A 72,089-nucleotide genomic window follows, 5' to 3' on the forward strand; every position below is an offset into this window, starting at 1 on the left:
TGTTTGGTCATTTGTAGTCAGAATAAAGTGCTGGAAGAGTGGTTGTGTCATTATTAAGGAAGAAATAGAGCAAAAACTCTCTCCACCCCCCCCTCTCTCCAAATCCTGTTCTCAGGTGTGCTTTTTGGCCATCTTTAAAGCTGAAATTGGGGGCTTTAATGAAGTGATCCGGGCGCGTTTCCACATTTTTTATGAATGACAGGTGTGGTAGATTGATTTTCATCACTTTTTGGAAAATTTGGTGACGGGTCATTTTTGGGTGATTTTGAGTGATTTTCGTAAGGTCCGGATATGGCAGTTTTCTTCAATTTTGGCCAGGTAGGGTTGAAAAATTTTTTTCTTCATTATAGTGTCTGGTAGGTGTGTTTGGTCATTTGTAGTCAGAATAAAGTGCTGGAAGAGTGGTTGTGTCATTATTAAGGAAGAAATAGAGCAAAAACTCTCTCCACCCCCCCTCTCTCCAAATCCTGTTCTCAGGTGTGCTTTTTGGCCATCTTTAAAGCTGAAATTGGGGGCTTTAATGAAGTGATCCGGGCGCGTTTCCACATTTTTTATGAATGACAGGTGTGGTAGATTGATTTTCATCACTTTTTGGAAAATTTGGTGACGGGTCATTTTTGGGTGATTTTGAGTGATTTTCGTAAGGTCCGGATATGGCAGTTTTCTTCAATTTTGGCCAGGTAGGGTTGAAAAATTTTTTTCTTCATTATAGTGTCTGGTAGGTGTGTTTGGTCATTTGTAGTCAGAATAAAGTGCTGGAAGAGTGGTTGTGTCATTATTAAGGAAGAAATAGAGCAAAAACTCTCTCCACCCCCCCTCTCTCCAAATCCTGTTCTCAGGTGTGCTTTTTGGCCATCTTTAAAGCTGAAATTGGGGGCTTTAATGAAGTGATCCGGGCGCGTTTCCACATTTTTTATGAATGACAGGTGTGGTAGATTGATTTTCATCACTTTTTGGAAAATTTGGTGACGGGTCATTTTTGGGTGATTTTGAGTGATTTTCGTAAGGTCCGGATATGGCAGTTTTCTTCAATTTTGGCCAGGTAGGGTTGAAAAATTTTTTTCTTCATTATAGTGTCTGGTAGGTGTGTTTGGTCATTTGTAGTCAGAATAAAGTGCTGGAAGAGTGGTTGTGTCATTATTAAGGAAGAAATAGAGCAAAAACTCTCTCCACCCCCCCCTCTCTCCAAATCCTGTTCTCAGGTGTGCTTTTTGGCCATCTTTAAAGCTGAAATTGGGGGCTTTAATGAAGTGATCCGGGCGCGTTTCCACATTTTTTATGAATGACAGGTGTGGTAGATTGATTTTCATCACTTTTTGGAAAATTTGGTGACGGGTCATTTTTGGGTGATTTTGAGTGATTTTCGTAAGGTCCGGATATGGCAGTTTTCTTCAATTTTGGCCAGGTAGGGTTGAAAAATTTTTTTCTTCATTATAGTGTCTGGTAGGTGTGTTTGGTCATTTGTAGTCAGAATAAAGTGCTGGAAGAGTGGTTGTGTCATTATTAAGGAAGAAATAGAGCAAAAACTCTCTCCACCCCCCCTCTCTCCAAATCCTGTTCTCAGGTGTGCTTTTTGGCCATCTTTAAAGCTGAAATTGGGGGCTTTAATGAAGTGATCCGGGCGCGTTTCCACATTTTTTATGAATGACAGGTGTGGTAGATTGATTTTCATCACTTTTTGGAAAATTTGGTGACGGGTCATTTTTGGGTGATTTTGAGTGATTTTCGTAAGGTCCGGATATGGCAGTTTTCTTCAATTTTGGCCAGGTAGGGTTGAAAAATTTTTTTCTTCATTATAGTGTCTGGTAGGTGTGTTTGGTCATTTGTAGTCAGAATAAAGTGCTGGAAGAGTGGTTGTGTCATTATTAAGGAAGAAATAGAGCAAAAACTCTCTCCACCCCCCCCTCTCTCCAAATCCTGTTCTCAGGTGTGCTTTTTGGCCATCTTTAAAGCTGAAATTGGGGGCTTTAATGAAGTGATCCGGGCGCGTTTCCACATTTTTTATGAATGACAGGTGTGGTAGATTGATTTTCATCACTTTTTGGAAAATTTGGTGACGGGTCATTTTTGGGTGATTTTGAGTGATTTTCGTAAGGTCCGGATATGGCAGTTTTCTTCAATTTTGGCCAGGTAGGGTTGAAAAATTTTTTTCTTCATTATAGTGTCTGGTAGGTGTGTTTGGTCATTTGTAGTCAGAATAAAGTGCTGGAAGAGTGGTTGTGTCATTATTAAGGAAGAAATAGAGCAAAAACTCTCTCCACCCCCCCTCTCTCCAAATCCTGTTCTCAGGTGTGCTTTTTGGCCATCTTTAAAGCTGAAATTGGGGGCTTTAATGAAGTGATCCGGGCGCGTTTCCACATTTTTTATGAATGACAGGTGTGGTAGATTGATTTTCATCACTTTTTGGAAAATTTGGTGACGGGTCATTTTTGGGTGATTTTGAGTGATTTTCGTAAGGTCCGGATATGGCAGTTTTCTTCAATTTTGGCCAGGTAGGGTTGAAAAATTTTTTTCTTCATTATAGTGTCTGGTAGGTGTGTTTGGTCATTTGTAGTCAGAATAAAGTGCTGGAAGAGTGGTTGTGTCATTATTAAGGAAGAAATAGAGCAAAAACTCTCTCCACCCCCCCTCTCTCCAAATCCTGTTCTCAGGTGTGCTTTTTGGCCATCTTTAAAGCTGAAATTGGGGGCTTTAATGAAGTGATCCGGGCGCGTTTCCACATTTTTTATGAATGACAGGTGTGGTAGATTGATTTTCATCACTTTTTGGAAAATTTGGTGACGGGTCATTTTTGGGTGATTTTGTGTGATTTTCGTAAGGTCCGGATATGGCAGTTTTCTTCAATTTTGGCCAGGTAGGGTTGAAAATTTTTTTTCTTCATTATAGTGTCTGGTAGGTGTGTTTGGTCATTTGTAGTCAGAATAAAGTGCTGGAAGAGTGGTTGTGTCATTATTAAGGAAGAAATAGAGCAAAAACTCTCTCCACCCCCCCTCTCTCCAAATCCTGTTCTCAGGTGTGCTTTTTGGCCATCTTTAAAGCTGAAATTGGGGGCTTTAATGAAGTGATCCGGGCGCGTTTCCACATTTTTTATGAATGACAGGTGTGGTAGATTGATTTTCATCACTTTTTGGAAAATTTGGTGACGGGTCATTTTTGGGTGATTTTGAGTGATTTTCGTAAGGTCCGGATATGGCAGTTTTCTTCAATTTTGGCCAGGTAGGGTTGAAAAATTTTTTTCTTCATTATAGTGTCTGGTAGGTGTGTTTGGTCATTTGTAGTCAGAATAAAGTGCTGGAAGAGTGGTTGTGTCATTATTAAGGAAGAAATAGAGCAAAAACTCTCTCCACCCCCCCCTCTCTCCAAATCCTGTTCTCAGGTGTGCTTTTTGGCCATCTTTAAAGCTGAAATTGGGGGCTTTAATGAAGTGATCCGGGCGCGTTTCCACATTTTTTATGAATGACAGGTGTGGTAGATTGATTTTCATCACTTTTTGGAAAATTTGGTGACGGGTCATTTTTGGGTGATTTTGAGTGATTTTCGTAAGGTCCGGATATGGCAGTTTTCTTCAATTTTGGCCAGGTAGGGTTGAAAAATTTTTTTCTTCATTATAGTGTCTGGTAGGTGTGTTTGGTCATTTGTAGTCAGAATAAAGTGCTGGAAGAGTGGTTGTGTCATTATTAAGGAAGAAATAGAGCAAAAACTCTCTCCACCCCCCCTCTCTCCAAATCCTGTTCTCAGGTGTGCTTTTTGGCCATCTTTAAAGCTGAAATTGGGGGCTTTAATGAAGTGATCCGGGCGCGTTTCCACATTTTTTATGAATGACAGGTGTGGTAGATTGATTTTCATCACTTTTTGGAAAATTTGGTGACGGGTCATTTTTGGGTGATTTTGAGTGATTTTCGTAAGGTCCGGATATGGCAGTTTTCTTCAATTTTGGCCAGGTAGGGTTGAAAAATTTTTTTCTTCATTATAGTGTCTGGTAGGTGTGTTTGGTCATTTGTAGTCAGAATAAAGTGCTGGAAGAGTGGTTGTGTCATTATTAAGGAAGAAATAGAGCAAAAACTCTCTCCACCCCCCCTCTCTCCAAATCCTGTTCTCAGGTGTGCTTTTTGGCCATCTTTAAAGCTGAAATTGGGGGCTTTAATGAAGTGATCCGGGCGCGTTTCCACATTTTTTATGAATGACAGGTGTGGTAGATTGATTTTCATCACTTTTTGGAAAATTTGGTGACGGGTCATTTTTGGGTGATTTTGAGTGATTTTCGTAAGGTCCGGATATGGCAGTTTTCTTCAATTTTGGCCAGGTAGGGTTGAAAAATTTTTTTCTTCATTATAGTGTCTGGTAGGTGTGTTTGGTCATTTGTAGTCAGAATAAAGTGCTGGAAGAGTGGTTGTGTCATTATTAAGGAAGAAATAGAGCAAAAACTCTCTCCACCCCCCCTCTCTCCAAATCCTGTTCTCAGGTGTGCTTTTTGGCCATCTTTAAAGCTGAAATTGGGGGCTTTAATGAAGTGATCCGGGCGCGTTTCCACATTTTTTATGAATGACAGGTGTGGTAGATTGATTTTCATCACTTTTTGGAAAATTTGGTGACGGGTCATTTTTGGGTGATTTTGAGTGATTTTCGTAAGGTCCGGATATGGCAGTTTTCTTCAATTTTGGCCAGGTAGGGTTGAAAAATTTTTTTCTTCATTATAGTGTCTGGTAGGTGTGTTTGGTCATTTGTAGTCAGAATAAAGTGCTGGAAGAGTGGTTGTGTCATTATTAAGGAAGAAATAGAGCAAAAACTCTCTCCACCCCCCCCTCTCTCCAAATCCTGTTCTCAGGTGTGCTTTTTGGCCATCTTTAAAGCTGAAATTGGGGGCTTTAATGAAGTGATCCGGGCGCGTTTCCACATTTTTTATGAATGACAGGTGTGGTAGATTGATTTTCATCACTTTTTGGAAAATTTGGTGACGGGTCATTTTTGGGTGATTTTGAGTGATTTTCGTAAGGTCCGGATATGGCAGTTTTCTTCAATTTTGGCCAGGTAGGGTTGAAAAATTTTTTTCTTCATTATAGTGTCTGGTAGGTGTGTTTGGTCATTTGTAGTCAGAATAAAGTGCTGGAAGAGTGGTTGTGTCATTATTAAGGAAGAAATAGAGCAAAAACTCTCTCCACCCCCCCTCTCTCCAAATCCTGTTCTCAGGTGTGCTTTTTGGCCATCTTTAAAGCTGAAATTGGGGGCTTTAATGAAGTGATCCGGGCGCGTTTCCACATTTTTTATGAATGACAGGTGTGGTAGATTGATTTTCATCACTTTTTGGAAAATTTGGTGACGGGTCATTTTTGGGTGATTTTGAGTGATTTTCGTAAGGTCCGGATATGGCAGTTTTCTTCAATTTTGGCCAGGTAGGGTTGAAAAATTTTTTTCTTCATTATAGTGTCTGGTAGGTGTGTTTGGTCATTTGTAGTCAGAATAAAGTGCTGGAAGAGTGGTTGTGTCATTATTAAGGAAGAAATAGAGCAAAAACTCTCTCCACCCCCCCTCTCTCCAAATCCTGTTCTCAGGTGTGCTTTTTGGCCATCTTTAAAGCTGAAATTGGGGGCTTTAATGAAGTGATCCGGGCGCGTTTCCACATTTTTTATGAATGACAGGTGTGGTAGATTGATTTTCATCACTTTTTGGAAAATTTGGTGACGGGTCATTTTTGGGTGATTTTGTGTGATTTTCGTAAGGTCCGGATATGGCAGTTTTCTTCAATTTTGGCCAGGTAGGGTTGAAAATTTTTTTTCTTCATTATAGTGTCTGGTAGGTGTGTTTGGTCATTTGTAGTCAGAATAAAGTGCTGGAAGAGTGGTTGTGTCATTATTAAGGAAGAAATAGAGCAAAAACTCTCTCCACCCCCCCTCTCTCCAAATCCTGTTCTCAGGTGTGCTTTTTGGCCATCTTTAAAGCTGAAATTGGGGGCTTTAATGAAGTGATCCGGGCGCGTTTCCACATTTTTTATGAATGACAGGTGTGGTAGATTGATTTTCATCACTTTTTGGAAAATTTGGTGACGGGTCATTTTTGGGTGATTTTGAGTGATTTTCGTAAGGTCCGGATATGGCAGTTTTCTTCAATTTTGGCCAGGTAGGGTTGAAAAATTTTTTTCTTCATTATAGTGTCTGGTAGGTGTGTTTGGTCATTTGTAGTCAGAATAAAGTGCTGGAAGAGTGGTTGTGTCATTATTAAGGAAGAAATAGAGCAAAAACTCTCTCCACCCCCCCTCTCTCCAAATCCTGTTCTCAGGTGTGCTTTTTGGCCATCTTTAAAGCTGAAATTGGGGGCTTTAATGAAGTGATCCGGGCGCGTTTCCACATTTTTTATGAATGACAGGTGTGGTAGATTGATTTTCATCACTTTTTGGAAAATTTGGTGACGGGTCATTTTTGGGTGATTTTGAGTGATTTTCGTAAGGTCCGGATATGGCAGTTTTCTTCAATTTTGGCCAGGTAGGGTTGAAAAATTTTTTTCTTCATTATAGTGTCTGGTAGGTGTGTTTGGTCATTTGTAGTCAGAATAAAGTGCTGGAAGAGTGGTTGTGTCATTATTAAGGAAGAAATAGAGCAAAAACTCTCTCCACCCCCCCTCTCTCCAAATCCTGTTCTCAGGTGTGCTTTTTGGCCATCTTTAAAGCTGAAATTGGGGGCTTTAATGAAGTGATCCGGGCGCGTTTCCACATTTTTTATGAATGACAGGTGTGGTAGATTGATTTTCATCACTTTTTGGAAAATTTGGTGACGGGTCATTTTTGGGTGATTTTGAGTGATTTTCGTAAGGTCCGGATATGGCAGTTTTCTTCAATTTTGGCCAGGTAGGGTTGAAAAATTTTTTTCTTCATTATAGTGTCTGGTAGGTGTGTTTGGTCATTTGTAGTCAGAATAAAGTGCTGGAAGAGTGGTTGTGTCATTATTAAGGAAGAAATAGAGCAAAAACTCTCTCCACCCCCCCTCTCTCCAAATCCTGTTCTCAGGTGTGCTTTTTGGCCATCTTTAAAGCTGAAATTGGGGGCTTTAATGAAGTGATCCGGGCGCGTTTCCACATTTTTTATGAATGACAGGTGTGGTAGATTGATTTTCATCACTTTTTGGAAAATTTGGTGACGGGTCATTTTTGGGTGATTTTGAGTGATTTTCGTAAGGTCCGGATATGGCAGTTTTCTTCAATTTTGGCCAGGTAGGGTTGAAAATTTTTTTTCTTCATTATAGTGTCTGGTAGGTGTGTTTGGTCATTTGTAGTCAGAATAAAGTGCTGGAAGAGTGGTTGTGTCATTATTAAGGAAGAAATAGAGCAAAAACTCTCTCCACCCCCCCTCTCTCCAAATCCTGTTCTCAGGTGTGCTTTTTGGCCATCTTTAAAGCTGAAATTGGGGGCTTTAATGAAGTGATCCGGGCGCGTTTCCACATTTTTTATGAATGACAGGTGTGGTAGATTGATTTTCATCACTTTTTGGAAAATTTGGTGACGGGTCATTTTTGGGTGATTTTGAGTGATTTTCGTAAGGTCCGGATATGGCAGTTTTCTTCAATTTTGGCCAGGTAGGGTTGAAAATTTTTTTTCTTCATTATAGTGTCTGGTAGGTGTGTTTGGTCATTTGTAGTCAGAATAAAGTGCTGGAAGAGTGGTTGTGTCATTATTAAGGAAGAAATAGAGCAAAAACTCTCTCCACCCCCCCTCTCTCCAAATCCTGTTCTCAGGTGTGCTTTTTGGCCATCTTTAAAGCTGAAATTGGGGGCTTTAATGAAGTGATCCGGGCGCGTTTCCACATTTTTTATGAATGACAGGTGTGGTAGATTGATTTTCATCACTTTTTGGAAAATTTGGTGACGGGTCATTTTTGGGTGATTTTGAGTGATTTTCGTAAGGTCCGGATATGGCAGTTTTCTTCAATTTTGGCCAGGTAGGGTTGAAAAATTTTTTTCTTCATTATAGTGTCTGGTAGGTGTGTTTGGTCATTTGTAGTCAGAATAAAGTGCTGGAAGAGTGGTTGTGTCATTATTAAGGAAGAAATAGAGCAAAAACTCTCTCCACCCCCCCTCTCTCCAAATCCTGTTCTCAGGTGTGCTTTTTGGCCATCTTTAAAGCTGAAATTGGGGGCTTTAATGAAGTGATCCGGGCGCGTTTCCACATTTTTTATGAATGACAGGTGTGGTAGATTGATTTTCATCACTTTTTGGAAAATTTGGTGACGGGTCATTTTTGGGTGATTTTGAGTGATTTTCGTAAGGTCCGGATATGGCAGTTTTCTTCAATTTTGGCCAGGTAGGGTTGAAAAATTTTTTTCTTCATTATAGTGTCTGGTAGGTGTGTTTGGTCATTTGTAGTCAGAATAAAGTGCTGGAAGAGTGGTTGTGTCATTATTAAGGAAGAAATAGAGCAAAAACTCTCTCCACCCCCCCTCTCTCCAAATCCTGTTCTCAGGTGTGCTTTTTGGCCATCTTTAAAGCTGAAATTGGGGGCTTTAATGAAGTGATCCGGGCGCGTTTCCACATTTTTTATGAATGACAGGTGTGGTAGATTGATTTTCATCACTTTTTGGAAAATTTGGTGACGGGTCATTTTTGGGTGATTTTGAGTGATTTTCGTAAGGTCCGGATATGGCAGTTTTCTTCAATTTTGGCCAGGTAGGGTTGAAAAATTTTTTTCTTCATTATAGTGTCTGGTAGGTGTGTTTGGTCATTTGTAGTCAGAATAAAGTGCTGGAAGAGTGGTTGTGTCATTATTAAGGAAGAAATAGAGCAAAAACTCTCTCCACCCCCCCCCCCTCTCTCCAAATCCTGTTCTCAGGTGTGCTTTTTGGCCATCTTTAAAGCTGAAATTGGGGGCTTTAATGAAGTGATCCGGGCGCGTTTCCACATTTTTTATGAATGACAGGTGTGGTAGATTGATTTTCATCACTTTTTGGAAAATTTGGTGACGGGTCATTTTTGGGTGATTTTGAGTGATTTTCGTAAGGTCCGGATATGGCAGTTTTCTTCAATTTTGGCCAGGTAGGGTTGAAAAATTTTTTTCTTCATTATAGTGTCTGGTAGGTGTGTTTGGTCATTTGTAGTCAGAATAAAGTGCTGGAAGAGTGGTTGTGTCATTATTAAAGTCATAATAACTCTTCGTTTTGGCCAAAAATTGGATTTTCCTGGAAAAAACGGCAATTTTCCCGTACTTACCAATGGTCAACGACCCCATTTCTGCATTCAAAGTTAATCCAGGGTTTTTTTCCTAAACGTACGGTTTTTTGTTAAAATCTCTTAAGAGATTTTAACTGACGGAGCTCTCTCTGACATTGCAAAGTCACTGGTGACCTACTTAAAACCGCGGGAAAAGCAGACAACAACAACACTATATAAGATTCATGAGATATATTCGTCTTTTTGTTAAAAATGCATTTATATCCACAATGTGTGCCATTCTGGGCTTTTCGTTATCCGACGCACTGTACAAAAACTCGCAACTTACGTCTGCGTCCGCATTAATGTGTTTGGCGCCATGTTATTTTGGTCTCGAATGAACGCGAGAATCCGCGTGACACCCTTACGTCATTAGCAACGAATGCCTTGATGACTGGGAAAAATGGCATCGAAAGCCCCATTGACAAGCACAGATTTTAGTTTTACTCCAATAACGGCCGTTTTAGTGGTAAAATACGATAGAATATATTTCCATGCGTTGTTTAAAATGTATTTCATGCGGAATTTTGAATCTCAAAGGAAGAGTTATTATTGCTTTAAGGAAGAAATAGAGCAAAAACTCTCTCCACCCCCCCTCTCTCCAAATCCTGTTCTCAGGTGTGCTTTTTGGCCATCTTTAAAGCTGAAATTGGGGGCTTTAATGAAGTGATCTGGGCGCGTTTCCACATTTTTTATGAATGACAGGTGTGGTAGATTGATTTTCATCACTTTTTGGAAAATTTGGTGACGGGTCATTTTTGGGTGATTTTCGTAAGGTCCGGATATGGCAGTTTTCTTCAATTTTGGCCAGGTAGGGTTGAAAAATTTTTTTCTTCATTATAGTGTCTGGTAGGTGTGTTTGGTCATTTGTAGTCAGAATAAAGTGCTGGAAGAGTGGTTGTGTCATTATTAAGGAAGAAATAGAGCAAAAACTCTCTCCACCCCCCCTCTCTCCAAATCCTGTTCTCAGGTGTGCTTTTTGGCCATCTTTAAAGCTGAAATTGGGGGCTTTAATGAAGTGATCCGGGCGCGTTTCCACATTTTTTATGAATGACAGGTGTGGTAGATTGATTTTCATCACTTTTTGGAAAATTTGGTGACGGGTCATTTTTGGGTGATTTTCGTAAGGTCCGGATATGGCAGTTTTCTTCAATTTTGGCCAGGTAGGGTTGAAAAATTTTTTTCTTCATTATAGTGTCTGGTAGGTGTGTTTGGTCATTTGTAGTCAGAATAAAGTGCTGGAAGAGTGGTTGTGTCATTATTAAGGAAGAAATAGAGCAAAAACTCTCTCCACCCCCCCTCTCTCCAAATCCTGTTCTCAGGTGTGCTTTTTGGCCATCTTTAAAGCTGAAATTGGGGGCTTTAATGAAGTGATCCGGGCGCGTTTCCACATTTTTTATGAATGACAGGTGTGGTAGATTGATTTTCATCACTTTTTGGAAAATTTGGTGACGGGTCATTTTTGGGTGATTTTCGTAAGGTCCGGATATGGCAGTTTTCTTCAATTTTGGCCAGGTAGGGTTGAAAAATTTTTTTCTTCATTATAGTGTCTGGTAGGTGTGTTTGGTCATTTGTAGTCAGAATAAAGTGCTGGAAGAGTGGTTGTGTCATTATTAAGGAAGAAATAGAGCAAAAACTCTCTCCACCCCTCCTCTCTCCAAATCCTGTTCTCAGGTGTGCTTTTTGGCCATCTTTAAAGCTGAAATTGGGGGCTTTAATGAAGTGATCCGGGCGCGTTTCCACATTTTTTATGAATGACAGGTGTGGTAGATTGATTTTCATCACTTTTTGGAAAATTTGGTGACGGGTCATTTTTGGGTGATTTTGAGTGATTTTCGTAAGGTCCGGATATGGCAGTTTTCTTCAATTTTGGCCAGGTAGGGTTGAAAAATTTTTTTCTTCATTATAGTGTCTGGTAGGTGTGTTTGGTCATTTGTAGTCAGAATAAAGTGCTGGAAGAGTGGTTGTGTCATTATTAAGGAAGAAATAGAGCAAAAACTCTCTCCACCCCCCCTCTCTCCAAATCCTGTTCTCAGGTGTGCTTTTTGGCCATCTTTAAAGCTGAAATTGGGGGCTTTAATGAAGTGATCCGGGCGCGTTTCCACATTTTTTATGAATGACAGGTGTGGTAGATTGATTTTCATCACTTTTTGGAAAATTTGGTGACGGGTCATTTTTGGGTGATTTTGAGTGATTTTCGTAAGGTCCGGATATGGCAGTTTTCTTCAATTTTGGCCAGGTAGGGTTGAAAAATTTTTTTCTTCATTATAGTGTCTGGTAGGTGTGTTTGGTCATTTGTAGTCAGAATAAAGTGCTGGAAGAGTGGTTGTGTCATTATTAAGGAAGAAATAGAGCAAAAACTCTCTCCACCCCCCCCTCTCTCCAAATCCTGTTCTCAGGTGTGCTTTTTGGCCATCTTTAAAGCTGAAATTGGGGGCTTTAATGAAGTGATCCGGGCGCGTTTCCACATTTTTTATGAATGACAGGTGTGGTAGATTGATTTTCATCACTTTTTGGAAAATTTGGTGACGGGTCATTTTTGGGTGATTTTGAGTGATTTTCGTAAGGTCCGGATATGGCAGTTTTCTTCAATTTTGGCCAGGTAGGGTTGAAAATTTTTATTCTTCATTATAGTGTCTGGTAGGTGTGTTTGGTCATTTGTAGTCAGAATAAAGTGCTGGAAGAGTGGTTGTGTCATTATTAAGGAAGAAATAGAGCAAAAACTCTCTCCACCCCCCCCCCTCTCTCCAAATCCTGTTCTCAGGTGTGCTTTTTGGCCATCTTTAAAGCTGAAATTGGGGGCTTTAATGAAGTGATCCGGGCGCGTTTCCACATTTTTTATGAATGACAGGTGTGGTAGATTGATTTTCATCACTTTTTGGAAAATTTGGTGACGGGTCATTTTTGGGTGATTTTGAGTGATTTTCGTAAGGTCCGGATATGGCAGTTTTCTTCAATTTTGGCCAGGTAGGGTTGAAAAATTTTTTTCTTCATTATAGTGTCTGGTAGGTGTGTTTGGTCATTTGTAGTCAGAATAAAGTGCTGGAAGAGTGGTTGTGTCATTATTAAGGAAGAAATAGAGCAAAAACTCTCTCCACCCCCCCTCTCTCCAAATCCTGTTCTCAGGTGTGCTTTTTGGCCATCTTTAAAGCTGAAATTGGGGGCTTTAATGAAGTGATCCGGGCGCGTTTCCACATTTTTTATGAATGACAGGTGTGGTAGATTGATTTTCATCACTTTTTGGAAAATTTGGTGACGGGTCATTTTTGGGTGATTTTGAGTGATTTTCGTAAGGTCCGGATATGGCAGTTTTCTTCAATTTTGGCCAGGTAGGGTTGAAAATTTTTTTTCTTCATTATAGTGTCTGGTAGGTGTGTTTGGTCATTTGTAGTCAGAATAAAGTGCTGGAAGAGTGGTTGTGTCATTATTAAGGAAGAAATAGAGCAAAAACTCTCTCCACCCCCCCCCCCCTCTCTCCAAATCCTGTTCTCAGGTGTGCTTTTTGGCCATCTTTAAAGCTGAAATTGGGGGCTTTAATGAAGTGATCCGGGCGCGTTTCCACATTTTTTATGAATGACAGGTGTGGTAGATTGATTTTCATCACTTTTTGGAAAATTTGGTGACGGGTCATTTTTGGGTGATTTTGAGTGATTTTCGTAAGGTCCGGATATGGCAGTTTTCTTCAATTTTGGCCAGGTAGGGTTGAAAAATTTTTTTCTTCATTATAGTGTCTGGTAGGTGTGTTTGGTCATTTGTAGTCAGAATAAAGTGCTGGAAGAGTGGTTGTGTCATTATTAAGGAAGAAATAGAGCAAAAACTCTCTCCACCCCCCCTCTCTCCAAATCCTGTTCTCAGGTGTGCTTTCTGGCCATCTTTAAAGCTGAAATTGGGGGCTTTAATGAAGTGATCCGGGCGCGTTTCCACATTTTTTATGAATGACAGGTGTGGTAGATTGATTTTCATCACTTTTTGGAAAATTTGGTGACGGGTCATTTTTGGGTGATTTTGAGTGATTTTCGTAAGGTCCGGATATGGCAGTTTTCTTCAATTTTGGCCAGGTAGGGTTGAAAAATTTTTTTCTTCATTATAGTGTCTGGTAGGTGTGTTTGGTCATTTGTAGTCAGAATAAAGTGCTGGAAGAGTGGTTGTGTCATTATTAAGGAAGAAATAGAGCAAAAACTCTCTCCACCCCCCCTCTCTCCAAATCCTGTTCTCAGGTGTGCTTTTTGGCCATCTTTAAAGCTGAAATTGGGGGCTTTAATGAAGTGATCCGGGCGCGTTTCCACATTTTTTATGAATGACAGGTGTGGTAGATTGATTTTCATCACTTTTTGGAAAATTTGGTGACGGGTCATTTTTGGGTGATTTTGAGTGATTTTCGTAAGGTCCGGATATGGCAGTTTTCTTCAATTTTGGCCAGGTAGGGTTGAAAAATTTTTTTCTTCATTATAGTGTCTGGTAGGTGTGTTTGGTCATTTGTAGTCAGAATAAAGTGCTGGAAGAGTGGTTGTGTCATTATTAAGGAAGAAATAGAGCAAAAACTCTCTCCACCCCCCCTCTCTCCAAATCCTGTTCTCAGGTGTGCTTTTTGGCCATCTTTAAAGCTGAAATTGGGGGCTTTAATGAAGTGATCCGGGCGCGTTTCCACATTTTTTATGAATGACAGGTGTGGTAGATTGATTTTCATCACTTTTTGGAAAATTTGGTGACGGGTCATTTTTGGGTGATTTTGAGTGATTTTCGTAAGGTCCGGATATGGCAGTTTTCTTCAATTTTGGCCAGGTAGGGTTGAAAAATTTTTTTCTTCATTATAGTGTCTGGTAGGTGTGTTTGGTCATTTGTAGTCAGAATAAAGTGCTGGAAGAGTGGTTGTGTCATTATTAAGGAAGAAATAGAGCAAAAACTCTCTCCACCCCCCCTCTCTCCAAATCCTGTTCTCAGGTGTGCTTTTTGGCCATCTTTAAAGCTGAAATTGGGGGCTTTAATGAAGTGATCCGGGCGCGTTTCCACATTTTTTATGAATGACAGGTGTGGTAGATTGATTTTCATCACTTTTTGGAAAATTTGGTGACGGGTCATTTTTGGGTGATTTTGAGTGATTTTCGTAAGGACCGGATATGGCAGTTTTCTTCAATTTTGGCCAGGTAGGGTTGAAAAATTTTTTTCTTCATTATAGTGTCTGGTAGGTGTGTTTGGTCATTTGTAGTCAGAATAAAGTGCTGGAAGAGTGGTTGTGTCATTATTAAGGAAGAAATAGAGCAAAAACTCTCTCCACCCCCCCTCTCTCCAAATCCTGTTCTCAGGTGTGCTTTTTGGCCATCTTTAAAGCTGAAATTGGGGGCTTTAATGAAGTGATCCGGGCGCGTTTCCACATTTTTTATGAATGACAGGTGTGGTAGATTGATTTTCATCACTTTTTGGAAAATTTGGTGACGGGTCATTTTTGGGTGATTTTGAGTGATTTTCGTAAGGTCCGAATATGGCAGTTTTCTTCAATTTTGGCCAGGTAGGGTTGAAAAATTTTTTTCTTCATTATAGTGTCTGGTAGGTGTGTTTGGTCATTTGTAGTCAGAATAAAGTGCTGGAAGAGTGGTTGTGTCATTATTAAGGAAGAAATAGAGCAAAAACTCTCTCCACCCCCCCTCTCTCCAAATCCTGTTCTCAGGTGTGCTTTTTGGCCATCTTTAAAGCTGAAATGGGGGGCTTTAATGATGTGATCCGGGCGCGTTTCCACATTTTTTATGAATGACAGGTGTGGTAGATTGATTTTCATCACTTTTTGGAAAATTTGGTGACGGGTCATTTTTGGGTGATTTTGAGTGATTTTCGTAAGGACCGGATATGGCAGTTTTCTTCAATTTTGGCCAGGTAGGGTTGAAAAATTTTTTTCTTCATTATAGTGTCTGGTAGGTGTGTTTGGTCATTTGTAGTCAGAATAAAGTGCTGGAAGAGTGGTTGTGTCATTATTAAGGAAGAAATAGAGCAAAAACTCTCTCCACCCCCCCTCTCTCCAAATCCTGTTCTCAGGTGTGCTTTTTGGCCATCTTTAAAGCTGAAATTGGGGGCTTTAATGAAGTGATCCGGGCGCGTTTCCACATTTTTTATGAATGACAGGTGTGGTAGATTGATTTTCATCACTTTTTGGAAAATTTGGTGACGGGTCATTTTTGGGTGATTTTGAGTGATTTTCGTAAGGTCCGGATATGGCAGTTTTCTTCAATTTTGGCCAGGTAGGGTTGAAAAATTTTTTTCTTCATTATAGTGTCTGGTAGGTGTGTTTGGTCATTTGTAGTCAGAATAAAGTGCTGGAAGAGTGGTTGTGTCATTATTAAGGAAGAAATAGAGCAAAAACTCTCTCCACCCCCCCTCTCTCTCCAAATCCTGTTCTCAGGTGTGCTTTTTGGCCATCTTTAAAGCTGAAATTGGGGGCTTTAATGAAGTGATCCGGGCGCGTTTCCACATTTTTTATGAATGACAGGTGTGGTAGATTGATTTTCATCACTTTTTGGAAAATTTGGTGACGGGTCATTTTTGGGTGATTTTGAGTGATTTTCGTAAGGTCCGGATATGGCAGTTTTCTTCAATTTTGGCCAGGTAGGGTTGAAAAATTTTTTTCTTCATTATAGTGTCTGGTAGGTGTGTTTGGTCATTTGTAGTCAGAATAAAGTGCTGGAAGAGTGGTAGTGTCATTATTAAGGAAGAAATAGAGCAAAAACTCTCTCCACCCCCCCTCTCTCCAAATCCTGTTCTCAGGTGTGCTTTTTGGCCATCTTTAAAGCTGAAATTGGGGGCTTTAATGAAGTGATCCGGGCGCATTTCCACATTTTTTATGAATGACAGGTGTGGTAGATTGATTTTCATCACTTTTTGGAAAATTTGGTGACAGGTCATTTTTGGGTGATTTTGAGTGATTTTAGTAAGGTCCGGATATGGCAGTTTTCTTCAATTTTGGCCAGGTAGGGTTGAAAAATTTTTTTCTTCATTATAGTGTCTGGTAGGTGTGTTTGGTCATTTGTAGTCAGAATAAAGTGCTGGAAGAGTGGTTGTGTCATTATTAAGGAAGAAATAGAGCAAAAACTCTCTCCACCCCCCCTCTCTCTCCAAATCCTGTTCTCAGGTGTGCTTTTTGGCCATCTTTAAAGCTGAAATTGGGGGCTTTAATGAAGTGATCCGGGCGCATTTCCACATTTTTTATGAATGACAGGTGTGGTAGATTGATTTTCATCACTTTTTGGAAAATTTGGTGACGGGTCATTTTTGGGTGATTTTGAGTGATTTTCGTAAGGTCCGGATATGGCAGTTTTCTTCAATTTTGGCCAGGTAGGGTTGAAAAATTTTTTTCTTCATTATAGTGTCTGGTAGGTGTGTTTGGTCATTTGTAGTCAGAATAAAGTGCTGGAAGAGTGGTTGTGTCATTATTAAGGAAGAAATAGAGCAAAAACTCTCTCCACCCCCCCTCTCTCCAAATCCTGTTCTCAGGTGTGCTTTTTGGCCATCTTTAAAGCTGAAATTGGGGGCTTTAATGAAGTGATCCGGGCGCGTTTCCACATTTTTTATGAATGACAGGTGTGGTAGATTGATTTTCATCACTTTTTGGAAAATTTGGTGACGGGTCATTTTTGGGTGATTTTGAGTGATTTTCGTAAGGTCCGGATATGGCAGTTTTCTTCAATTTTGGCCAGGTAGGGTTGAAAAATTTTTTTCTTCATTATAGTGTCTGGTAGGTGTGTTTGGTCATTTGTAGTCAGAATAAAGTGCTGGAAGAGTGGTTGTGTCATTATTAAGGAAGAAATAGAGCAAAAACTCTCTCCACCCCCCCTCTCTCCAAATCCTGTTCTCAGGTGTGCTTTTTGGCCATCTTTAAAGCTGAAATTGGGGGCTTTAATGAAGTGATCCGGGCGCGTTTCCACATTTTTTATGAATGACAGGTGTGGTAGATTGATTTTCATCACTTTTTGGAAAATTTGGTGACGGGTCATTTTTGGGTGATTTTGAGTGATTTTCGTAAGGTCCGGATATGGCAGTTTTCTTCAATTTTGGCCAGGTAGGGTTGAAAAATTTTTTTCTTCATTATAGTGTCTGGTAGGTGTGTTTGGTCATTTGTAGTCAGAATAAAGTGCTGGAAGAGTGGTTGTGTCATTATTAAGGAAGAAATAGAGCAAAAACTCTCTCCACCCCCCCTCTCTCCAAATCCTGTTCTCAGGTGTGCTTTTTGGCCATCTTTAAAGCTGAAATTGGGGGCTTTAATGAAGTGATCCGGGCGCGTTTCCACATTTTTTATGAATGACAGGTGTGGTAGATTGATTTTCATCACTTTTTGGAAAATTTGGTGACGGGTCATTTTTGGGTGATTTTGAGTGATTTTCGTAAGGTCCGGATATGGCGGTTTTCTTCAATTTTGGCCAGGTAGGGTTGAAAAATTTTTTTCTTCATTATAGTGTCTGGTAGGTGTGTTTGGTCATTTGTAGTCAGAATAAAGTGCTGGAAGAGTGGTTGTGTCATTATTAAGGAAGAAATAGAGCAAAAACTCTCTCCACCCCCCCTCTCTCCAAATCCTGTTCTCAGGTGTGCTTTTTGGCCATCTTTAAAGCTGAAATTGGGGGCTTTAATGAAGTGATCCGGGCGCGTTTCCACATTTTTTATGAATGACAGGTGTGGTAGATTGATTTTCATCACTTTTTGGAAAATTTGGTGACGGGTCATTTTTGGGTGATTTTGAGTGATTTTCGTAAGGTCCGGATATGGCAGTTTTCTTCAATTTTGGCCAGGTAGGGTTGAAAAATTTTTTTCTTCATTATAGTGTCTGGTAGGTGTGTTTGGTCATTTGTAGTCAGAATAAAGTGCTGGAAGAGTGGTTGTGTCATTATTAAGGAAGAAATAGAGCAAAAACTCTCTCCACCCCCCCTCTCTCCAAATCCTGTTCTCAGGTGTGCTTTTTGGCCATCTTTAAAGCTGAAATTGGGGGCTTTAATGAAGTGATCCGGGCGCGTTTCCACATTTTTTATGAATGACAGGTGTGGTAGATTGATTTTCATCACTTTTTGGAAAATTTGGTGACGGGTCATTTTTGGGTGATTTTGAGTGATTTTCGTAAGGTCCGGATATGGCAGTTTTCTTCAATTTTGGCCAGGTAGGGTTGAAAAATTTTTTTCTTCATTATAGTGTCTGGTAGGTGTGTTTGGTCATTTGTAGTCAGAATAAAGTGCTGGAAGAGTGGTTGTGTCATTATTAAGGAAGAAATAGAGCAAAAACTCTCTGGTTAGCCGGGCTTACTATAAGGGACGAATTTCACCTGTACAAAGTAATGGTAAAGGGACTACGGTTCTTAGCTACCATTTCTGTCCCACTAGATCCTAACATGTAATTATAGGGAGTTTTACTTGTTTTCACAAGTTCGCTTCTTACTGTTTAGGTTGATGTAGAGAACGTTGCATTATGTATACATCAAAAATAATTAAAGGAATAAAATTGAAATCTAGTGAGCTCGTAGCTGGGAGAGGCCTGTAATTATAAAAGTGAACTTCCAACTACATGTACTGTTACAATTCTAAGAATTGGCTGTGCTGGATCGTGACTGCGCACGTGCGGGACGGGAAGGGATGTGTGAATTGAATATGCGCCACCAACCCTAGCAGTTTTTTCAGACACTACACATTTCCCATTTCTTATTTCTTACAGTGAAAGTCGATGTGGATGATGGCGGTTATCGACTGAACAGCAATAAGTTCTCACACGCATATAAACTGGCGCAGTTTCACTGGCATTGGGGTAACGGAAGCACCGAGGGTTCGGAGCACACTATCGATGGTACTGAATACCCACTGGAGGTACGTGTTTAGTTGTCAAGCTAATTTGATATTGCCATAGGACCTTAATGAATTTTAATACAAGTAGATGTGAAATGGAAACCATTAAAAAGTTGTGGAGTGAGTCCGAGTGAGCCAATAAGTGCGTGTTTGCGTACAGAGTGCACCTCTGCGTGCCTATAGTTCGTCTATGCCCAAACCTGTTTGTGGACAGTATTTTTAACCTCTCGGATATTATGGATGGAAATAAAATGGTAAATACATATTTTTTTCTATTTCAGATGCATTTCGTCCATTACTCAACTGCTTACAATGCTATCGGCGATGCCATATCCCAATCAAAAGGTCTTGCGGCTCTGGGCGTCATGTTTACAGTAAGTAAAATACCTTGTCGCTCTTTCCGTCACATTAACACTATATAAAATATTATAAGGCATTACTAATGTATAATACATCTCATGAAAAGTTCACATTAAGAAAATAACGCTAAATCAATACCTTTTACAACATAACTTTCACTTGCATAAATTTGCATCAATAAATTGTATTTAGTCGGTATTCATTTCTTATTATGAAGACTCTGTTTTAGTTTTACTATTTTTTCACAATTTGTTATTAAATGTAAATATAGTTTTCTTCATCGTCGTATTTATGTTGAAGTAACAGCTACACGCGCCTCATTACATTTAGATTCAGTCCAGCGACAATCAGGCTTTGAAACCAATTTTTGATCTGCTTCCAAACATACAATCTTCAGGTTGGTATAATATTCTATAAAACGTAATTATCATTCATTTATCATGTTAAAAACAACCTTGAATCAGCGATTGAAGTGCATAATGTGCTTTTGTATGTAATAAGTAGCAGTTTGTTTCCACAACGCGCAGTAGTTTACACAGAGTAAAAATTTTAGTTACGTAGGCAAAGTAAATGAATAAATAAAATTAATTAATTAACCTCATTTTTCAAATTAATAGGTTCTTCGCATACTTTTAACTATACCGGCAGCCTGATGAGCTTCCTGCCAAGCGATAAGTCGTATTACCGGTACATGGGCAGTTTGACGACTCCAGCTTGCCAAGAGTCCGTTGTGTGGACATTACTTCAAACGCCAGTCGGTATTTCTGAGGCTCAGGTGTGTACAGGATTTATTCATTATGTTTGCAAGTTTCTAGTGGGTTGTGAAAATGCAAATTTTGATTCCTTCCTTGGTGTGTGTTTTGTGCGTGTGTGTATGAGAGAGAGAGAGAGAGAGAGAGAGAGAGAAAGAGAGAGTGAGAGACGGTGATAGTCATTTTTTTCCTGAGAAGTCAAAATATTTTGAAAAAAATTAAAATTCGCTTACATATTTCTTATTCCAGATGAACCTACTTAGGACTAACCCAATGTTCGAAAACAACGGAGGCTATATGGTGAATAATTACCGCCCTCCTCAGCCTCTGAACGGGAGGACAATCTCCAAACCGGGCACCGCAGGCTCCAGTGCAGGTCAAGTCGTCCATTCCGTCGCAGCTTTTGTCCTCACGATGGTTGCAGCAGCCTTATGGTTTCTTTAAGTAATTGTATATGTTATATCAAATACTCTAAAATCAGATATCAAACTTACAAAACGTATGCAATGGTTGAATGCACAATTTCTATTCCCGATTCCGAAAAATGTTACATACAGTTTTAATGTGAAAAGAATTGTTGTTGTCTTACTTGCCAAACTAACTGCTGAGAAAATGAATTTATACTGCACTTATGCGTCATATTAGCATGTTTCCAAATGAAAACTATACCAAAGAAAATAATTTAGAGGCCAAAAGAGAGGCAGCCAAGGGCACGTTTCGGTATGACTATTAAAAACTGCAGGTTTAATATGAACAGAGTCTATTAATAAACACACAAAGTCCTACAGTATGACACAGCTGACCATGTGCGGATTTGACTGACGGCACAAGTTTACATACATGGCACATAATCATAGATAAAGAGTTTTTAATGTTGCTTTTGGGCCATGGAGCCAATACAAGGCAAAACAAAAATATTCAACGTTAATTATACATCTAATTTCTTGATACGAAGGCTTTTAGGAAACCGTATGTTCTATTTTGCGCGTTATATCTCTTATGCAACGATTATGTTATGAAACAGAAGAACGATCTGAAATAAAAAAGATGTCAAGTTGAGCCTTTCTATTGATATATATATATATATATATAACATGTTTCGTGATTATCTAGCTTGGTCGGTTGAGAAGATATATATAAACATCCCCATCCCCCGCCCACACTAATTTCAAAATCTCACTATCTCCACATCTGGTTTCTATCAAGCGCGTTCAGAGCTTGGGATAAACATACCGGTATAGCTCCTCGGGCCAGGAAATCAGGAGAGGGGGAGTAGAGAGGAGCATGTCTTCTCAATATGGAAATCTATATATTTTTGGTAATTTCCTTTTTAACATTTACGAACACTATAAAATACCCTTTCTCGAATTAATATCAGGTTCACACATTTCTGTAAATGTCCTGAATCTAAATGCTAATTAATGTAAAATGTCAGAGACTTTAATTTATGACGATAGAGAGAGGTAAAGGGCCTTAATTGTGCTCCTGCACCACCTCTCTCTTTGTTGGGAGGAACATGGCTTCTCTACCCTAGGTTCTAGATTTCACGACAGTGGATGGTATAATTGAGCAAATGAGGAATTCCCAGCTGCAGTCATAGAAGGATGGCGACATAAACACAAAATTAGTATTTCAGTGACAGAGAAATTCAGAAGCTACATTATTTCATTTTGATTTAGAAATTGAAAGGTTAAAATATGTTAGCTTTGCTGTTGCCTTGGATAGCAATAAAATCGTAAATGCATTCGGAATCAAAATATCATTATAGTATGTTTAAAAATTAAAATATTTGATTGATTAATGCCTGTTGAAAAAAGCGTTGGAGGCAGTACGTATTCCAGTTGATGGATTTGAACACCTTTGTTATTCAAACTTTTTGAGTCCGAAAATAATGCCAGAATTGCATCTTTAATGCCAACATTGTTTTCTTTTTTATAATTTTTCAACAGTGTCCTCAACTTTATGACCTTCTTATTTATAGTTACACCATGTGATATTATATAAGTTAAGTAAGCTTACATCTTGTAGTTTAGAGAACCGACCGGATGGCCTTGTGGTTAGAGTGTCCGCCTCCGGAGCGGGAGGACGTGGGTTCAAATCCCGTCCGGGGACATACCAGTCCTTAATAAACGGTACCTGCTGTCTCCCCGCTTGGCACTCAGCATAAAGGGGTTGAAGCAGGGGCCTGGTCAGGCAGGTTGGAAATGTTATATTAGCTATGAGCGCCTTATATGGCAGCCGAGCTGTATGCTCCCCAGGGAGGTGAGACCGCCTACGGAGTGCACCAGTGCAAAAATAACCAGGCTTCCTTGACTTAAATATTCATATATGTAATTGTATAACTTCAACCTTCGGGTTGCGATTTCTCCAATAAAGATTATTATTATTATTATTATGAAGTGTGAGATAATACACTGTCACCCGAGCGATATATGCCATAACACCTCGAGCGTCAGCGAGAGGTGTTCATGGCATATATCGCGAGAGGGTGACAGTGTATTATTTGACATACATACCGAGAACAAATACAGTCATTTCATCCTAAAACACCCCTAAAACCGAATAAAGTGACCCTATATCACGCTCTAGAGATGTTATATGAAATAAACTCGTCCACGTGCGCTGGTCACCTCCCGCCAAATTCTTACGTAATGCCTGACCAATTTGGTCATTTTTTGCTAAATACTTGTCATGAACGTTCAACTGGCGTGAAAAGTATTTAATCAATCGTCGACACTGACCATGCGCGTCTCAGCTGAGCCACACCTAGCTGGACCTGCTGCAGAAAAAGGTCCCACGGCAAAACCTCTACTTTTAAGTGACATTTCTTATAAACAAGGAGCGTCGGACCGGTGATATTTCTGACAACGAGGCAGTTTCGGAATATAGTCAAAATCAAACAGATGTGTATTACAAGTTCACAGGAGTAATAATTCTAATTTTTATTGTTATTTCTGACGACGAGGCGGTTACGGAATATAGTCAAAATCAAACGGATGTTTATTTCAAGTTCACGGGAGTAATAATTCTAGTTTTTATTGTTCTTTCTGACGACGAGGCGGTTACGGAATATAGTCAAAATCAAACGGATGTTTATTCCAAGTTCACGGGAGTAATAATTCTAGTTTTTATTGTTATTTCTGACGACGAGGCGGTTACGGAATATAGTCAAAATCAAACGGATGTTTATTTCAAGGTCACAGGAGTAATAATTCTACGTTTTGGTGACATGTTTTACTACGAGGGGGTTTCGGAATATACATGTGCTGGTTTCATAGCATGGAGCATGCTTCATGTAATTACAAGTTCAAAGGGGGAAATATTTGATTTTTACCGATATATCTGGTAAAGAGGAAGAATGAACAGCTTAAAAACAAAAGGTAAATAACACAGCCCTCGTTAAAAAGTTATAGATTTACAAAAAAAAATGTGTACGCACGTGTGGCTTAAATGTAAACTAATTCCCGTTTTCAAACCATATCCATATGGTATGAATTAGTGTAATAAAATTATAATTAATAATTGTTAAGCGTGAAATGTTTATGCAAATTTTTTAAGAGGGAGAGATTTTAAATTTGTCTACTGGTAGATATATAACGCAAGCAACGTCACTATTCTCTTGATGCCAAGAAGGTCTCACGATCAATCTGTCTTTGACTTCCAGCATTTAAGAGACCTCGACTGATTTAATCAAGATGTAGTCGTGAAATTCTAGACTACATCGAGGTTAAATCCGAGTTTTCCGAGAGACGCTACGCAGAAATGTCGAGTGAAGCGAGATATTTTTGGGTAGCGGCTCGAGGATGCCCTCGATCTTCACTGAAGCTTGTCTAAATGGACAGGCTTCAGTGATCATCATATCGCCACAGCAAATAACATCCCTAGGTATGTATGAAATACAAGAGCCCTAATACATATTATATGAACCTTAAAATGTTGATATTCTAAGCTTTCGTCTCTATGCTTAAATATCGTAAAATATGAATAACATAAAATGTGAAATTATTAATATTTAAAAATCTATATTAAAAAATCTAATCGGTCATTTGTCAATATTATTAGCGACTGCACTAGATAGATCCCCAGGGCAACTTTTTACATCATCCTTGTGGCTCTGTGACATCTGGTTTACCCCCTGCCGAATGTCAACCACTTAGAGCATATCGTGCAATAAGTTGACCTTGACCTGACCTACTTTCCTAAAATTGGGTCACATGACATAGAATCATTGTGTGACCTCACCTATGAAAGGATTTGTCAAAATCTTGAAAATTCTAGGAAATATTGCATTTTGAAAATTGCAAAATTTTCACTTTAAAAGGCTCTGTGACCTTGAAAATAAGGTCAAGGTCAATGAAATTGGGTGGACCGGAATAACTTTTCATAGGCTATCAGTATGAATTTTTTCAGAATTTTAGAAAAAAAAATTTTGACGAAAAATAATAATAATAATAATAATAAGAAGAAGAAGAACAGCAAAAACAATAGTATTCCCCTATGGGGAATCCTAATAATAATAATAATAACAACAACAAGAAGAAGAATAAATCCAAGGGGAACACAATTGCAATAGTGGTCCACACACCATTGGTACTACTGCTACTTCTCTATCGCAATCTCTGGACAAGCTTCCTCATAAAACCCATGCTCTGGTTTTAATTAAAGAGAAGCCATCTTTTAAAAAAAGGAATAAATGCTAAAATAATGATCTTAGAGATCTCAACTTTGAATTGTGCCTTCCTTCCGTAGATCTACTTTATTTTACTTTATGTACCGGAAAAAGAACATTTTAACAAATCTGGGACTTGACAGAAAAAAAGAAAGCTCATTCATCACATTTAAAAATTCATGCAGGACCCAAAATTTATCTTCTATCCTAGATAAAAACAAGCTGGTTTCAATTTCAGTAGAGGCAACGGTTGTCAGCAAAAACACCAATTTTTCAAGCATTGCTCCGAGAAAAGTTAGTATGCAACTCACCAACGCACTGTGCGTATACAGTATATATATCCTATATATACGGCATTGAAAGGGGGACCAAGGTGAAAGGAGTGAGCATAAATATAATTTAAGCAGATCCGTATACACATGTATGTATTCGTATGGCGTATGTTATCACTCGTATAATGGCGTAGTATGCCTATTAGAAGGTCGATTACAGGAGACACTAGTTATTACAGCAGACAATTCGGGGGGGGGGGGGGAGGGAGAAGGAGGAGTGAGTATCTGAAGAACGAGGAATATTGGGGTCTGATTAACCTTTTCTTCTCTGCTTTATTGAGCGCAATTCTAACCAGTACAATAGCGGTTGATTAACCTTCAAGGGTCTGGGGTCATATCCCTCATCCCTATACTTTTTCAGATTGATCAATACATTTCAAGTATAATAAACACGCTTGTCATTTTAGGTCTTTTGGGATCTCTCCAGGGCATTTCTAGAAAAATATGATGTATGGTACTATGAGATTATGAAACATATGAATCTTGTCTTGCAGATTTGATGGTTTTTCTTTGCCTGCAGATGATGATTTCCGTTGGGGGAATATTTGGGACATTGAGCTCAATTCTTAAATTGAATACATTAAACTAAACTCACATGATGTCAAATTTATTTTTTCAGTGTAAGATGATTGATTACAAAATACCTTGCATCTATGTTCTCATTTGCAGATAGATCTCCGAAAAACATAAAAACCCATTTGAATAATAGAGTCTTAATCACTACATGTACTTCTAGGTTATACTCCAGGCATGCTACAAAACTGCAGCTAAATCTCAAGAGTTATTACCAAGTATCCACTGTAACTTTGAGCGCAGCTGACGAAAGACTTTTTTCACTGTGATAACGAATAGTGTTCTTCGAAAGAGTCATGAAATAGGCTTTATCAAAAATGTCGTTTTTTATAGCTACTGGGATTTATTTGTTTCATACATATTTAATTTTGCCATACACGCATTACACTAATCAATCACAATACGCGCTTTGCTTTGTTACAAAAATTTACCCCTTTCCTAAGAAGAGAATATTGAGGGCCACAAGGCGTCTCTTCGATCTGGTAAATTTCTCAGCACTTTCCCACTAATAAACTTAGGCATTACCGTAATATGGCACTGCAATGTAAAGATTTTTCTGCACGGTTATTGACCTATACAGCGGTGTGCGGAACTTTCGTTTATATGCAGGGCGCTCGGTAGGTATCGGTGAGGTATGCCTACATAAACCTAGACCCATATAGTTCACAGAGTTCACCAATACTTTTATGGATTCTGGTGTTTTATGGTTTTTATAGTTTTATGGATCCCATCAAGAGCAAAAGAGCAAGTTCAGACTATGATAAAATATTTATATTGTCTAGCTGTATAAATTTAATCAGAGAGTAACCATTAATTTGAGCTGGTCGCGGTCTGGTCATTCATATTGTTTGGTCAGTCAATTTTTTTAGAAAAAGGATTGTTAATTACTCAAATTAGTCGTGCGTGATCGTAACCATTAACGGGTGTTTTGCATGATTTGATCCACTTGTAACTTGCATAAGGCTACATTTGGGTTACAATGCAAGAAGCTCCCCTCGGAGTCATACCTGGCTGGCTGCAAATAGACCAGTTGACTATATGATGTGTGAACAACGTGCTATTTCTGACATTCGTTGACAGCCAGTAACACTGTGAAGTCCCAGACAGCTGATCTGGCAGAGATGACATCAACTTTTCTTTCACTGCTTTTATGTAGCTTGCAGGCTCTGGTCAATGTTTCTGGTAAGTAGCAACTATATCGGTACAGTTATCTTATTCATTGTATCTATATATCCGAACACAGCTGAACAGACAGTGAGTTTTACTATTTCTGTAATATTGAAGACAGGGATAGATATTAAAAACCTGTATTATTTACATGTATCACTATAAATATGTGTTACCCTGTCTCCACATGCATGGTTAGAGGGCGTTTAAGTGTGTTGGTATTACCGTGGTGTGTGTGTGTGCGTGATCGTTCGTTCACGTGTCGAACGTGTTTCACGTGTATTTGTGTCAAGGTTGAACGTAGTAAGGGCGCTGAATGAGCACACACGGTTTCCACGTTATTCAGTTCTACGCCTCGTGCCTCATGCAGGCTCGTTATTCAGATAATTCTCATTTCGTGACTTGAATAACGTACATGTACCTGTACATAGAACATGTATCACATGTAGTATATTTACTACGCTGTTTAGAATACAGCGTGTTAATGATAATGACGCGAGACAACTACATGCACACTTAACAACCACCCCAAGGAACAGTTGTTACTCGTCGGGCTTACTCAACAGTTATATATCCTTGTACATGATATCTCGCCTCAGTTTACTTCATATTGTGTAGAAGTGAAGCATCCTATTTGTTAAGCAAATATTCAGCGTTCGAGTTTATATGTTGCTCGCGTCAGCAGAGTGATGAAGAATTTATAGCTAACGTTCTATGAGAGGTCATAGTATTATCTCAGTCTCGAAAATATATTGTTGTTTCATAGCTTACAAGGAAGCGGCTTATAAGGATTTGAACAAAGAGTACTAAATCTTTGCGTGGATTGAAATTGCCTGAGCATTCAAATCAGTCCTTTTAAGATAACAAAAAACACCCTTTTTTATAGGTTGTAATACCTCTTTTCGGTCTTTTAACCGACCAGTAGTTCGCTGGACGTTACTGACTTCGCACTGCACCATATATGTATATATATATATATATACATGGTCTAGGGAAAAGTGAGAGAACCCGCAAAATGCTTTACATTAGCTCCCGTTGTCCAGGAAACGGCGAAAACGTGAAGCCATGCAGTCATCAGCCTTGTTTTCTTGTGTGCCTTGCTAACGTTGCTGTATCGAATATACATGCAAACCTAACCTAATGAAGTGATCAGCGTCATTAGTTCAAATTGCATCCAATCTGACTTGTATGGATTTAGTCCCAGTTTCAGCCACTAGGCTATATAAAAGCATCGACTGAAGCATGCTTCTAATATAAAGCAAAGCTGATGAACATCAGTGTAAAATCTTGTTTAAGCACAGCCCACGCTTCAGACGCACAGACATTCGCAAATATTGAGGTATATTAGACCCATACACTGCATATTGCCTGCGCGAAACGTGTAGTAAATTGTTAAGGAGAATAAATAATGGAGAGGATAGCGGTTACTTGCCCCGTGATATGTGTGTGTTAGTCATATGTAAGTTCAGTTAAGTTATAATTACCTGATATAGTCACTTAATGTACCGTCGGTGTATGGTGACCATTTTTACTGGCTGTAGAAAATGAAAAAGAGGATAAATAAATAAATAAATAAATAAATAAATAAATAAATATTATAATACGTTGAAATAAATATTATAATACGTTGAAACCAGTGTGTAACAGATCTGGCTGAAATTTTACTTTTTGTAAAAAAAATATTGTCAGCTTATTTGTTTTTTTTTCAGGATGGACGTACGACGGAAAAACAGGTGAGGCATATTTACTTTAATAAAAAATGTGGCGGTCACAAAATGTGATGAGATGCATGTTCCTTTCAGTCGGTAGTAAACAAGAAAAATTAGGACTCGTAAAAAGGGGATACAAAAAGAACCACGATTGTGGTGGGAAATTGTATACTCTGCACAAAATGCGATTTAGGTTCTTTGCTATTTTTCAAGTTGGGCCAACTAAAATGGTCCATTTCTTTTCAGAAAAAGATCCACTATGAAACTGCCACATGTAAAGACAGATTTAGAACAGTGCTTTTACCTTTGAAATAAGAGTCCCAGATTCTTATTGAACATTGGAGAAGCGGTGAAGTATGGGGTGAATCCCATGAATGAATACCCGAACAAGTTGAAAAATACCACTGACGCTATGAAACACAAGACCAATTTGATCTCAGGTCATACAATATTTCTTTTTTTCGGCATTTTTACCAAAGAAAACGAATTGTATATTGAGCATATCTATCGTATTTCGTTTTACTGCATAAGTGGCTGTTACAATATTACATGCGTAACTATCACTCTATCGTTCACTAGTTTGTTTGTTGGCGTATACAGCGAACCCTTGCACAATTTCGCGTTTTTGTCGTCCGGGTAGTTGTCAGCTAAGCACTTGATGACAGGTTTGATTTGAAAGATTTCTGCAAACCTGGTATTATCATATCTGTCATATGCACTTACAACTGACCAGATCACAATAATTTGCACTTGTCTCCGTAATAAACATGGTTAGCTCAGGGCATAAAGATTAAGTTATTTTGTCTTTATGCTTCCTTTCATTTCAACCTATATATGATTTATTAAAGATAAAAACCAGTCTGGGCTTTAAAGTAAAATATTCCTTTCAATAATTTTGAATTTTTTTTATTCTTATCAAATTAATTAAATGAATTAAATGAATTAAAGTTGGGGTGCTTTTGTAAACCGTAGCTGATCCATACATAGTGTATTTGAAACGGATCAAGGTTGATAGAAATCGTATAATTCGAAACATAAAAAACACTTAATTGAGTACTGATGTTGTACAGCAAATTACTTACACTTTTGCCATATACAGAAAACAATTAAAGCGGAATCAAATGAGTAAAAGGGACAAAGAGTTATTGAGTGTAAGTTAAGTTTCTCCAAGAGTCAACAAGTGTAGAACATGTTTTTAGTGTCAGAAAAAGATGGAAAAGGTCAAAGTCAGTAACAGTTAATGTGATTGGTTAATTTCATAACATATAATAATTTTGATCATCTATTTATCACATGATAGCTGAGTTTTGGATAAGGTCCAAGCATGAGTAATCCAAATAATATTTTAGATATCTTTAATTGAAAACAAGTTTCTTAAGGATTACCTAATAAGGAAATGTTGCATAGTGACTTGCAACATGAGAATGGAAAATATTTTGTAATCACGCAAAGACAATGGAAAAGAAAACAAGTAAATGCGTGATCAGTACGGAGAAATTGAGTATAAATATTTGTGAAGTTGTATGAAGAGAGAGTCGGTGAATAAACGTTCGAAAAACTGCTGTCGTCATTCCTCACTATAACACTGATCATCAGAAATAAATTGAGCGAGTTAAGTAACACGTGGTCCATATCGGTACTGAAGGTGGATCAAACACGGAGATTCCACAGAGAGGAGCACAGCGGCGATCACCAATACAAACTGGATATTTAATATTGCAAACTTGCATTATGCGTTGTTTTCGCTTTACTGCCAATTCTTTATAATCACAATAAGATAACCCTGCTAAATGCTGAAAATTTGATTATTCATTTCGAATACCCAAACTCTCGTCTATTTGAATTGTTTGCTGCAAACATTATGGGAATGGTTCTTGATTATCTGTCTATCAAACATTTTTTTGAATTAATCATGGCTCACGCTGCGCTCTGCTTTCTGTAACCTTCGGTTTTACACTGATCTTTTTTTATCTTGGATTGCATTTTTTTTTTCAATAATGATTTAGAATAAGTCCATTTGTTTTTATTTTGTTGCAGAAACAAAGCTGGCTTATCGGTTGATTTATTTGCGATAAAAATTACTTAAAGAATATAATTTGCTTACACTTTGTCAAGACGATGATGCAAATAATAAACTGGTGATGATGACGATTATTTAGAACACTTACGATGCTTTTTCATACCATTATTCTGTTCTTTTAGGCGTAGATCAATGGGCGAAACTTTTTGCACCATGCGGAGGACAAAAACAGTCCCCAATAGACATTCTGTCTGCCGATGCAGAGGAAGATTTAACTCTTAAGCCTTTCAAGCTGAACGGTTATAACAGCGTCCCAGCGAACGCCGAGTGGGTGATAGAGAATAACGCGCACACAGGTAATAAACTAAAAGAACGCTTGAAAGCAGGATCCAGCGTTGTGCTGGATCCAAGGGTAAACTAACGGTACGTGAAATTGTCGTTTAGCCAAAAGTTGCATAACGGGATGAAAATGTTTGGTATCTTGTTTGTGTAAACTTCACAACACGAACTTCCACATGTAGTCTTGCTGGAATTTTGTTTATTAGGTTTTCTTTTTTTTTGTTGGTAAGATATCGAGGCAGGAGGATCGAGTAAAGGGTCATGGATAGTCTGTTCGGTATTTGCGTCCCTCAAACAGCTGGACAGCAACAACAATAACATCTTGTATTTTCATAATTTGCATCGTTCGTAATTTGTTATTATTTATACAACAACAATCATATTTGTTCTTGTTACAATAGGTGGATTATGCCGATCATCACACTCTGTAAACAACAAAAGACGGAGTATTTTTATATATTATATAAGAAAAATTAGACACAGTTTGATTCAGACATTAATATATATATAATTTTTCTTCGACAGTCCAAGTTAATATTAAATCGGGGGAATACAGTGTCCAAGGTGGAGGTTTGCCCAGGAATTACAAACTGCTTCAGTTCCACTGGCACTGGGGTATGACCAGCAAGGAGGGCTCAGAACACACAGTTAATGGGAAAAGCTATCCCATGGAGGTAATCGAGAAAAAATATTTTATTTAGAGTAGATGTACTGAATATTATATTATAATATAGTATAATATTATATTATATTATACTATATTATGGCACATAAGGAGGGGAGGGGCAATAAAACAAACACACACACACACACACACACACACACACACACACACTTGAAGAAACGACACAAATAGCATATAAACCTAGATATTTTAAGGTAAGCATGTTCGTTTTGAGTCGGTTTTTATAGATAAATTTCGATAAAAAAAGACCAGCAAATCAAATTATTAAAGACGACGATCAAATACCCCTGTCGGGAAATACCCCAGTCTCCCTGCCTACAGTATCAGCGTCAGCAGAAAGTGATTAGCAATCTGCTTTGAAGAGATCGACTTCAGCTCGAAGTAATTCAATATGCCGGATAAGTCCTCTTCTAAATAAGAAATTAGTTTTACTCAATTTCATCACAAATACACGATGATGCCGTGATGATAAAACGCAACAGGTCATTATTGACGGACAGCCCTATCTTTGTCCGCAGACACAAATACTTGTGCTTAACTATCTACAGTGGACTTAACAGACAAAATGCATATATCCGTACATAAAGCCGTGAACATGATTTGTCACCCATCTTTCAGGTGTTGAGTTGTCAATTCATGTAGTGGTATTTTGTCAGTTTGCTACTTTCAAACCGACACACCCCACTCACCACAGTATGGGGCGGGAATCTTTGTCTAATAATACGTCTACATAGCTTGTTTTTCATTTTGGTAGTCATTTTTTTAAAACTCTTTATCTTCAATTCGATATTTTTTATTTGTAAAGCTTTAGATTTTAAATCATGAATAGGGCGCGCCTATGTTGTGCGAAAAAAAAAAGTAATCCATATCGATTAGATACATCATTTGTTGTTGATAGGGGCCTATATTGTGAGTTTTGTAAAAGCGACGGCTTACTTTTTTTATCAAACCTAACGCCAACATATATCTTTTTTCTTAACAGCTTCATTTAGTTCACTATGCGTCAAATTACACGTCGCCTGGAGATGCGCTCGATAAAACCAACGGGTTGGCAGTGTTGGGTTTCTTCATAGACGTACGTATTGAGAAGTGAAAAATCCAAAGTAAAGGGGCATCGGTGCTCAGTTTGCGAAAAAAAAAATCAAGGTTCAGTTTTAATCAAACAATTTCAAAAGAGCAATCGGTGTACTGATATGATTTTTTTTACGTAGGAAGCATTATTTCATATGTCTTTGTCACCTTGACGATATTTGAATGTGATAATAGGTAACGTGTCTTTTCCCTTGAATTTCTCGTTTTGCCACCAATATTATTAATAATAATAAGAAAACAGCAACAAAAACGACACGTGCAAAACAGATGCCACTCCACTGTTATTTGATCCACAGGTCCAAGCGGAAGATAATCCATTCTGGGAAGGCGTAGTAAATATGATGTCTAAAGTTGCCTATGGAGGTAAATATAACTGCTACGTTTGACAAGTTGATTGCTGACAAGATGGAGTGACGACGGAAATTGTGAAAGCATAATGTGCAGCGGCACTGATATCTCTATTATACCGACAAAACCCCCATCAATTTATTTAAAAGGTGTGGAGGTGGTGTGTGTGTGTGTGTGTGTGGGGGGGGGGGGGGGGGGGGAGAGAGAGAGAGAGAGAGAGAGAGAAGGGGTGATAGGGCACCTCTAAAGCTAACGCGGTGGTACGTGCCCGCTGTGTCCTTCCCTGGATTCCCCCATTGTGATCTAAAATGTATTGCGAATATAATGCAATTTTTAATTTAATTTATGCAGAACATTTACTTTTCGATATACAGTAACTCTCAGTACGGTGCGTTTTTCCCAGAAAATCTGACATGTTTTATACACTTCAGGTACCAGTGCTCCTATGCCTCCCGTAATCCTGGCAGAACTTTTACCCAACCCAGACAAACTGAACGAGTTCTACCGTTACGGAGGAAGTCTTACGACCCCTGGATGCTTTGAATCTGTCATATGGACCGTTTTCACTGAACCAATTCGTTTGTCCGAGAGACAGGTGAATGACCTATGTTATCCTATGCTTCGAAATATATAATGGGGTGTCACTATAACCGAATTTTGTGGATGAAAGGTGCTTGCAGCCAGTTTGTCACGCTAGATTACTAGAGCGGTTGATCTGTTCAAACTTAACAATCTAGAACTAGAGTGAATTATAGCTGTGTTCCAAGAGCAACTTACCAGCGGAAAAACTATCCTTTGTTATGTAATAGAACAAGTCGAAAGAATAATTATATGTAATTTTTGACATTTCAATCAAAAAGATATTACGCCCAGAGAGAGAGAGAGAGAGAGAGAGAGAGAGAGAGAGAGAGAGAGTGAGAGAGAGAGTGCAAAAGGTTTTTTCCGGATTGCCTAACGCACGCCTCTCAAAACTACACATTTCTCAAATAAGGTCTTGATGTCCATCAATACAAATTTTAATTGAAGAAATGGAATTTTAGAAATTTTTGCATTACACATTAATGTTATTATACGAGTTCTTTGATTGTTTAGATATGTACAGCTATGATATACTGTATGCCATGCTTAAAATTTAAATGGGTCGGGTTAGTTTATTTTTTAATTGCAACAGGAGTTTACTGCGATTATTGATGGTGATGTTAATTAGGACAACTGAATTATGAAGCATAAAAATAAGAGATCAGCTTGTAAATTGATAACACCAGTCTTCACTAGTGACCAAAACAGCTACCCCATTTGTTCTAACATGTGGAACATTTTCTATTTTCAGCTCCAAAAATTCCGCCTTTTCCTCAGGTTTAATAAAGCCGGAGAAGCCCCTGAACCCATGGTTAATAACTACCGCCCAGTTCAACCTCTTTATGACCGGCTGGTATACAAAAGCGTATCTGATGATCGTCGTGGTTGGAGTATGGAATTGTTCCTTTTGCTTGCAGTTATGGCCGTGGCTTGCATGTTCTACCAATCCGTCACCAAGACCGTTACCACAAAAAAGGCGGATTGAGTCTTTTGGAGGAGGGAGTGAAATATATACCCTTGGCAATTATTGATATTGCAAAGAAAAGTACAAACACTTTTTACAACAGCATTATTATCTGCAATACAACCGAGTTGGCAGATTGAAATATTAGTATTTTGGGGCATTTGTTTTTTGTTTGTTTTTATTAATTTTTTTTTTTTTTTTGGGGGGGGGGGGGGGTGGTAGAGAAGGGCTGGTGAGGGGGGTGTCTGATTGTTAGAGAAAAATAAATGGATGTGCACAAACATGTTGCAGCAATAAGAACCACATGTGAATGCACTTCATAGGACGCCAATCAGATCCTTGCAAATAAGATATACTGATTCACAATATTTCGAGATGTTATGGTGCTAATGCTGGGTGGGAGTGAGGGAGGGTAAGGACATGTAAACTAAATGGCAGAATCTAAGTGCTTCTGATTTTACGAAGCTTTGGTATGCTAAAAACACTTTTAACATTGCCCATGAAGCTGTTTTTGTGAAAAAATGTAAGAAAATGGGGATAAATAGATCAGGAACAATAAAATGGGATATTTCTACTACAATAAATAAAACATGGAGGACATTCCTTCATAAGAAACATCCCATTATACCAGTATAATTCTTGTCACATATTCATAAACATTAAAGTAGCCCTTGAAATAAGCATTTATCAGTTAATGGTAGGCAATTGGCTTCCTTAACATAACATCCATGCACCCAATAGGTTTTTTACTTTAAAAATTGCATACTTTGAATGAAATGCGAATGTTAACATAATTAGGCACCATGTTACGTATTTGAGTTTACACGTTGGTTTAGTCTCAGGGAAGAATATTTTTTAAAATTAATTTTGGATCATTTTAAGGAAAGGGCTTTTCAATAAGTCATGGGATCATTGCAATTTAACATCGACTCATATAAATGTTACAGTATAACTTGTTATCATATTGACTTTTTCAATATCATGTGTTAACCATTCACTTTGTTAGAGAATAAACTCTGCATTTAATTTTTGACGTTTTTTATTATTTCATTATCTTTATATGAATTGCGTGGCTTAATATTCTTGTTGCCCAATTACAACTGGACAGCATCACACATATAATTCAATAAGACAAGAATTAAATGTATCATCTAACTTTTCATGCAAAATTTCATTCAGACATATAAAACACTCCAAATAAAATATAAAATGTCACTTTTATTTTGACAAAAAAAAATCCAAAAATTTAATTTCAAAAAAACCTACTCAGAAACTAGATATTACTCTAGACATTTTTCATTCACTACATCAGGTCCTGTGAAAAATTTAGTTAGTTTCAAGTCCCAGTGGACAACATTTGTTTAACATCAATAACTACCTTGCTGTATTACACAGGATCATACAGGTATATCCATATCGAAATATAATAACAAAGATGTATGTTACCGATCTTCTTCGACTAGACCCTTCTTATTTTCCAGCAAGTCATTTGCTAAAGCCTTGAACCCTGGAGGTGGTCTCCTAGGTTTGTTATCCTTTTTTAAATCATTGCTAAATGAGGCAGACAATGCACAATCTGTTCTAAAATCCCCTTGAGGATTTGAAGGGGGTCCCTCCAGTTTAAAGCCGGGTGGTGGCCGGGTGGTTTTAACCACAGTTGCACTCAATTTTTCTGCAATTGAATTTAATGACAACTCATCATTTTTACCTCCTGTCTGGTCTGGTGTAGAATTTGCATTAGTTCCGGATTCATCTTCCAATTTGTTATGAGACTTGTCTCCGCTTTTCAATTGATTGGACTTGCCATGTGCATAATTATTTCCATCTGAACTAGGTTTCTCTCTCCTTCTCCTGCCTGACTGTGGCCTAGAAGTCTTACCACGCTGGTGATGACCATTCACTCCATGATCTAAGACTTCATCATCAGCACCATCTTTAGAAAAGTTTTTGTTGTCATGGGCTGGTTTACCCGTGTGGTATCTTCTGTTGTTTCGGCTATTTGTATTTGCATAATGACCTCTTCCCTTACCTTTGGCATGTCCACGTTCTCTGTGGAACTGTCTGACACTTGAAGGACTGCTTACGTGGCCACCTTCAACTTTTGACTCTTGTATAGCATCTTTTCTTCCTCTTCCTTCCTTTCCAAAAGGTGATCTTTGTCATTTTTGGTAATTGCCTCCTGATCATTTTCTGCTGTTTTCAGTGTTTTTTCTGGATTATCTGAAGCACTGTTCAATGTGTCTACTGCCCTGTTTCTGGTATCTACACCTAATTTTTTGAGATCACTATTTGGGTCTATTTCCTTCCCCTTCTCAACATTTTCATTTTGTAATCTTTTGTTACTGATTGCATCGTCTGTGGTTTTAAGATTTTCAGAGGTGGGTTTATCTTTTGCAGGAGCGGCTTTGTGTCTGTGCTCTCTTGGTGACCTTTGACTTGGCCTGACCTCTCTACGTCCTGAGTATGGTCTCCCTCTGCCTCTTCCCCTTTCATGATGTGAGTAAGTATGGCGTCCAGAGCTAGGTCTGTATCCTTTCTTTATTCCTTCATCCACCTTGTCACTATCAATACGCTTCTTCACACAAGGCTTATCTCCATCTGTCCCTTGCTGCGCAGGCGCCACACTTGCTGATTGTTGGGTATTTTCTAGTGCAACCAAGTTTGTACCAGATGATGACTGTAAAGAAAATACAAAGGATTTGCACATATCTGAAACCAAAATCAAACATAATTGTTTTGGGGAAAAACGATCCATCTTTATAAAAAAAGTTGGCAAAAATTATCATGAATACACATATGCATACTGTACAACTTTATGTTTATTAATTTTGCCCCTTTATACATAAAAAGCCCTTCACTTACAGATGATATCAAATACTTGTTTTTTTCTTCTTCAAGATCAATGATCCCTCCTTTTGCTTTTTGTTTCAGAAGTAACTGTTTCATATTCTCTTGCATTTCTTTGAGTTCCTCTGTAAGGAAGAAGTGGTCACTCCCTGTTGTGGGTGGGACTGCCTGGCGCAGAGAGTCTATATCAAAGGCTATTGGTGTTCTACACACTGGGCATACTGCCTATAGAAAACATTCCATTTTCTTTAATATACTCCATATGTTAGGGATATTCAGCATTTCATCACTTTTATCATTTCAGTACATAAGACCATCCCTTACAACAATATAAAATAAGACAATTTTTGAAATAAATGAGAGTGCAGATTCAAGATTCAAAGCAATTATTTTCCAAATTACTTATGTTCTGGAATAGTACTGTTCGAAAAAATACTGAACTTACTTCCATCTTTGGTTGCTGTAAATGAATAGCACCTAATCTTGCTTGTTCTTCCTCCTCCTGCTTAATCAATTTCATTGTATGATCTATGTGCCTGTAGAGACAGTGGCAGTGGAAGTAATGGTAGCAGTCAGTTCTTGTGAACTCCTCGTCTTCATGGAAGCACTCCAAACAGATCACACACTGACCATGAGGGATGTTGCCTTCTGTCAAGCTCTCTTTAGCAAGCTAAAATATATATTTTACATATCAAAGAATGGTAAATAAAAATCTGTTAATCAAGATCCCTTCTAACTGCAGCTTCATCTTGTGTAATGGAGGTTTAAAAAATCAAAATTCAACCTTATTTTTGAAAATTTCTTAAATTTAGAACACCTGTACCAACATAGATAAGCTTAAAAACTAAATTCAATGTTTTTGCAACCAGTTTCAACTATTTAATCTTTTTAAAAAGTTAGTTAAGTATCATACGACTTTTACTACTTTATTTTTTTTACACTACTCAGTTATATTTTTACTACTTTAAAAAATTTGACTTGACCTTAGTTTACACTAAATTCTATTTGCATAATGATGTTTATTTTCACCAAATACCTCAATCAGTTCATAAAGCATAGGGCTGCCTTCTCTCTCACTTGCTAGGTCTTGTAGCTTTTGAAAAGTCCTAGAAAAGACAAAAATCTCTTGAAGTATGCACTACACTAGTTAGCAAAGCACATAAAAACTTCAGAAAAAATATAAACACTGTATATATGTAATTAACCATTAAGCAAAATAAAACCACCTGTGTACTTTGTATCAATGTGTTCACATACATTTATTAAATCCACAACAATCTTAAATCATTGTTTTTATGTCCACTTTTCTATTCTGTACTACTGACCTGTTTATTTCTTCATCTGCTAGTCCTCTTGGGTTTTTTATCATTATTTTGGGAGCCTCATCTGGATACTGAAAGACAGATTGTTATGTCTATTGTTGAAGTACAAATTCTTTGGTATTCAATTATTTGTATTATTAATGCAAACTGTAGATGAAACATCAACAGATTTTACGCAACCTAGCAAATGTTAAACAATTCTTTAAATCTCACTTTATAACATTTAAACCATTCAGATTGTTAACAAGAAGAGTGACACTGTCATCATAAATTACAATTTATATCATGGGGAAAGTATGGTCAAGTTTTTATCTCATAAAGACTCATTCTCACCTCTGATGACAACTCCATAACCAGGGTCAGACACACATATTTCTGTTCAACACTGTCCCCTGTAGATGGATGAAGACAAATGCTGATGACACAGGGACTAATCCTGAAATGATATAATTTACAATCAATAACTGCAGTTACAGAAGATCATTCACTTGTTGGTTGAGAATTAGGTAAATACGATGTAAGATTTTTAATGTTTGAAGAATCATATCGTATGTCTGATTCAATGAGAGCAGCAGCTGGTGTTATATGTCGTAATCAACAGGTACTTTTTAGAATAAATGTATTAAATAATTGATCATATAAATCAGAATTAATTAAAGATTTAGATGAACAATTACCATTTGATGGTTATAAAATGGAAAAAATTTTATTTCAAGTCTTAAAGATTATAAAATAAAGAAATTATGGAAAAAGTTCAAGGTTTTCAATATAAAGAAATTAAAGATCAAAAAAGAGTTATTTGAAAATTAAATCATATTCATTGTTAAGAGCTAATTTAATTAAAATGGAATATGTTGAAAATTTATGATTTGAAGCTACACGTGATAAATTAAGAAAAGACACAATTTTATGAGGTAAAACTGGTAACTTAGAAACTGGTATGTTTTCTTTGTATATGAAAAAAATTGTTGATATTTCTTTTGAAGACAATATAAAAGATTTTAGAACAAATGAAAATTGAATACATTCACATTTTATGGTAGGTATTGACTTAGGATATACTTTTGATAAAACTGTTGCTGTTATTGTAGCTATTTCACAAGATTTTAAAAAATTAGAATATTAGATACAAAAATCATAAAAATAAAAACAACTGTTTTAGATATAGAAAAACAAATGCTATCAATTGTTGATTTTGTAAAAAGAAAATTAAAAATTTATGGTTATAATTTTGAAGAATATTGAGTTTCTGCAAATACAGTTCATGCAGTTCAACTTTCAATTGAAACTAAATTTCAACATATTTTTGGTGAAGAATTATTCTATTTTTACAATTTTAAAAGACCGCTTCCATTACTTGAAAGAACAAATCTTTTAAAGCAATTAATTTCTAATAATGCTTTGAAATTGTTAAAACACAAACTAATCAAAATTTTAAAATAGAATTAGAAAATTTAACATATGGAAATATAAACATTCCATGACAAACAAAACGTTTAGGTGAAGATGATATTGTTGAAGCATTTGAAAATGCAATTTTTCCAATGTTTAATCGCATATTTTCAAAAGCATTTACACGTTGATATGATTTAGGTCCTACTGATTATTCAGATGCACAATTAAATTTAAAATCAGAATTAGAAAAAATAAAAAAACCCACTAAATAAGTGGGTTTTTTAACTATAATTTAATACTATACCAAAAATTTTCAATAAAAATATAATATTAAAAATACTCTTAAATAAATTATATACTATAATTTTATGATGGAAAGAAAAATTCTTCTAAGTTTAAATCTTTTTCAGATAAACCTATTTTTTCAATTTTTTCAATTTTTTCTAAATATTCATCAAATTTTTCAGGAATACCGTTTCTTGAAATAAAACTATTATATTTTTTTTCGTATTCTATTTCATCTGTTTGTTTAACATCATGAGCTTTTTTTATAAATGGTTTTATCAATGCTGCTAAAACTATTTGAACAAATCCAGAAATTACAAACATGATTCAAGCACATTCTTCGCCATCAATTTTAATTTGTGATTTTCATTCATCTTTTGCAGATAAAATTATTCCAATTAAAAATAATGCTAATGAACAAAAAGTTAAAAATCAATATAATAATTGAAATATACGTCTTATTCATGTAATTTTTGATCAACAAGTTGCAATATAATTAATTGTTGTATCATCTATTTTTAGATTTAATTTTTTATTGTTTATTTCGTTATTAAACATTATTTGCCTTTCTTTTTTTTATTATAACTTTTTATATTTGATATCTATTTTCTCTACTATCACTTTTATGTTGTTTCTTAACGTTTTTTTCTTTCATTAACTAATTCTCTTATACCACTTGGACTACCCCTGCTACTATCTCTATCTGTGAAAGAACCAATTGCTCTAAACATTTTATCTTTTAAATCTTGGACTTTTTGATGTCAAGTAAGAGATTTATGTAAACTTTGTCCTCTTGAAGTTAAACCATCAATTCAGGCAGCAATTTTTTCATTTGTATTATAAGTTCTAACTAGATTTTGTATTGTAGCATCATTAAAACTAAAATCATCTCTAACAACCATATCATCTATCATTTCATTAGCAGATAATATTGTTTCATCTGCTGATATTGGTTCTGGTCCAAAATGGTGAATTAATCTAAATGTTATTCTTGTTCCATTAGCTGGTTTAATCACTTGTGTATAAGATTTATTTAAATCATAAGTATCAGCTAATGTAGATTTTACAAATACAACTTTTAAAAACTTAATTAATCTACCCATATGTTCCCAAGAACTTTCTTGATTTTCTCTTACATTAATATTTAATATTGAGTTTGAAGTAGTTATTCCATAATCACCTTTCATTTTAATACCTCTTGATGAATATATTTGTCCTGGATAAATTGCTGTTGTTTTTGTACTTAAATATGTTTTTGCTACTGAGCTATTTGTTTCTATTTCTGTTGTAAAACATCTTTTTCTATAAGTTCTATCTTGTTGTGTTTTAAAGAAATGTAATAAAGTAAAACAATTTTCAAGTCTTGGTGTAGCAGTAAATGTATATCTAGCGGTAGGACCTGGTTCAGCATTTAATAAATTAAATGAGTTTCAATTATAACAAGTAAAGGGAACAGTAAATCCTTCTTCCATTCTATTTCATAACATATTATCAGTTGCATTTGTATCATTTGTAAATATTAAACCAGCAACAGCTAAAAATTTATCTTCTTGTATTAAATTGTTTTCTGCTTTTGATAATATGAAATCAAAATCTACTTTTCAATTAGAGTTATTAATTTTTGAATTATCTTGGAATGTTAGTATTAAAAAATTGTCAGTAGTATGTCATACTGTAATTGCTTCTTTTGTATTATTTTCAACTAATTTAGGAATACCTTCACTTCATTCAACAACAAAAGTTGGTTCTTCTCCACCAGCATCACCTTTATCACCTTTATCACCTTTAGGTCCTGCTGGTCCTGCTGGTCCTATTTGTCTATCAGCTCATCTAACATCTTTAACTTTTATATTATCTTTAAACTTAACATCATTTAAACTAATACCACCACCCGTTGGCCTTAAATTAGCAATTGTATTTTCAATATTATCAATTTTTTCTTTTAACGGGTCAAACTCATCTGTTTTTATTGTGGTAAGTGCATTTTGAACTGATGTTCTTGTTCTAGTTATAATATCATCTAATGTTCTTTTATTTATACCATCACTAGGTAATAATGGGTCTCCAACAGAAATTATTCTATTATTTCTTAATGATATAGGTTTATGAAAACCTGTATAAGTTCCTGCCAAGAACATATTTTCAGTTCCAGCTACTTTTAATGATGCTTCATTATCACTATTTACTTCAACATCAAAATTACCTCATTTACTATCACCTGCTGGTCCTTGTTCTCCTCTTTGTCCGTGTGCACCTTGTGGTCCTATTGGTCCTCTTGGTCCTGTATCTCCTTTATCACCTTTAGGTCCTTGTGGTCCTGCTGGTCCTCTTGGTCCTATTCCACTACCGCCACTACTTGGTAAATTAGCAATAGCATTATCTAATTGCCTTTTGTTTATAGCATCTTTTGGTGCTGTTCCATCAGCAACATCCACTATTTTATTATTTTCTAAATCTAATGTTTTTCCACTAAATAAAAAAAGCTTATTATCTGTAAATTGTAAATATTTATTAATTAATGGTGATGGTTGTTTTCTTTCTAAAATACCTATATTAACAACTTTTTTACCACCTCTACTAATAAATTGTTTTATATATATATCACCAACTTTTGTTCCGCCAGCAAATGTAGCATCACCACCTGAACCTCCACCACTAGGTAAATTATCTAAACGATTTTTATTATCAATAATTCCTGCTGTATTAGCATTAACTCTTTCTTTTAATGGATCAAGTTCCTCTGTTTTTATTCTTGTAAGTGTAGTTTGTGTTGCTTCTTGTGTACTAGTTATATTTCTAGTATTTTGTGATACTTGATTTCTTAATGCATTTGTTGCTTGTTCTATATTATCTACATTTTGATTTGTTGTATCTAAATTAGAACTTAATTGATTTATTTGAGTTCTAGCTGTTGTAATATTTGACCTGTTATTTCTAATATTTGTTGCATTTTCAAAAGTTTTGTTTTCTGTAAGTGTAATGTGTCCTGTTAAACTATCTACATCATCTCTAAGGTCTTTATTAATCTCGTATTGATTAGGTCCACCCTCTTCTTGATTATTAGTAGCTAATAATTCATTTGTTTTACTTGCACCACCAACACTACTACCTGTTCCTGGATCACCTTTGTCACCTTTAGGTCCTCTAGCGTTTTCTTTTATAAAATTTTTAAAATCATTAGAACTTAAAAGCTTTGAAACCAATACACCAGCTGTTGCTGGATATTGATCAATAAATAAATCAAGAAAAGTAGCTCTTACAGCTTTAAAAAATTTATCATCATATTCTAATTGAATTTCTCTTTTTTTAATAACTTGATTTAAAAAAAAAATTGAAACTTGTTCTAGTTCAGAAATTACTGGAACAGAGTATTCAAACTTTAAAAATTGATTAACATCATTAACAGATATTGGGATTACTGAATAATTTTTATTAGTTCCAAAAGAATCATTTCCTTTTTCAAAAATAAATTTAATTAGTAAACAAATTGCATTTCTTAGATGTAATTTGTCATTATTAGATAATGAATTTCATTTAGATTCTTCAGATAATTGATAATCATTTAAATCCCTGTTGATTTTCATCACAGCAATTGTAAAATATTCTTGCAAGTATTCATTTGTAACATCTTTAATTGTTGGATCTAAAAATGTTAAATGAAGTTCTTTTGTAAAATATTGATAAACATCATTATTATTCCTAATTTGTGGATTAGGAATTTTTTGTCCTGGATTTTTAGGATCATCAATTTCAAGTACTAAATTTTTATAATTTTTAAAAATATATTCAAACATAATTGATATTTAAAAAAATTAAAATTATGTATATTGAAAAGGTCTTCTTGTTCCAATTTTAATTCTTTTAATAAATTTTAAAGCTACTTGACCACTTGCTGAAACAAATTTGTCCCCTGATATCGGATCATGTGTATCAGGATCTGTATCTGTTCAAACTTCTTGAAAACCAACCACAGTTGTTGCAGAATTTATATATTTTCCATCATTTTTAACTAAAATTACAGCATGAATATCTGAAAAATCAAATGATTCAGTATCATGTAAAATTCCAGCTGGATAATTGTTACCAAGTAAATTATCTTCATAAATTGTAATTCCATTAACTTTTACAGCGGCTCTATTTTCTAGAATTTGTTGTACACTATGACCAAATCTACCTAAAGCAAATGTTATTTTTAAAAATGTAATTGGTGAAACAAATATTATGATTTTTTCTTTTTCAATTCCATCAGTAAATTGATCTATTAAATTTGTTATAGATAATGTTTGTTTTAATAAATCATTTAATATTTTTCCATTTTCATCTGAATGTGGATATGTGGTATCATTAGAACTATCAAAATTAAATGATGGATTATATTGATTAATATTTCCAGCAGCAGGTGTTGTTTTAGCTAATAATTTTCAAGATGTCTTTGAAGCCGTTGGAACTTCTCACTCTTTTGAATTTGCAGTATCAATTACTGTTTTAAAAAATCTTGCAGCAATTAATTTAGTTTTTTGAGCAGCTAAACTTGACATTACAACTCCTCTTAAATCCCCTGTTTTAGTGAACAATGCTGCATCTGCTGAATCTGTTGTGAATACAACTTTATCGTAATTTTCCATGAAAATATTTACATCTTCAGTTTTTAATTTTTGTCTTTCTGTAGTTGAACCAACAGTTTTATATTGCAATTTATATGCAATCTTTTTTTGTACTGTTGCTCCTTTGTTAACTTCTTCAATTTGAATAAAACCTGCATGAAATAAACCTGATACTTTATTTAAAATACGTGAAATGTCTTCATACATTAATGTACCAGCTATTTTATTACCTTGTCCATCTTCAATAGATAAAGTTCTAGCTAATTTTTGTGTAGTTGTTGAAATACTTGCCATTGTTAATTATTTTCTCCTTGATCAAAAACAACTCTTGGTTGTTTTTTTGGTGTTTTATCAATTTTAATTTGTTTTTCTTTAGAAAATGATGGAATTGAACTTTCCATTGTTTCTTCTTTTTCTGTTTCAATTTTATTATTTTTTAATGGTTTTTCATTAAAAAATGAAGATAAATTTAAATCATTTATATCTAAACCAGCTGATTTTGCTTTATCTATTTTTTGAATGTATTCATTAAATTTATCTTTTTTACCACCATCTAAAATAAATTTATTTTTTTTAAATTCTAATTTTTCATTTTGAAATGTTTTTTTTTGAAATTCAAAATCTTTTTTTTCTTTTTTTAATTTTTCTATTGTTTCTTTTGTTTCTTCTTGAAGTTTTTTAAATTCTTCTTTTTCTTTTAAAAAGTTTAAATATTCATTTGTTTTGTTAAAATCATTTTCCATAATATAATAATGTAATAATAAAAGAGAGGAAAAAGCATTCCATGTTTAATGTAATATATTTAAGTATAATAAATCAAAAAAAATTATTTTTTAAAAACAACAAACAAAAAATGCTTTTTTTTATTAAAAACAGTAAACAAAAAACAAACACAAAACAAGTCCTACCTATCTTACGTAAGCTGTCCGCCTACTGCTTAATTTAATTATATATTAATTTAATTTATTTTTATTTTTTTTATAATTTAAGTTAATAATTTTTTTTAAAGCTTTTTTAGAAGTGTTGGGAAGTTATTATTATTATAAAAAAAATATAGCTTTCCCACTACTATTACCAGAATAGTATATATATACATATATATTAAGAAATATATAATATATAGAAAAATATGTCAAAAATCAATTTATTATAAAAAATTTATATTGTTAAATTTTTTTATATATCGCTATTCTGTATAATGAGCAGCGGGTTTTGCCAACTTTTTTATAATAATTAAATTTATTATATTATTTAAATTAAATAATTACAAGAAAAAATATTCTAATTTAATACTATACCAAAAACAACCAATAGCAAGTCCTTGCAAATTTATATACAAAAAAAAGCAGACATTTCTGCCTGCTAATGTTGTGTAAGTAACAAAAATTTTTTAAAAAAAACAAATCCAATAGTTTTAAAAAAAAATTTATTTAATTCTAGTTTTAACAATACAACTAGCAAGTCCTTACTATCTTATTATCTATCAAAAACAAAAAATAAAAATATTTATAAAAAATATTTTAAATAAATAATAAATATATATTATAATAAAAATATTAAATAAATAATATTAAATATATAATAAAAATATTAAATAAATAATATTATTTATTATAATAATAAAAATATAGAAAGGAAAAATATGAAAGTAACAATAACAGCCAGAGTTGAACATGACTTATGAAAAAAAATTCAAAAGTTATGTTTTAAAAAAGGAATTACATTTTCAAGTTTTGTAAATGATTCAATAAAAATGCATTTTGAAAATGAAAAATTAATTAGTAAAAAAAATTAAATAAAAAAAGAAAGAAAACACAAAAATGGAATATTATAAAAATCAAAAAATAGTTAAAAAATATTTGAATTGTTTTGAATTAGAAAATGGTGAAATTATTAAATGTAATAATGGAATATGTTTAATATGTAAAAACATTAACTATTTTATGGATGATAAAAAAATAGTTAGTTGTAATTGTTTTAAAAATCAAAAATAGAAAGGAAAAAAACAAATGACATATTGTAAAAATTGTGAAAAAAATGTAGATGCTTACCACATTCAATGTGAGTGTATGTATCCATCTTGTAAATATAATATTTGCACTGAATGTAAAAAAATAATTGTTGATTAAGAAATAAAAACTGAAAGGAAAAAAAAATAAAAAATAATGAATTTATTAGATCTAGAAAAAATAAGAGTTTGCAGAGTTTGTAAAATTAGAGAAAGTAATCAAAATTTAAAAAAAATAATTGTTTCTAATGTTTGAAGAATGAAAAACAGTTATTTATATGATGAATGATTTGTATGTAGAAAATGTTTAAGAATAAAATTTAAAAAAGATAATTTACAAAGTTATTCATATTTAAAATAGAAAGGAATAAATAATGGAATTGAAATATAGAGCTTGTTGTGAATGTTTTGAAGTTATAAGTTCAGGAAAGTATTATTTAACAGCTGAAAGTTTTGGAAGATATACAAGATGTTTTAAATGTCATTATAAAAAGAATAGGATAAAAAAAATGAAAATTGAAGAAAAAATGAAATGTTATAGTTGCTTAAAAATGTTTAATTCTAAAGAACTTAAACATATTTATGTTAATGAATGACCAAATCAATTAGATAATGCATATGTTTGTACTGCATGTTTTAAAAGCAATATTAAAAAAGATTTTATAGTATATGAAAAGATTAAATGAAAGGATATTAAATAATGGGAAAAGTAAACTTAGTAATAGAAATATTAAAAGAGTTAAAAAAAATAAATAAAAATTTACAAGAAATAAATGATACTTTAATGACTGGGTTGGACGTTATAGATGTAACAGATTAAATAGATTAAGGAGTGTATAAATATGAAAATAATAAAAACAAAAGAATTTAAACTAACAAAAGAAGAAATTAAAGAATTTGAAAAAGATCAAAAAAAATATGATAGACATTATTATTTTAAATGTTTAGGATGTAACAAAAGATACAACAATTTAAGAAACGATACAATTCAAAGCCAATATTGTTCTTTGGTTTGTAAAATAGAATATTTTGACAAAAATGAAAAGTTGTCAAAAGAAAACCCTAAAGCATGAAAAAAGAAATTAGGTCTTAAAGATCTAGATGAAAGATTTTGAAATTTAAAACAAAAACACCAACAAAAACTAGATAAAACAATAGAAAAATTAAAAAAAGATACAGAAGGGAATAAAAATTAAAGCTATAAATGAAATAACAAAACTTAATTTAGATTGTAATTGTTATCCATGTTTTAGAGTAAAAAAAGGTGATATATCTTGTCAAGAAACTGCAAAATTTTTAATAATAGATAAAGAAAATAAATTTAATCAAAAGTTTTTATGTACAACATGTTTAAAAGAAAGAATTGATGATTTAGAATTTAAAAAAAATAAATTAGATGATGAAATTACACTTTTTAAAAATATGTTAAAGGAATTCAAAGAAAAAAAATAATGGAAAATATAAAAATAATTAAAAATTTAATATGTAAAAATTGTAAAAAAAAAGATTATCAATTTAATGGACAAAAAGTTTATATGAATAAAAGAACTAATGAAATTTTATGTTCATCATGTTTTGCAAAAAGACATATTGGTAAAGATCAAGTTGATATTGTTCAACTTAAATTTCCAGATGCAATTCAAAGAATTATAGACTTAGAAAAAAAACTTGAATTTTTAAAAGGTAAAAATTTTTTAATTAATAAAATGTTGAAATTTATTGCATTAAAACCAAGTTATACTTCAGAAGAAATAACTAAAGAATTATTAAAAACTTCATTTGGAATTAATGAAGAAATTATACAAACAGAAAAAGAAATAGAAACAAAAGTAAATGAAGATATCAAAAATAGGGAGATATTAAATGATTAAAACAAATACTATTAAATATTGTATGAATTGTAACCGTTTAACTATTTGATCTATTCTTAAAGATATAAATATAAAAAAAATTGGAAAAAAAGATTTGTTCTATTGTGATTTTTGTTTTGGTGATAAAAAAGGAGTAGATATAAGAAATTATTCTTGAATGAAATAATGAATTATAAATCAATACTATATGCTTTAGAAAAATGTAATGAATGTGAAGATCCACGTTCAAATTTAAAATGTGAATATGGATGTGGTTGATGTTTCCTCCATTGCATTGGACATTATACAAAAGATGGAAAAATTGTTTTTTCTAAAAAATATCAAAAAAATATAAAATAAAAATATCGGGGTTGGTTGATTGTTTTTATTGTATTATTATTTCATTTCTCATAATTACATTTTCCAACCCCAAAATAAAAATATAAAATAAAAAATAAATATGGTAAGTTTTTATTTCTTACCACTAAATACCATTCATACCGCAACCATTGTTAAAATAATGTATTATCTTATTCTTTTTATTTCTTGGTTGCGGTTGTTTTTTAAATAAAAAAAATAATATTAAAATATAAAAAAAATATTATAATAAAAATTATAGAAAGGAAAAGAAAAAATGAAAATTGAATTTAAAAAAGAAGAAGAAAAATCAGATAATGAAATATTAAATAATATGAAAAAATATTCAAAAAAAGAATTGATTGATTATTTTGAAAAATTAATTTTTATGAAATCTTTATTAGAAGATGAAAAAGATAAAGTAAATGAATATAGAGAAAATGCTTTAGAATGTTTAGAAAGAATTATAAATAAAGCATCAAGATTAGCTAAATTTTTTGAAAAAGAAATTTCAGAAAGAAAAGATGAATTAGAAATTAAATATGGTAAAAAATTAGCAGATTTTTTAAATAAATATCATTTTTATCAAAATGGAGATGATCACTTTCATGTTTGTAATGATAATGATGATGGTGGTATTTTTAATATATATATTACTGATAAAAAAGAATATAACAAATATAATTTTTACAATAAAGTTATAGAACCAAGTTGAGGTCAATTTTGTTATTATAGTTTTGGTTCAAACAATTTAGATGAATTTATTGAAAAATTTAATAATATGTTAAAAGAAATTAAAGATAGAAAGGAATAAATATGAATAAAGAATATGAAGCTTTAAAGTATAGAAAAAAAACAGTAACTACAATTATAGATTATGCTGTTTTTTTAGAAGCTAAAAGATTATCTTTTGAACAAGAAATAACTTTTTCAGAATTTGTAAATAGAGCATTAAAGGAGTATTTAAAAATTCAAAATGAAAAATGAAAAAGATAAAGAAGCAAAATTTAATTTAGTAGAAGAAACATGACAAGAACTAACTAAAAAAATGTTTCCAAAACATAAAATGAAAAAAATGCTTTCAGAAGAATTTAAAGAACTTTTAAAAGAGTTTTTAAAAAAAGAAGGTTATATAAAAAAAACCGATTTGTTAGATTTTATAAAGAAAGGAAAAGAATAAAAAATGATTGATACAAATAAAAATAAATTAAATTTAAAAGAAATAGGAATAGTAACAATAGCTACAACTTCTTTAGTTGTTGGTGCTGTAGCTTTAGGAATGATTGCAAATCAACCTAAAACAGTTGTTGAAAGTAAAATTTCAAAAGAAAAAGAAGATAAACTTTTAAAACTTTTAGAAAAAAAAGATTTAACTATTGATGAAATTAAAAAAATAGTTAATAAAGCTGTTTTAGATGCTTTAAAAAATGTTAAAACAGGTAAAGATGGTTTACCAGGACCACAAGGACCTAAAGGTGATAAAGGTGAACCCGGAATTAAAGGTAAATCTTTTGATAATTCAGAATTAGAAGCAATTAAAAGTACTTTAGATAATTTAGAACAAAAAATAAAAGAATATGGTGATTCTATTTATGATTTAAAAAATAATCCAAAATTTAAAGGTTTACCAGGACCGCAAGGTCCTAAAGGTGAAAAAGGTGACAAAGGCGAAAAAGGTGATACTGGACCAGAAGGACCACATGGACCACCCGGACCAAGAGGTGAAAGAGGTGAACCAGGACAAAGAGGAGAAAGAGGTTTACCAGGACCACAAGGACCAGCAGGTAAAGATGCGCCAGTTCCTACAGTTGAAACATTAAGACCATTAGTAAATGAAGTTATATCAAGATTATGAAGTGAACAAAATAAAAGATTACAAGAAGTAAATAATGATTTAGCATCTGCTAGTCGTAGCTTACAATTAAGATACAATGAATTAAATACAAAATATCAAGAATTATATAGTGATTATTTAAGTAAAGTTGGTGAAGATGGTGAATTAACTTCAAAAATAGAAGAATTTAAAAATAAAGTAGATGAAACTAAAAGATTAATAGATTCTTCAATTGAAAGAATTGGTACAGAAAAACAAGCTATTGATGATCAAATAAATGCTTTAAAAGAAAAAGTTAAAAAAGTAATTGAAAATCCAAAAGATTTTGTTTGAGAACATTTAGAAGATAATATTCAAGAATTGATAAATAATCTTGAAGCACCACAAGGTGAACCAGGACCAGGTCCAACTAAAGAACAAATTGCAGAAGCTGTTGATGCTTGATTTTTAAAACATCCAGCACTTTCAGGACCTAAAGGTGAACCAGGTGATAGAGGACCACAAGGACCAAGAGGTTTTGCAGGAGAAAGCGGAAAAGATGTAACACCTAAACAAATAATAGATGCATTTACAGCCTTTATAAATTCTAATGCCTTTAGAAATTCTATAAGAGAAAAAGTTAGAAATTATGGTAATGAAGAATTAGAAACTTTAAGAACAGAATTACAAGGTATTAAAAATTCAATAATACCATTAATTGGAAGACAAACTACACCTGATGAATTAAACAGAGATATAGCATTTGAAAATGAATTACTTAAAAAATCATTATCTGGTAATTTAGGAATAACTGATGAAACAAAAGATGAATTATTAGAATTTGCAAAAATATTTAAAAATGAAATTTATAAAGTAACACCTCGTTCACTTTTAAATAATGGAGTAACAACAAAAACATGAATATTTGGTAATTTTAGAATAACTATTTTTTCTAATAAAAAAACACTTGTTCAACTTGAAAATATGAATTATTCAGATACAACAAAATGAATTAGAATGCATGTTAATATGGTAGGTAATGGTTGAGATTTAACACCACTTGAAAATAATGATAATGTAGATGAAAAATAAAGCGATTGAGAAGTAAATAGAAAGGAATAAATAAAAAAAACGGATGATAAAATATCATCCGTTTTTTGTTATAATGTTATATGATCTTGATCTATTAAATTTATTAATAGACTTTTTCTTTTTTTTATTTTTTTGTTTAAAGATGTTTTCATGATATTCCTTTCTTTTGCAAAAAAATAATTACCTCTATTTTTATTTAAAAAATAGAGGTATTTTCTTCAAAAACAAACCAAAACGCGCATTTCACACATTACTATAGACTATATAATATTATATATATATAATATTATATAGTCTATAGTAAAATATATAAATGAAATGTATATATTTTATGAAAAAATCCAAAAATTCAAAATTTCAAAACAGGGGGGTATAATTTTTAATATGGCAAATAAACAACCAATTGAATACAAAAAATTCATTGATATAGGTAAAATCATATCAATTGTATTTACAAATTTAGAATTTGGACGTGGTATATATTTTGAAACTGAAGATAAAGAATTAAATAAATTATGATTAACTTTAAATAAAAAAAATAATATTAATGGTATTGTTTGAAGATTGCTTTATGAAAAAAATAAATATGGAAATCAAGTTTTAAAGTTTGATTTAATTAATTCAAAAGAAAAAGATATAAGATTAATCATTCCTAATTTTAATAATTTAAGAATTACAAATGCATATGAAACTGACATGATTCTTATGGAAATAGAAAATCATCCAATAACAGTTTCAGGTCAAGTTACACTTGATTATTTGATTAGAGAAAATTGAAATAAAGAAACATATAGATTGACATTTTTTTATCAAAATAAACAATTAACATTTGCAGAATTTTTAACAAAAATTCCTGATGAATATCAAAAAGAAAAAGTACAATCATTATTTAATATTAAAGAATACAAATTAAATAAATCAAATATTAATTATGAAAGAAAAAATCCATTTAATGACATTCCAGCTGTTCTTTTTTCAACACCAACACAAAAAAAATTATTAGAAAATGAAGAATCTTTTTCTGATCTACTTGATAGATTATTTAATGAAATGATTAATGATGTTGTTTATTCAAGACCATTTACAAATTTCATTACAAATAATAAAAACTTACCAAATTATTTTAAAAAATATGGTGTTCAACCACCAATCAATTTTTCAACAAATACAGTATCAAGAGACGATAAATCAATAACTATAGCTCCAAAAGAAAGATTATCTGTTTTAACTGCTGCTATTGAAAAAACAATTTCTTTTGCTTTTAATCAAGCAAATACTTCTTATATTAAACAATTAGCATCTGTACCATCAAATTCAAATGATTTAGCAAATTCAGCTGGTTCTAGAAATTCAGACATTGCAAGATTTAAAACAAATTATTTATTAAAATTATTTTTTAAAAAAATATTTAAAATCTTTAAATTAGATAATAAAAAATTTAAAATATATCTTTTAGAAGCTGATCAAAGTAAAGAATTACAAATTAAAAATATAGCTGAACAAGTAGCTATGAATTTAATTTCAAAAGAACAAGCTAAAAAACAATTAAATGTTGAAGAAAATACAACAGAATCTGAAATTGCTAAAGAAAATAAAAAACAAATTGAAACAGATATAGCTTCTTCAATATCAGAACAAAAAATAAAACCTGAACAAGCAAAACCTGAACAAGCAAAAACAAAAGAAGAAACAAAAGATAATGTCAGCTCAAATTAAGTTTTATATAAAAAGAAGTAGAAGAACTCCATTTTTTAAATTAAATTCAAATACAGATACATTTTTTTTCCCATTCTATGTACAAGATGAATTTGATTCAAAATTTACATACAATAAAATAAATTTTGAACGTGTATATTCTGGAAATAAAACAACAACTTTAAAATTGATAGATTGAGAACAACAAATGGTTCCTTATGATTTAACAACAAATTCTGAAATACCTTTTGAAAATATAGATAAAAACAGTGTTTTTAAACGAAAATTTAACATAGGAACGTTTTTTATAGGTAAAGTTCTTTCTTTAAAAATTAGAAATCAATTTACAAAAAAATATGGTTTTATTCATCAAAAATTAATAAAATCTACTTCAGTTTATTTTAATTCTGAAGATAAATCTTTAGCTTCATTTATTTGAGATGAAAAAAATCAATCAATTAAAGAAGAAAATATATATTTATTTTTTATGGCACCTGAAATTGCAGGAGATGATATTTTAAAACCAGTAAATGTTAATATTCAATTAGATTTATATGGAAGATTTATTTGTGCAATTGTAGATTTTACATCAGTTACTGAAGAATTTAAAGAAAAAGGCAAAAATATTGATGCAGCCATTCAATTTGGAGCTCCGGGTGAAATACCAATTTTACCTACTGTTAAACCAACATTAATTTATAATCCTAATGTTCCAAAAAATTTAACAAAAAACAATATATTATTTTTTGAACCTGAAAAACAAATAACATTTAAAAATGAAAATAATGAAGATATAACATTAAATTTGTATCTACAAACACAAGGGACAAAACAAGCTTATATTGATGTTCGTTATTTTGAAAGAATTAAACCAATTAAAAATATTCAATTAAAAATTAAAGGTGAAGTTGGATTTGGTGGTATTAAAATTATTGGAAGAAAAATAATAAAAAATACTAAAAATGAAATAATTTATGGAAGGCCACAAAATTTATTTGTTCATAAATTACATGAACCAATTTTTAATGTCTTTGATAAAACAAAAAATTTTAATAATAATTTTATAATAATTTCTAATTTACAACCTATACGACAAATTTGAACAGATGTTCAAAGATTGGAAAGTTTTTATTCCAATATAAATCCTGATGTTAAAAGATCATCACAAATGATTTTAAAAATAGATACAAGTTATGATAATATTATTCCTAAAAATGAAAAAAATGAAATATTAAATACATTTCCAATATCAAATTCAGATGAAAAATTTCCTTTAACTTCAAGAAATAAACTAATTGGAAAAAATACTATTGCATATTCAAAATACTCTGATTTTAAACTAAAACGTAATGATATAGTATCAAATAATAAATTGATTGTTTATGATAATGATTTTATTAATATTTCTAAAATTTCACCTGAAGAATTTATAAATTTCAATCCATTTTTAATTGATAACATCCAATATTTACAAATTGGACAAACATTGCTTTCAAATAACAAAGGTGAAGCACAAGCAGCAGTTAATACATCAATAGGACTTGGATCAGATTTTATTTTTAAATTATCAAAAAAAATATTTGCATTTATAAAACCAAGTGCAATAGTTTCAACGTTTTTTCAATGGAGTCCTCATTCTTGATTTGTAGGAAAAAAAATATTAAAATTAAGTTCAAAAATCAATTTATTATTTTCACGTGAAATCATGGATTTTTTTGCTGCTGAACTTCCAAAAGGTAGAATATCAACTGATTTTTATATTCCACTTGATTTTTTTTTAACTGGATTTAGAAATCAATTTTCAAGATTTTTAGCAACAGAAGATATTAACAAATTTTTTAATATGGAATTAACAAATAGAGCTTTTTTAAAAAAGAAAAATAGTTCTAATATTGAATTGGTTGATACAGAAACTTTAAGAAAAGGAACATATTTTATTACTAAAATTCCATTTAAAACTGCAGAAGCTGATGAAGAAGGATTTTTAATAGATGCAATTGAAGTAACTGTTTTAGGACAAAGAATTTTAGAATTTTCTTTTTTTGATTCTAGCGGTGAACTTTCAAATTATTTTAGAATCAAAACACAATCTTTATATGCTTTTAATATTTCAGAAATTAAAAATACTATTCAACTTTCAAAATTAAATGAAAATTTTTCATCAAAAGAAGAATTTATAGATACTGTATTAAATCAAAATAGAAAAGAAGCTGTTCAATTAGGATACTATATAGATGAAATTGAACAAAATATTAAAAATTTAGCTACAAGACAAGAAAAATTAAATTATTTAAATTCATTAATAAATTCATTTACATTTCCTGAAATAGAATATTCAACTTCAATTTTACATGATAGAACAAAACAAAATTATGTTAGAAACATAAACAAAAGATTTATTAAAGAAGTTGATTTTTCTAATGGTTGAAATTTTATAAAAAAACATATTAGATATATAGGTCAAGAATTTACATTATTTGAAAATATTGGAGAAGCTAGAGATTGAATACTTAATAAATTTAAACTTAAATTAACAACTAAAACAAAAATAGATTTAGAAGTTAATACTGAAAATTATTTAACTATACAACAAAAAGATTTTGATGAAAATCCAGAAGTAACTAGAATAGTACATGGAAGAGGTACACCGCCAGGTGGAAGAAAAGTAACTGTTGTTGAAGCTCCAGAGCTTAAATTAACTGATACAACTTCTGTTTCAGTTTCATATTTAGATGAAATACCTAAATCTAAATGAGTAAGAACAAGTCCATTTAAACAAATAAAAGAAAATTGAAATTATCCGCAAGAATTATCAAAATTAAAAAATTATTCTGATTTAAATAACATAACAAGTAATTTCCATTTACGTTTCGAATTTGAAGGAGATGATATTTTAATTAAAAGAACTTTTAATTTATGAAAATATTACTCTCCAAATGTATTTCATAGCCCTTATTCATGATCAAACTTTGAAGGTAATGGTCAAGAAATAGTTTTACAAAACGGAGATGAAACTTCACAATATAGAGATTTATTTTTAAATACATTTGACATTTATATTGAAAATTTAGATGTTACATTAAATGTTAACACTGGTAAATTTGAAATATCATTTTTAATTAAAAGAATAAATTATGTACATTCTAGAGGATATAAAATTGATACAACAAAAAGAATGTATCATGAATTTTATATAAATTTTAAAATGGAAATGTTAAAAAAATAATGAATAAAGACTATTTAAAAAATTATTCTTTACAAAAAAAAACAAAAAATTTTGATTTTGAATCAGAATGAAAAAAATGATTATTTTTTATTGATACTCAAAATTTAATTTTTTTTCCAAAACTTAGAAGAACATTTCCAGAACTATTTAAAAAACCAACAGGTAGATTAAAAAAAGAAATTAAAAGATTACCTAAAAGTTGAGAAAATAGACCTGATTTTACACGTGAAGATATGTATGGTTCAAGAGCAAACGGAAAAACATTTAATTGAATACTTTATCAATGATATTTAAGAGATTTGTTTGCTTCTTTAACTTTTTGTTTTGTATGGACTAGAGTAAGGTTGAAAGAATGTTATGAAGTTTTTCGAACAATTCAAATGTTAGGTCCATTAGATTTTAAAAAAAGATTAAAACAAAAAGGTTATAGCAATAATCATCATCAAATAAATAAAATTCATATTTCAAAAGATGAATTAATTATTGAATATGGCAAAAGTACTTTTAGAGTTATAAATTTAATTGGTAGAACAGATTCAGTACATCAAGAAGATCATTCACTTGTTGGTTGAGAATTAGGTAAATACGATGTAAGATTTTTAATGTTTGAAGAATCATATCGTATGTCTGATTCAATGAGAGCAGCAGCTGGTGTTATATGTCGTAATCAACAGGTACTTTTTAGAATAAATGTATTAAATAATTGATCATATAAATCAGAATTAATTAAAGATTTAGATGAACAATTACCATTTGATGGTTATAAAATGGGAAAAAATTTTATTTCAAGTCTTAAAGATTATAAAAATAAAGAAATTATGGAAAAAGTTCAAGGTTTTCAATATAAAGAAATTAAAGATCAAAAAAGAGTTATTTGAAAATTAAATCATATTCCATTGTTAAGAGCTAATTTAATTAAAATGGAATATGTTGAAAATTTATGATTTGAAGCTACACGTGATAAATTAAGAAAAGACACAATTTTATGAGGTAAAACTGGTAACTTAGAAACTGGTATGTTTTCTTTGTATATGAAAAAAATTGTTGATATTTCTTTTGAAGACAATATAAAAGATTTTAGAACAAATGAAAATTGAATACATTCACATTTTATGGTAGGTATTGACTTAGGATATACTTTTGATAAAACTGTTGCTGTTATTGTAGCTATTTCACAAGATTTTAAAAAAATTAGAATATTAGATACAAAAATCATAAAAATAAAAACAACTGTTTTAGATATAGAAAAACAAATGCTATCAATTGTTGATTTTGTAAAAAGAAAATTAAAAATTTATGGTTATAATTTTGAAGAATATTGAGTTTCTGCAAATACAGTTCATGCAGTTCAACTTTCAATTGAAACTAAATTTCAACATATTTTTGGTGAAGAATTATTCTATTTTTACAATTTTAAAAGACCGCTTCCATTACTTGAAAGAACAAATCTTTTAAAGCAATTAATTTCTAATAATGCTTTTGAAATTGTTAAAACACAAACTAATCAAAATTTTAAAATAGAATTAGAAAATTTAACATATGGAAATATAAACATTCCATGACAAACAAAACGTTTAGGTGAAGATGATATTGTTGAAGCATTTGAAAATGCAATTTTTCCAATGTTTAATCGCATATTTTCAAAAGCATTTACACGTTGATATGATTTAGGTCCTACTGATTATTCAGATGCACAATTAAATTTAAAATCAGAATTAGAAAAAATAAAAAAACCCACTAAATAAGTGGGTTTTTTTAACTATAATTTAATACTATACCAAAAATTTTCAATAAAAATATAATATTAAAAATACTCTTAAATAAATTATATACTATAATTTTATGATGGAAAGAAAAATTCTTCTAAGTTTAAATCTTTTTCAGATAAACCTATTTTTTCAATTTTTTCAATTTTTTCTAAATATTCATCAAATTTTTCAGGAATACCGTTTCTTGAAATAAAACTATTATATTTTTTTTCGTATTCTATTTCATCTGTTTGTTTAACATCATGAGCTTTTTTTATAAATGGTTTTATCAATGCTGCTAAAACTATTTGAACAAATCCAGAAATTACAAACATGATTCAAGCACATTCTTCGCCATCAATTTTAATTTGTGATTTTCATTCATCTTTTGCAGATAAAATTATTCCAATTAAAAATAATGCTAATGAACAAAAAGTTAAAAATCAATATAATAATTGAAATATACGTCTTATTCATGTAATTTTTGATCAACAAGTTGCAATATAATTAATTGTTGTATCATCTATTTTTAGATTTAATTTTTTATTGTTTATTTCGTTATTAAACATTATTTGCCTTTCTTTTTTTTATTATAACTTTTTATATTTGATATCTATTTTCTCTACTATCACTTTTATGTTGTTTCTTAACGTTTTTTTCTTTCATTAACTAATTCTCTTATACCACTTGGACTACCCCTGCTACTATCTCTATCTGTGAAAGAACCAATTGCTCTAAACATTTTATCTTTTAAATCTTGGACTTTTTGATGTCAAGTAAGAGATTTATGTAAACTTTGTCCTCTTGAAGTTAAACCATCAATTCAGGCAGCAATTTTTTCATTTGTATTATAAGTTCTAACTAGATTTTGTATTGTAGCATCATTAAAACTAAAATCATCTCTAACAACCATATCATCTATCATTTCATTAGCAGATAATATTGTTTCATCTGCTGATATTGGTTCTGGTCCAAAATGGTGAATTAATCTAAATGTTATTCTTGTTCCATTAGCTGGTTTAATCACTTGTGTATAAGATTTATTTAAATCATAAGTATCAGCTAATGTAGATTTTACAAATACAACTTTTAAAAACTTAATTAATCTACCCATATGTTCCCAAGAACTTTCTTGATTTTCTCTTACATTAATATTTAATATTGAGTTTGAAGTAGTTATTCCATAATCACCTTTCATTTTAATACCTCTTGATGAATATATTTGTCCTGGATAAATTGCTGTTGTTTTTGTACTTAAATATGTTTTTGCTACTGAGCTATTTGTTTCTATTTCTGTTGTAAAACATCTTTTTCTATAAGTTCTATCTTGTTGTGTTTTAAAGAAATGTAATAAAGTAAAACAATTTTCAAGTCTTGGTGTAGCAGTAAATGTATATCTAGCGGTAGGACCTGGTTCAGCATTTAATAAATTAAATGAGTTTCAATTATAACAAGTAAAGGGAACAGTAAATCCTTCTTCCATTCTATTTCATAACATATTATCAGTTGCATTTGTATCATTTGTAAATATTAAACCAGCAACAGCTAAAAATTTATCTTCTTGTATTAAATTGTTTTCTGCTTTTGATAATATGAAATCAAAATCTACTTTTCAATTAGAGTTATTAATTTTTGAATTATCTTGGAATGTTAGTATTAAAAAATTGTCAGTAGTATGTCATACTGTAATTGCTTCTTTTGTATTATTTTCAACTAATTTAGGAATACCTTCACTTCATTCAACAACAAAAGTTGGTTCTTCTCCACCAGCATCACCTTTATCACCTTTATCACCTTTAGGTCCTGCTGGTCCTGCTGGTCCTATTTGTCTATCAGCTCATCTAACATCTTTAACTTTTATATTATCTTTAAACTTAACATCATTTAAACTAATACCACCACCCGTTGGCCTTAAATTAGCAATTGTATTTTCAATATTATCAATTTTTTCTTTTAACGGGTCAAACTCATCTGTTTTTATTGTGGTAAGTGCATTTTGAACTGATGTTCTTGTTCTAGTTATAATATCATCTAATGTTCTTTTATTTATACCATCACTAGGTAATAATGGGTCTCCAACAGAAATTATTCTATTATTTCTTAATGATATAGGTTTATGAAAACCTGTATAAGTTCCTGCCAAGAACATATTTTCAGTTCCAGCTACTTTTAATGATGCTTCATTATCACTATTTACTTCAACATCAAAATTACCTCATTTACTATCACCTGCTGGTCCTTGTTCTCCTCTTTGTCCGTGTGCACCTTGTGGTCCTATTGGTCCTCTTGGTCCTGTATCTCCTTTATCACCTTTAGGTCCTTGTGGTCCTGCTGGTCCTCTTGGTCCTATTCCACTACCGCCACTACTTGGTAAATTAGCAATAGCATTATCTAATTGCCTTTTGTTTATAGCATCTTTTGGTGCTGTTCCATCAGCAACATCCACTATTTTATTATTTTCTAAATCTAATGTTTTTCCACTAAATAAAAAAAGCTTATTATCTGTAAATTGTAAATATTTATTAATTAATGGTGATGGTTGTTTTCTTTCTAAAATACCTATATTAACAACTTTTTTACCACCTCTACTAATAAATTGTTTTATATATATATCACCAACTTTTGTTCCGCCAGCAAATGTAGCATCACCACCTGAACCTCCACCACTAGGTAAATTATCTAAACGATTTTTATTATCAATAATTCCTGCTGTATTAGCATTAACTCTTTCTTTTAATGGATCAAGTTCCTCTGTTTTTATTCTTGTAAGTGTAGTTTGTGTTGCTTCTTGTGTACTAGTTATATTTCTAGTATTTTGTGATACTTGATTTCTTAATGCATTTGTTGCTTGTTCTATATTATCTACATTTTGATTTGTTGTATCTAAATTAGAACTTAATTGATTTATTTGAGTTCTAGCTGTTGTAATATTTGACCTGTTATTTCTAATATTTGTTGCATTTTCAAAAGTTTTGTTTTCTGTAAGTGTAATGTGTCCTGTTAAACTATCTACATCATCTCTAAGGTCTTTATTAATCTCGTATTGATTAGGTCCACCCTCTTCTTGATTATTAGTAGCTAATAATTCATTTGTTTTACTTGCACCACCAACACTACTACCTGTTCCTGGATCACCTTTGTCACCTTTAGGTCCTCTAGCGTTTTCTTTTATAAAATTTTTAAAATCATTAGAACTTAAAAGCTTTGAAACCAATACACCAGCTGTTGCTGGATATTGATCAATAAATAAATCAAGAAAAGTAGCTCTTACAGCTTTAAAAAATTTATCATCATATTCTAATTGAATTTCTCTTTTTTTAATAACTTGATTTAAAAAAAAAATTGAAACTTGTTCTAGTTCAGAAATTACTGGAACAGAGTATTCAAACTTTAAAAATTGATTAACATCATTAACAGATATTGGGATTACTGAATAATTTTTATTAGTTCCAAAAGAATCATTTCCTTTTTCAAAAATAAATTTAATTAGTAAACAAATTGCATTTCTTAGATGTAATTTGTCATTATTAGATAATGAATTTCATTTAGATTCTTCAGATAATTGATAATCATTTAAATCCCTGTTGATTTTCATCACAGCAATTGTAAAATATTCTTGCAAGTATTCATTTGTAACATCTTTAATTGTTGGATCTAAAAATGTTAAATGAAGTTCTTTTGTAAAATATTGATAAACATCATTATTATTCCTAATTTGTGGATTAGGAATTTTTTGTCCTGGATTTTTAGGATCATCAATTTCAAGTACTAAATTTTTATAATTTTTAAAAATATATTCAAACATAATTGATATTTAAAAAAATTAAAATTATGTATATTGAAAAGGTCTTCTTGTTCCAATTTTAATTCTTTTAATAAATTTTAAAGCTACTTGACCACTTGCTGAAACAAATTTGTCCCCTGATATCGGATCATGTGTATCAGGATCTGTATCTGTTCAAACTTCTTGAAAACCAACCACAGTTGTTGCAGAATTTATATATTTTCCATCATTTTTAACTAAAATTACAGCATGAATATCTGAAAAATCAAATGATTCAGTATCATGTAAAATTCCAGCTGGATAATTGTTACCAAGTAAATTATCTTCATAAATTGTAATTCCATTAACTTTTACAGCGGCTCTATTTTCTAGAATTTGTTGTACACTATGACCAAATCTACCTAAAGCAAATGTTATTTTTAAAAATGTAATTGGTGAAACAAATATTATGATTTTTTCTTTTTCAATTCCATCAGTAAATTGATCTATTAAATTTGTTATAGATAATGTTTGTTTTAATAAATCATTTAATATTTTTCCATTTTCATCTGAATGTGGATATGTGGTATCATTAGAACTATCAAAATTAAATGATGGATTATATTGATTAATATTTCCAGCAGCAGGTGTTGTTTTAGCTAATAATTTTCAAGATGTCTTTGAAGCCGTTGGAACTTCTCACTCTTTTGAATTTGCAGTATCAATTACTGTTTTAAAAAATCTTGCAGCAATTAATTTAGTTTTTTGAGCAGCTAAACTTGACATTACAACTCCTCTTAAATCCCCTGTTTTAGTGAACAATGCTGCATCTGCTGAATCTGTTGTGAATACAACTTTATCGTAATTTTCCATGAAAATATTTACATCTTCAGTTTTTAATTTTTGTCTTTCTGTAGTTGAACCAACAGTTTTATATTGCAATTTATATGCAATCTTTTTTTGTACTGTTGCTCCTTTGTTAACTTCTTCAATTTGAATAAAACCTGCATGAAATAAACCTGATACTTTATTTAAAATACGTGAAATGTCTTCATACATTAATGTACCAGCTATTTTATTACCTTGTCCATCTTCAATAGATAAAGTTCTAGCTAATTTTTGTGTAGTTGTTGAAATACTTGCCATTGTTAATTATTTTCTCCTTGATCAAAAACAACTCTTGGTTGTTTTTTTGGTGTTTTATCAATTTTAATTTGTTTTTCTTTAGAAAATGATGGAATTGAACTTTCCATTGTTTCTTCTTTTTCTGTTTCAATTTTATTATTTTTTAATGGTTTTTCATTAAAAAATGAAGATAAATTTAAATCATTTATATCTAAACCAGCTGATTTTGCTTTATCTATTTTTTGAATGTATTCATTAAATTTATCTTTTTTACCACCATCTAAAATAAATTTATTTTTTTTAAATTCTAATTTTTCATTTTGAAATGTTTTTTTTTGAAATTCAAAATCTTTTTTTTCTTTTTTTAATTTTTCTATTGTTTCTTTTGTTTCTTCTTGAAGTTTTTTAAATTCTTCTTTTTCTTTTAAAAAGTTTAAATATTCATTTGTTTTGTTAAAATCATTTTCCATAATATAATAATGTAATAATAAAAGAGAGGAAAAAGCATTCCATGTTTAATGTAATATATTTAAGTATAATAAATCAAAAAAAATTATTTTTTAAAAACAACAAACAAAAAATGCTTTTTTTTATTAAAAACAGTAAACAAAAAACAAACACAAAACAAGTCCTACCTATCTTACGTAAGCTGTCCGCCTACTGCTTAATTTAATTATATATTAATTTAATTTATTTTTATTTTTTTTATAATTTAAGTTAATAATTTTTTTTAAAGCTTTTTTAGAAGTGTTGGGAAGTTATTATTATTATAAAAAAAATATAGCTTTCCCACTACTATTACCAGAATAGTATATATATACATATATATTAAGAAATATATAATATATAGAAAAATATGTCAAAAATCAATTTATTATAAAAAATTTATATTGTTAAATTTTTTTATATATCGCTATTCTGTATAATGAGCAGCGGGTTTTGCCAACTTTTTTATAATAATTAAATTTATTATATTATTTAAATTAAATAATTACAAGAAAAAATATTCTAATTTAATACTATACCAAAAACAACCAATAGCAAGTCCTTGCAAATTTATATACAAAAAAAAGCAGACATTTCTGCCTGCTAATGTTGTGTAAGTAACAAAAATTTTTTAAAAAAAACAAATCCAATAGTTTTAAAAAAAAATTTATTTAATTCTAGTTTTAACAATACAACTAGCAAGTCCTTACTATCTTATTATCTATCAAAAACAAAAAATAAAAATATTTATAAAAAATATTTTAAATAAATAATAAATATATATTATAATAAAAATATTAAATAAATAATATTAAATATATAATAAAAATATTAAATAAATAATATTATTTATTATAATAATAAAAATATAGAAAGGAAAAATATGAAAGTAACAATAACAGCCAGAGTTGAACATGACTTATGAAAAAAAATTCAAAAGTTATGTTTTAAAAAAGGAATTACATTTTCAAGTTTTGTAAATGATTCAATAAAAATGCATTTTGAAAATGAAAAATTAATTAGTAAAAAAAATTAAATAAAAAAAGAAAGAAAACACAAAAATGGAATATTATAAAAATCAAAAAATAGTTAAAAAATATTTGAATTGTTTTGAATTAGAAAATGGTGAAATTATTAAATGTAATAATGGAATATGTTTAATATGTAAAAACATTAACTATTTTATGGATGATAAAAAAATAGTTAGTTGTAATTGTTTTAAAAATCAAAAATAGAAAGGAAAAAAACAAATGACATATTGTAAAAATTGTGAAAAAAATGTAGATGCTTACCACATTCAATGTGAGTGTATGTATCCATCTTGTAAATATAATATTTGCACTGAATGTAAAAAAATAATTGTTGATTAAGAAATAAAAACTGAAAGGAAAAAAAAATAAAAAATAATGAATTTATTAGATCTAGAAAAAATAAGAGTTTGCAGAGTTTGTAAAATTAGAGAAAGTAATCAAAATTTAAAAAAAATAATTGTTTCTAATGTTTGAAGAATGAAAAACAGTTATTTATATGATGAATGATTTGTATGTAGAAAATGTTTAAGAATAAAATTTAAAAAAGATAATTTACAAAGTTATTCATATTTAAAATAGAAAGGAATAAATAATGGAATTGAAATATAGAGCTTGTTGTGAATGTTTTGAAGTTATAAGTTCAGGAAAGTATTATTTAACAGCTGAAAGTTTTGGAAGATATACAAGATGTTTTAAATGTCATTATAAAAAGAATAGGATAAAAAAAATGAAAATTGAAGAAAAAATGAAATGTTATAGTTGCTTAAAAATGTTTAATTCTAAAGAACTTAAACATATTTATGTTAATGAATGACCAAATCAATTAGATAATGCATATGTTTGTACTGCATGTTTTAAAAGCAATATTAAAAAAGATTTTATAGTATATGAAAAGATTAAATGAAAGGATATTAAATAATGGGAAAAGTAAACTTAGTAATAGAAATATTAAAAGAGTTAAAAAAAATAAATAAAAATTTACAAGAAATAAATGATACTTTAATGACTGGGTTGGACGTTATAGATGTAACAGATTAAATAGATTAAGGAGTGTATAAATATGAAAATAATAAAAACAAAAGAATTTAAACTAACAAAAGAAGAAATTAAAGAATTTGAAAAAGATCAAAAAAAATATGATAGACATTATTATTTTAAATGTTTAGGATGTAACAAAAGATACAACAATTTAAGAAACGATACAATTCAAAGCCAATATTGTTCTTTGGTTTGTAAAATAGAATATTTTGACAAAAATGAAAAGTTGTCAAAAGAAAACCCTAAAGCATGAAAAAAGAAATTAGGTCTTAAAGATCTAGATGAAAGATTTTGAAATTTAAAACAAAAACACCAACAAAAACTAGATAAAACAATAGAAAAATTAAAAAAAGATACAGAAGGGAATAAAAATTAAAGCTATAAATGAAATAACAAAACTTAATTTAGATTGTAATTGTTATCCATGTTTTAGAGTAAAAAAAGGTGATATATCTTGTCAAGAAACTGCAAAATTTTTAATAATAGATAAAGAAAATAAATTTAATCAAAAGTTTTTATGTACAACATGTTTAAAAGAAAGAATTGATGATTTAGAATTTAAAAAAAATAAATTAGATGATGAAATTACACTTTTTAAAAATATGTTAAAGGAATTCAAAGAAAAAAAATAATGGAAAATATAAAAATAATTAAAAATTTAATATGTAAAAATTGTAAAAAAAAAGATTATCAATTTAATGGACAAAAAGTTTATATGAATAAAAGAACTAATGAAATTTTATGTTCATCATGTTTTGCAAAAAGACATATTGGTAAAGATCAAGTTGATATTGTTCAACTTAAATTTCCAGATGCAATTCAAAGAATTATAGACTTAGAAAAAAAACTTGAATTTTTAAAAGGTAAAAATTTTTTAATTAATAAAATGTTGAAATTTATTGCATTAAAACCAAGTTATACTTCAGAAGAAATAACTAAAGAATTATTAAAAACTTCATTTGGAATTAATGAAGAAATTATACAAACAGAAAAAGAAATAGAAACAAAAGTAAATGAAGATATCAAAAATAGGGAGATATTAAATGATTAAAACAAATACTATTAAATATTGTATGAATTGTAACCGTTTAACTATTTGATCTATTCTTAAAGATATAAATATAAAAAAAATTGGAAAAAAAGATTTGTTCTATTGTGATTTTTGTTTTGGTGATAAAAAAGGAGTAGATATAAGAAATTATTCTTGAATGAAATAATGAATTATAAATCAATACTATATGCTTTAGAAAAATGTAATGAATGTGAAGATCCACGTTCAAATTTAAAATGTGAATATGGATGTGGTTGATGTTTCCTCCATTGCATTGGACATTATACAAAAGATGGAAAAATTGTTTTTTCTAAAAAATATCAAAAAAATATAAAATAAAAATATCGGGGTTGGTTGATTGTTTTTATTGTATTATTATTTCATTTCTCATAATTACATTTTCCAACCCCAAAATAAAAATATAAAATAAAAAATAAATATGGTAAGTTTTTATTTCTTACCACTAAATACCATTCATACCGCAACCATTGTTAAAATAATGTATTATCTTATTCTTTTTATTTCTTGGTTGCGGTTGTTTTTTAAATAAAAAAAATAATATTAAAATATAAAAAAAATATTATAATAAAAATTATAGAAAGGAAAAGAAAAAATGAAAATTGAATTTAAAAAAGAAGAAGAAAAATCAGATAATGAAATATTAAATAATATGAAAAAATATTCAAAAAAAGAATTGATTGATTATTTTGAAAAATTAATTTTTATGAAATCTTTATTAGAAGATGAAAAAGATAAAGTAAATGAATATAGAGAAAATGCTTTAGAATGTTTAGAAAGAATTATAAATAAAGCATCAAGATTAGCTAAATTTTTTGAAAAAGAAATTTCAGAAAGAAAAGATGAATTAGAAATTAAATATGGTAAAAAATTAGCAGATTTTTTAAATAAATATCATTTTTATCAAAATGGAGATGATCACTTTCATGTTTGTAATGATAATGATGATGGTGGTATTTTTAATATATATATTACTGATAAAAAAGAATATAACAAATATAATTTTTACAATAAAGTTATAGAACCAAGTTGAGGTCAATTTTGTTATTATAGTTTTGGTTCAAACAATTTAGATGAATTTATTGAAAAATTTAATAATATGTTAAAAGAAATTAAAGATAGAAAGGAATAAATATGAATAAAGAATATGAAGCTTTAAAGTATAGAAAAAAAACAGTAACTACAATTATAGATTATGCTGTTTTTTTAGAAGCTAAAAGATTATCTTTTGAACAAGAAATAACTTTTTCAGAATTTGTAAATAGAGCATTAAAGGAGTATTTAAAAATTCAAAATGAAAAATGAAAAAGATAAAGAAGCAAAATTTAATTTAGTAGAAGAAACATGACAAGAACTAACTAAAAAAATGTTTCCAAAACATAAAATGAAAAAAATGCTTTCAGAAGAATTTAAAGAACTTTTAAAAGAGTTTTTAAAAAAAGAAGGTTATATAAAAAAAACCGATTTGTTAGATTTTATAAAGAAAGGAAAAGAATAAAAAATGATTGATACAAATAAAAATAAATTAAATTTAAAAGAAATAGGAATAGTAACAATAGCTACAACTTCTTTAGTTGTTGGTGCTGTAGCTTTAGGAATGATTGCAAATCAACCTAAAACAGTTGTTGAAAGTAAAATTTCAAAAGAAAAAGAAGATAAACTTTTAAAACTTTTAGAAAAAAAAGATTTAACTATTGATGAAATTAAAAAAATAGTTAATAAAGCTGTTTTAGATGCTTTAAAAAATGTTAAAACAGGTAAAGATGGTTTACCAGGACCACAAGGACCTAAAGGTGATAAAGGTGAACCCGGAATTAAAGGTAAATCTTTTGATAATTCAGAATTAGAAGCAATTAAAAGTACTTTAGATAATTTAGAACAAAAAATAAAAGAATATGGTGATTCTATTTATGATTTAAAAAATAATCCAAAATTTAAAGGTTTACCAGGACCGCAAGGTCCTAAAGGTGAAAAAGGTGACAAAGGCGAAAAAGGTGATACTGGACCAGAAGGACCACATGGACCACCCGGACCAAGAGGTGAAAGAGGTGAACCAGGACAAAGAGGAGAAAGAGGTTTACCAGGACCACAAGGACCAGCAGGTAAAGATGCGCCAGTTCCTACAGTTGAAACATTAAGACCATTAGTAAATGAAGTTATATCAAGATTATGAAGTGAACAAAATAAAAGATTACAAGAAGTAAATAATGATTTAGCATCTGCTAGTCGTAGCTTACAATTAAGATACAATGAATTAAATACAAAATATCAAGAATTATATAGTGATTATTTAAGTAAAGTTGGTGAAGATGGTGAATTAACTTCAAAAATAGAAGAATTTAAAAATAAAGTAGATGAAACTAAAAGATTAATAGATTCTTCAATTGAAAGAATTGGTACAGAAAAACAAGCTATTGATGATCAAATAAATGCTTTAAAAGAAAAAGTTAAAAAAGTAATTGAAAATCCAAAAGATTTTGTTTGAGAACATTTAGAAGATAATATTCAAGAATTGATAAATAATCTTGAAGCACCACAAGGTGAACCAGGACCAGGTCCAACTAAAGAACAAATTGCAGAAGCTGTTGATGCTTGATTTTTAAAACATCCAGCACTTTCAGGACCTAAAGGTGAACCAGGTGATAGAGGACCACAAGGACCAAGAGGTTTTGCAGGAGAAAGCGGAAAAGATGTAACACCTAAACAAATAATAGATGCATTTACAGCCTTTATAAATTCTAATGCCTTTAGAAATTCTATAAGAGAAAAAGTTAGAAATTATGGTAATGAAGAATTAGAAACTTTAAGAACAGAATTACAAGGTATTAAAAATTCAATAATACCATTAATTGGAAGACAAACTACACCTGATGAATTAAACAGAGATATAGCATTTGAAAATGAATTACTTAAAAAATCATTATCTGGTAATTTAGGAATAACTGATGAAACAAAAGATGAATTATTAGAATTTGCAAAAATATTTAAAAATGAAATTTATAAAGTAACACCTCGTTCACTTTTAAATAATGGAGTAACAACAAAAACATGAATATTTGGTAATTTTAGAATAACTATTTTTTCTAATAAAAAAACACTTGTTCAACTTGAAAATATGAATTATTCAGATACAACAAAATGAATTAGAATGCATGTTAATATGGTAGGTAATGGTTGAGATTTAACACCACTTGAAAATAATGATAATGTAGATGAAAAATAAAGCGATTGAGAAGTAAATAGAAAGGAATAAATAAAAAAAACGGATGATAAAATATCATCCGTTTTTTGTTATAATGTTATATGATCTTGATCTATTAAATTTATTAATAGACTTTTTCTTTTTTTTATTTTTTTGTTTAAAGATGTTTTCATGATATTCCTTTCTTTTGCAAAAAAATAATTACCTCTATTTTTATTTAAAAAATAGAGGTATTTTCTTCAAAAACAAACCAAAACGCGCATTTCACACATTACTATAGACTATATAATATTATATATATATAATATTATATAGTCTATAGTAAAATATATAAATGAAATGTATATATTTTATGAAAAAATCCAAAAATTCAAAAAATTAATGGAATAATTTATTTAAATATTTACATAATAAAAATAAAAATTATTAAATTGTTTTATTGATTTAATTGAAAATTAAAAATAAATAATAATAGAAATTTTAATATTAAATCAATAAAATCAAGAATAAAATGATATTAAAAACATAATATATTAAATATAAAAAATAATTGATATATAAATTAAAAATTTATTGTTTTATTAATTGTTTTTTTTATTTTTTTTTTTAAAAAAAGTACTTGAAAAAAAAAAAAAAAAAGATAACATTATAAATTATTGAGAAATGAAAAAATATAAAAAAAATATTACAAAAAAACAAAAAATGATTATATTTTTTGTAATTTCAAGTATTATTTTTATAATTATAATTTTAATAACTATCAATTTACCAAAATTAAATAACAATAATAAAAAAACAGAAATAAAAAAATATATTAAAAAAAATAAAAAATTTATTGATTTAATTCAAAAAAAAGTACAAAAACAAGCACATTCTCCAACACAAGAACAAACTGATATTTCAAGTTCAACAACTCAACCTACTGAACAACATGATAGTTCAACAAATACAAATCCAACACATGAATTAAATGTAGATTCAGTAGAAACTGAAAGAGCAGATAACACTAAAACTGATGGTTCAAGAAAAACACAAGAACAACAAGGTGATGATAGTTCAAGTTCAACAACTCAACCTGTAGATCAAACTGATAGTTCAAGAAATAAAAATCCAACACCTGAATTAAATGTAGATTCAGTAGAAAATGAAAGAGCAGATAACATGCAAACTGATAGTTCAAGAGAAACACAAGAACAACAAGGAGATGATAGTTCAAGAGAAACACAAGAACAACAAGGAGATGATAGTTCAAGAGAAACACAAGAACAACAAGGAGATGATAGTTCAAGACAAACACAAGAACAACAAGGAGATGATAGTTCAAGTTCAACAACTCAACCTGTAGATCAAACTGATAGTTCAAGAAATAAAAATCCAACACCTGAATCAAATGTAGATTTAGAAGAAACTGAAAGTATAGATAATACGCAACCTGATAGTTCAACAAATACAAATCCAACACCTGAATCAAATGTAGATTTAGAAGAAACTGAAGAAGTAGATAACATACAACCTGATGGTTCAAGAAAAACACAAGAACAACAAGGTGA

At 31.3% G+C, this 72,089-nt stretch overlaps 3 protein-coding genes across 7 annotated transcripts; 2 read left to right on the forward strand and 1 right to left on the reverse strand.

Moving 5' to 3' along the window:
- The first annotated feature begins 18,859 nt into the window (after positions 1–18,859).
- On the forward strand, positions 18,860–21,165 carry LOC147759233 (carbonic anhydrase-like). Its single transcript, XM_086998664.1, has 5 exons — positions 18,860–19,015; positions 19,276–19,368; positions 19,685–19,751; positions 19,972–20,129; positions 20,356–21,165. Exons 2-5 carry the CDS (start codon positions 19,276–19,278, stop codon positions 20,548–20,550), a joined length of 513 nt encoding a protein of 170 aa, XP_086854790.1. The 5' UTR covers positions 18,860–19,015; the 3' UTR covers positions 20,551–21,165.
- A 5,396-nt stretch (positions 21,166–26,561) lies between these two features.
- LOC106151085 (carbonic anhydrase 1) lies at positions 26,562–34,778 on the forward strand. 4 transcript variants are annotated; one of them, XM_086998534.1, is made up of 8 exons: positions 26,658–26,862; positions 28,557–28,580; positions 30,759–30,932; positions 31,441–31,589; positions 32,583–32,675; positions 32,989–33,055; positions 33,472–33,635; positions 34,371–34,776. In XM_086998534.1, the coding sequence occupies exons 1-8, from the start codon at positions 26,802–26,804 to the stop codon at positions 34,602–34,604; spliced, it is 966 nt and encodes a 321-aa protein (XP_086854660.1). In that variant the 5' UTR covers positions 26,658–26,801; the 3' UTR covers positions 34,605–34,776. The 4 variants fall into 4 exon arrangements, with proteins under 4 accessions (XP_086854663.1, XP_086854662.1, XP_086854660.1 ...); XM_086998537.1 differs by lacking the exon at positions 30,759–30,932 and having other exon boundaries at positions 26,562–26,862; positions 34,371–34,778; XM_086998536.1 differs by lacking the exon at positions 32,583–32,675 and having other exon boundaries at positions 26,656–26,862.
- An 826-nt stretch (positions 34,779–35,604) lies between these two features.
- LOC147759234 (E3 ubiquitin-protein ligase RNF25-like) lies at positions 35,605–39,208 on the reverse strand. 2 transcript variants are annotated; one of them, XM_086998532.1, is made up of 6 exons: positions 39,086–39,208; positions 38,756–38,823; positions 38,467–38,536; positions 37,876–38,100; positions 37,446–37,655; positions 35,605–37,260 (listed from the first exon to the last, which is right to left on the reverse strand). In XM_086998532.1, exons 1-6 carry the CDS (start codon positions 39,101–39,103, stop codon positions 36,664–36,666), a joined length of 1,188 nt encoding a protein of 395 aa, XP_086854658.1. In that variant the 5' UTR covers positions 39,104–39,208; the 3' UTR covers positions 35,605–36,663. The 2 variants fall into 2 exon arrangements, with proteins under 2 accessions (XP_086854658.1, XP_086854659.1); XM_086998533.1 differs by lacking the exon at positions 37,446–37,655.
- Positions 39,209–72,089: the final 32,881 nt, after the last annotated feature.

This window comes from Lingula anatina, unplaced genomic scaffold, assembly GCF_051362555.1.
Source record: "Lingula anatina isolate TDL-2025a unplaced genomic scaffold, LinAna3.0 unanchor82, whole genome shotgun sequence".
In the NCBI taxonomy this organism is placed as follows: domain Eukaryota; kingdom Metazoa; phylum Brachiopoda; class Lingulata; order Lingulida; family Lingulidae; genus Lingula; species Lingula anatina.

What these genes read in the sequence shown, in the direction of transcription:
- LOC147759233 (XM_086998664.1), top strand. Translation starts at nt 19,276, where the DNA reads ATGCATTTCGTCCATTACTCAACTGCTTACAATGCTATCGGCGATGCC. An exon ending in TCCAAACATACAATCTTCAG is followed by an intron (nt 19,752 to 19,971) that starts GTTGGTATAATA and finishes TCAAATTAATAG; the next exon opens with GTTCTTCGCATACTTTTAAC. An exon ending in TCGGTATTTCTGAGGCTCAG is followed by an intron (nt 20,130 to 20,355) that starts GTGTGTACAGGA and finishes TTCTTATTCCAG; the next exon opens with ATGAACCTACTTAGGACTAA.
- LOC106151085 (XM_086998534.1), top strand. Translation starts at nt 26,802, where the DNA reads ATGACATCAACTTTTCTTTCACTGCTTTTATGTAGCTTGCAGGCTCTG. An exon ending in GGCTCTGGTCAATGTTTCTG is followed by an intron (nt 26,863 to 28,556) that starts GTAAGTAGCAAC and finishes TTTTTTTTTCAG; the next exon opens with GATGGACGTACGACGGAAAA. An exon ending in GTCTAAAGTTGCCTATGGAG is followed by an intron (nt 33,056 to 33,471) that starts GTAAATATAACT and finishes TATACACTTCAG; the next exon opens with GTACCAGTGCTCCTATGCCT.
- LOC147759234 (XM_086998532.1), bottom strand. An exon ending in GCAGATGAAGAAATAAACAG is followed by an intron (nt 38,537 to 38,755) that starts GTCAGTAGTACA and finishes TGTCTTTTCTAG; the next exon opens with GACTTTTCAAAAGCTACAAG. An exon ending in TACAGCAACCAAAGATGGAA is followed by an intron (nt 37,656 to 37,875) that starts GTAAGTTCAGTA and finishes TGTTTTCTATAG; the next exon opens with GCAGTATGCCCAGTGTGTAG.